This window comes from Rattus norvegicus, chromosome X (genome assembly GCF_036323735.1).
Source record: "Rattus norvegicus strain BN/NHsdMcwi chromosome X, GRCr8, whole genome shotgun sequence".
Lineage (NCBI taxonomy): Eukaryota > Metazoa > Chordata > Mammalia > Rodentia > Muridae > Rattus > Rattus norvegicus.
Window position 1 is genome coordinate 104612311 of NC_086039.1, and position 60948 is coordinate 104673258.

Sequence of the window (60948 nt, forward strand, 5' to 3'; positions counted from 1 at the left end):
ACAGCCATCAGTTTTATTACCATAGAAGCTGAGGAGCTGCTGGTGCCTTTAAGATCAGCTCGTGCAGACTCTTAGCCCCCCCCCCCCCCCGGGCAGCTTCTCCAGCTGACCTAGCGTCTGGCTACAGGTACAGAGCTCTAAAGGCCTGATTGAAACTGCTTTTTATTTATTTGTTCCTTTTTTGAAACGAGTTAAAACCAAATCAAGATGTGAATGATTGAGAGATAAAGTTTTTACCATTTTCTCTTTTGAACATGAAACATAAAACATTTAAGCAACAAGAAACAAAAACCACAGACATAAACTTACATACATGGACAGCTTGGTGCACCAAGGACAGACAATATTCAAAGGGGAAAGACTAGATGGTTTTCCACGTAAAGGAACCCAGGTTCCAATAGGAGTCAGCAGAGAGGTAGGATTTCCCCTTTCCCACCACTTCCATGGTGACTATCCACTTGAGTGGAGTTGATATGGACGATGGATTGTCTCAATTCCTAGACTAGTCCATCAACGTGTTGAAACCAAATTCCTGTAAGATACTGAGATATATTACGGGATATCTGAGCAGCACAACTGACATTCACAAATGGTATGGAAGTGAAACACAGTCCTGAATATTTCCACTCACAACCCAATTACATTAACTCCATCAAGCTGTGCATGGGCATTGAGATGTCCTTTTGTTTGATTCACCTGAATAAATTTTCAGGCAGTCTACCTCTATCAAATCTGATCAGTATGAATCTGTGAAGCTTCCAGAGCCTAATCACTCCTTTTACAAGCACAAAGACAAAATTTTTCTCCCAAAATGCTGTGTTCCTTTTCTCTCCTCCCTTTTTCTCTCCCTTTTTCTCAACCTCTAGCTTCCTCAGATCTGAAGTCATTGGAAGGGTCTGTCTGCTTATATTTATCTTTTCTCCTTGAGCTCTTTAATTTTTTTATCCCACTCTGTTTCTGACATGCTGCCTTGTAACTTCCCTAGCACTCTCCGTCCTGCCACCACAGTTGGGTGGCATTTCCCATCATCTAGGCAGGACCTCTGATGGTGCCTAGTGGCAGCCACGAAACCAAAAATCAAAAGTATAAGCACGAAGGCTGCTAAAACGATAATAAAAACTTCCGCCGCATCTTCTAGCGGTGGAGAGAAGTGGAACAGATCAAGACCAAACATATCTCTCAGAGCCTACCTTAAAAACACTGCAGTTCTGAATTCCCTCTGCGGATGGAGAACCTCTCTCTCAGCGCGTGGCGATGGTGTGGCGTTTCTATCCTGGGTTTCAGCACCAGATGCCCCGCGCTATCTCGCCAGCAAGAACACGCGGGGACACACGAATTCTTCTGCAGCTAAAATGTTTATTGTATCTTAAAAGGAGGGCCGGGGTGCTGGCATGGCGCGGCTTATATACACCCTAGCGCAGCGCATCCACACCTGATTGGTCGCTTACCCATGATCTCATTAGGCACGCCCCGGAGTGGGCAAAGACTTGGCATGAAGGCACTCTTGCACATGCGCACACAGTTAACTTCCTGAAAGGAAGTCGGCTGGCCCGGCTGAGGCCAGCGCCATCTTGTGGTGGCGAATGTTATTGTGGCTCTCCACACTTGCAGATATATTTAGTGTAAGGAATGACACACACACACACACACACACACACACACACACACACACACATTTAATATATCTGGGGAATAAGCTTTTAGTAAAGATCATGCATGTGGGAACTAAATGTCTAAAGTTTTCAATGCATTTCACGTGACTCTAAATCCCAGGCCCCTAACTATTGAAATGTAACTGTCTTGCCTCAGCAAATGATGATACCAACACAGGGAAAGGAATCCCTGTGGACCATACACTGAAATGACTACATTTGGGAACTGAGGCCTCTTGAATTGAGTGCCAACCATAAGAGCAAAGGGAGACAGAAAGTGATACTTTTTGTGTCTCCCAAAAAAGGGGTTATAGGGATGCACCTCACAAACCATGTAAAACTTTCCATCACACATATTTGCAGACATCATACTTTCCATGGCTTCACAACTGACTGATGGGCTAGAAGTGTGCACACCATGCCTTATCTTTTGTGGCAGGAGTGTCCATACCCTCTTTGGGTGCTGGTTTATGTGTGAGACACATGCGCAAAGCTTACTCATTGCACACTTCACGCTGCACATTTTCTCCTCACAACGACCTAATGTAATTATCATTGTATCTGTCGCCCTGATCCGGTTCACAAAAGGTTAAACAGTAATACAGAGGCACACCTATGTAAGAAGAGGAAGCAATGGAGAAGTACATGCGTGCTGAAATGTGATATGTAATGATGTTCAATTAATTACAAGCATTCATGTGGGAAAGTGAGGGGACACTTTAAGTAAATGCCTGTTAAATTTGACGTGATAACCCCCATACGCAGTATCTTAAAATTTATACTGATATGAATTTTTTATTATAAGAAATTTTTACCATTGAACCTTTTGAAAATAGGCATGCGCGATTTGTCTGTGTGCATGTCTGTGAACATGAGTGTCCCTGGGCCTTCAGCGTTCAGAAGAGGCCATCCAGTCACTTCAGCATTCAGAAGAGGCCATCCAGTGACTGTGGAAGTGGAACTACATACAGTTATGAGCCACCCACTGTGAGTACTGGTAACCAAACTGTGGTCCTGTGCAAGAGCAGCAACTGCTTTTCCTAGCTAAGCCACCTCTCCAGTTTCTTGACACATTTTAAACCATATCATTATTGCTTTTCACATACATTTACTTGAGGGCATCTCAACTTTCCCGCGTTCATGAATAATACCTACTCATATTAATAATACTCGTTTATTAATGTTATTGCCTGGTGATGAAGCTCAGTGTTAACACACTCACCTTGCCAGGCATTTAGGAAGTCTCATGCCATTCCATAGCACCAGGAACCCAGGCAAAGAGTAACTTACAAATGTGACCCTTACTGAACACACACGACTGAAACAAGAGTTAAGGAAAATACCAGGAATAATAAGAGATTGTAACACACTGCTTTGTATGCATAATAATCCTGGAAAATTAAATCATAGTATTATGTGAAAATGTCTTCAAAACTTAGAGTCTAGGGTAGATCTTACTATATAAAGCTTTACAGGTTTACTAAACCTGATACAAGACAACCTACCTACTTTCCAGATGAATTTGGAACATTCACACATGCCAACTCCATACTAGGCTGTTAAAATGCAACCATTAAATCTCAAAATTATGATATTTGATAAAGACGATGAAATCAAACACTTTAGACTCTAAAGCTGGAGTAGTTAGAGTGTTTACTTTAGAAATACTGTGATGGTTGCTCTCCATTGTTAACTTGAATAGAACTGCAATCAAGAAATAAATGGCACATCGGTGACCCAGATCCTGAGGCTGGAAGACATAACGTTTGATCCAGATCTTGAGGAGAGAGGACACACGAACTCATTCCAGATCCACACGTGCCTTTAACCCCCATACCGATGCACACCTGTAATCTTGGCGATACCTTCTGCTGGAATCCTATACAAGGACAGTGCAAGAAGGAAATATATGGTTGTTGTTATTATTATTATTATTTTTTATTACCATTACTATTATGATTATTGCCCGCTTGTGATTCCTTTGCCAGTGTTTTTATTGGAGCACACTTCTTCAGGACTCCAGCTTACACAGAAGACCAGATGAAACAGCCAGCCTTGTATGACTAGCAACTAATAGAAGCTTAGACTTCCCATTCAGAGCTGTCTTTGCTGGATTAGTTGTTCTGCAGCCTGTAAGGCATTCCAATAAATTAGTCTATGTATGTATGTATGTATGTATGTATGAATGAATGTATATATGCATGTATGTATGTATAAATATATGTAAAAATGTATGTATGCACACACACTAACTCTGTTTGTCCTGTGAGTCTTGAGGAGCCTGAGTGATACACATACCTATAGCAGTAAAAATGAAATGAAGTAAAGCACACAAACATAACCTCACATCCAAATATGAATATAACAGGAAGCAATAATCACTATTCCTTAATATCTCTCAACATCAATGGTCTCAACTCCCCAATAAAAAGACATAGATTAACAAACTGGATACGCAATGAGGACCCTGCATTCTGCTGCCTACAGGAAACACACCTCAGAGACAAAGACAGACACTACCTCAGAATACAAGGCGGGAAAACAACATTCTCATAAAATGGCCGAAAGAAGAAAGCTGGAGTAGCCATTCTAGTATCTAATAAAATCAATTTTCAAGTAAAAGTCATCAAAAAAGAAAAGGAAGGACACTTCATATTCATCAAAGGAAAAATCCACCAAGATGAACTCTCAATCCTAAATATCTATGCTCCAAATACAAGGGCACCTACATACGTAAAAGAAACCTTACTAAAGCTCAAAACACACATTGCTCCTCACAGAATAAGAGTAGGAGATTTCAACACCCCACTCTCATCAATGGACAGGTCATGGAAACAGAAATTAAACAGAGACGTAGACAAACTAAGAGAAGTCATGAACCAAATGGACTTAACAGATATTTGTAGAACATTCTATCCTAAAGCAAAAGGATATACCTTCTTCTCAGAACCTCATGGTACTTTCTCCAAAATTGACCATATCATTGGTCAAAAAACAGGCCTCAACATATACAGAAAGATAGAAATAATCCCATGCGTCCTATCAGACCTAAAGCTGGTCTTCAATAGAGGCTGGAGAGATGGCTCAGTGGTTAAGAGCACAGACTGCTCTTACAGAAGTCCTGAGTTCAATTCCCAGCAACCACATGGGATCACAACCATCTGTAATGGGATCTGATGCCCTCTTCTGATGTTAGTGAAGACAGCTACAGTGTACACATATGCATGAAAAATAAATAAACCTTTAAAAAAAGCTGATCTTCAATAACAATAAGGGAAGAATGTCCACGTATACATGGAAGTTGAACAATGGTCTACTCAACGATAACCTGGTCAAGGAAGAAATAAAGAAATTAAAGACTTCTTAGAATTTAATGAAAATGAAGGTACAACATACCTAAACTTATGGGACAAAATGAAAGCTTTGCTAAGAGGAAAACTCATAGCACTGAGTGCCTGCAAAAAGAAACAGGAAAGAGTATATGTCGCCGGCATGACAGCACACCTAAAAGCTCTACAACAAAAAGAAGCAAATACACACAGGAGGAGTAGAAAGGCAGGAAATAATCAAACTCAGAGCAGAAATCAACCAAGTAGAAACAAAAAGGACCATAGAAAGAATCAACAGAACCAAAAGTTGGTTCTTTGAGAAAATCAACAAGATAGATAAACCCTTAGCCAGACTAACAAGAGGACACAGAGAGTGCGTCCAAATTAACAAAATCAGAAATGAAAAGGGAGACATAACTACAGATTCAGAGGAAATTCAAAAAATCGTCAGATCTTACTATAAAAACCTATATTCAACAAAACTTGAAAATCTTCAGGAAATGGACAATTTCCTAGACAGATACCAGGTACCGAAGTTAAATCAGGAACAGATAAACCAGTTAAACAACCCCATAACTCCTAAGGAAATAGAAGCAGTCATTAAAGGTCTCCCAACCAAAAAGAGCCCAGGTCCAGACGGGTTTAGTGCAGAATTCTATCAAACCTTCATAGAAGACCTCATACCAATATTATCCAAACTATTCCACAAAATTGAAACAGATGGATCACTACCGAATACCTTCTACGAAGCCACAATTACTCTTATACCTAAACCACACAAAGAAACAACAAAGAAAGAGAACTTCAGACCAATTTCCCTTATGAATATCGACGCAAAAATACTCAACAAAATTCTGGCAAACCGAATCCAAGAGCACATCAAAACAATCATCCACCATGACCAAGTAGGCTTCATCCCAGGCATGCAGGGATGGTTTAATATACGGAAACCATCAACGTGATCAATTATAGAAAGAAAATGAAAGAACAAAACCACATGATCATTTCATTAGACGCTGAGAAAGCATTTGACAAAATTCAACACCCCTTTATGATAAAAGTCCTGGAAAGAATAGGAATTCAAGGCCCATACCTGAACATAGTAAAAGCCATATACAGCAAACCAGTTGCTAACATTAAACTAAATAGAGAGAAACTTGAAGCAATCCCACTAAAATCAGGGACTAGACAAGGCTGCCCACTCTCTCCCTACTTATTCAATATAGTTCTTGAAGTTCTAGCCAGAGCAATCAGACAACAAAAGGAGGTCAAGGGGATACAGATCGGAAAAGAAGAAGTTAAAATATCACTATTTGCAGATGATATGATAGTATATAAAAGTGATCCCAAAAGTTCCATCAGAGAACAACTAAAGCTGATAAACAACTTCAGCAAAGTGGCTGGGTATAAAATTAACTCAAATAAATCAGTTGCCTTCCTCTATACAAAAGAGAAACAAGCCGAGAAAGAAATTAGGGAAACGACACCCTTCATAATAGACCCAAATAATATAAAGTACCTCGGTGTGACTTTAACAAAGCAAGTAAAAGATCTGTAAAATAAGAACTTCAAGACACTGAAGAAGGAAATTGAAGAAGACCTCAGAAGATGGAAAGATCTCCCATGCTCATGGATTGGCAGGATTAATATAGTAAAAATGGCCATTTTACCAAAAGCAATCTACAGATTCAATGCAATCCCCATCAAAATACCAATCCAATTCTTCAAAGAGTTAGACAGAACAATTTGCAAATTCATCTGGAATAACAAAAAACCCAAAATAGCTAAAGCTATCCTCAACAATAAAGGACTTCAGGGGGAATCACTATCCCTGAACTCAAGCAGTATTACAGAGCAATAGTGATAAAAACTGGATGGTATTGGTACAGAGACAGAAAGATAGACCAATGGAATAGAATTGAAGACCCAGAAATGAACCCACACACCTATGGTCACTTGATTTTTGACAAAGGGGCCAAAACCATCCAATGGAAAAAAGATAGCATTTTCAGCAAATGGTGCTGGTTCAACTGGAGGTCAACATGTAGAAGAATGCAGATCGATCCATCCTTATCACCCTGTACATAGCTTAAGTCCACGTGGATCAAGGACCTCCACATCAAACCAGACACACTCAAACTAATAGAAGAAAAACTAGGGAAGCACCTGGAACACATGGGCACTGGAAAAAATTTCCTAAACAAAACACCAATGGCTTACGCTCTAAGATCAAGAATCGACAAATGGGATCTCATAAAACTGCAAAGCTTCTGTAAGGCAAAGGACACTGTGGTTAGGACAAAACGGCAACCAACAGATTGGGAAAATATCTTTACCAATCCTACCACAGATAGAGGCCTTATATCCAAAATATACAAAGAACTCAAGAAGTTAGACCACAGGGAAACAAATAACCCTATTAAAAAATGGGGTTCAGAGGTAAACAAAGAATTCATAGCTGAGGAATGCCGAATGGCTGAGAAACACCTAAAGAAATGTTCAACATCTTTAGTCATAAGGGAAATGCAAATCAAAACAACCCTGAGATTTCACCTCACACCAGTGAGAATGGCTAAGATCAAAAACTCAGGGGACAAAAGATGCTGGTGAGGATGTGGAGAAAGAGGAACACTCCTCCATTGTTGGTGGGATTGCAGACTGGTACAACCATTCTGGAAATCAGTCTGGAGGATCCTCAGAAAATTAGACATTGAACTGCCTGAGGATCCAGCTATACCTCTCTTGGGCATATACCCAAAAGATGCCCCAACATATAAAAAAGACACGTGCTCCACTATGTTCATTGCAGCCTTATTTATAATAGCCAGAAGCTGGAAAGAACCCAGATGCCCTTCAACAGAGGAATGGATACAGAAAATGTGGTACATCTACACAATGGAATATTACTCAGCTATCAAAAACAACGACTTATGAAATTCGTAGGCAAATGGTTGGAACTGGAAAATATCATCCTGAGTGAGCTAACCCAATCACAGAAAGACATACATGGTATGCACTCATTGATAAGTGGCTATTAGCCAAAATGCTTGAATTACCCTAGATGCCTAGAGCAAATGAAACTCAAGACAGATGATCAAAATGTGAATGCTTCACTCCTTCTTTAAAAGGGGAACAAGAATACCCTTGGCAGGGAAGAGAGAGGCAAAGATTAAAACAGAGACTGAAGGAACACCCATTCAGAGCCTGCCCCACATGTGGCCCATACATATACAGCCACCCAATTAGACAAGATGGATGAAGCAAAGAAGTGCAGACAAACAGGAGCCGGATGTAGATCGCTCCTGAGAGACACAACCAGAATACAGCAAATACAGAGGCGAATGCCAGCAGCAAACCACTGAACTGAGAATAGGACACCCGTTGAAGGAATCAGAGAAAGAACTGGAAGAGACATATACTCTTTCCTGTTTCTTTCTGCAGGCACTCAGCGCTATGAGTTTTCCTCTTAGCACAGCTTTCATTGTGTCCCATAAATTTGGGTATGTTGTACCTTCATTTTCATTAAATTCTAAAAAGGTTTTAATTTCTTTCTTTATTTCTTCCTTGACCAGGTTGTCATTGAGTAGAGCATTGTTCAATTTCAATGTGGGCATTCTTCCTTGATTGTTATTGAAGACCAGTTTTAGGCCGTGGTGGTCCGAAGCACGCATGGGATTATTTCTATCTTTCTGTACCTGTTGAGGCCCGTTTTTTGAGCAATTATATGGTCAATTTTGGAGAAAGTACCATGAGGAGCTGAGAAGAAGGTATATCCTTTTGCTTTAGGATAGAATGTTCTATAAATATCTGTTAATTCCATTTGGCTCATGACTTCTCTTAGTCTGTCTACATCTCTGTTTAATTTCTGTTTCCATGATCTGTCCATTGATGAGAGTGGGGTGTTGAAATCTCCCACTATTATTGTGTGAGGTGCAATATGTGTTTTGAGCTTTAGTAAGGTTTCATTTACATATGTAGGTGCCCTTGTACTTGGGGCATAGATATTTAGGATTAAGACTTCATCTTGGTGGATTTTTCCTTTGATGAATATGAAGTGTCCTTCCTTATCTTTTTTGATGACTTTTAGTTGAAAATTGATTTTATTTGATATTAGAATGGCTACTCCAGCTTGCTTCTTCTGACCATTTGCTTGGAAAATTGTTTTCCAGACTTTCACTCTGAGGTAATGTCTGTCTTTGTCTCTGAGGTGTGTTTCCTGTAGGCAGCAGAATGCAGGGTCCTCGTTGCGTATCCAGTTTGTTAATCTATGTCTTTTTATTGGGGAGTTGAGGCCATTGATGTTGAGAGATATTAAGGAATAGTGATTATTGCTTCCCGTTATATTCATATTTGGATGTGAGGTTATGTTTGTGTGCTTTCGTTCTGTTTGTTTTGTTGCCAAGACGATTAGTTTCTTGCTTCTTCTAGGGTATAGCTTGCCTCCTTATGTTGGGCTTTACCATTTATTTTCCTTTGTAGTGCTGGATTTGTAGAAAGATATTGTGTAAATTTGGTTTTCTCATGGAATATCTTGGTTTCTTCATCTATGTTAATTGAGAGTTTTGCAGGATACAGTAACCTGGGCTGGCATTTGTGTTCTCTTAGGGTCTGTATGACATCAGTCCAGGATCTTCTGGCCTTCATAGTTTCTGGCGAGAAGTCTGGTGTGATTCTGATAGGTCTGCCTTTGTATGTTAGTTGACCTTTTTCCCTTACTGCTTTTAATATTCTTTCTTTATTTTTTGTGTTTGGTGTTTTGACAATTATGTGACGGGAGGTGTTTCTTTTCTGGTCCAATCTATTTGGAGTTCTGTAGGCTTCTTGTATGCCTATGGGCATCTCTTTTTTTAGGTTAGGGAAGTTTTCTTCTATGATTTTGTTGAAGATATTTACTGGTCCTTTGAGCTGGGAGTCTTCACTCTCTTCTATACCTATTATCCTTAGGTTTCATCTTCTCATTGAGTCCTGGATTTCCTGTATGTTTTGGACCAGTAGCTTTTTCCGCTTTACATTATCTTTGACAGTTGAGTCAATGATTTCTATGGAATCTTCTGCTCCTGAGATTCTTTCTTCCATCTCTTGTATTCTGTTGGTGAAGCTTCTATCTACAGCTCCTTGTCTCTTCTTTTGGTTTTCTATATCCAGGGTTGTTTCCATGTGTTCTTTCTTGATTGCTTCTATTTCCATTTTTAATTCATTCAACTGTTTGATTGTGTTTTCCTGGAATTCTTTCAGGGACTTTTGAGACTCCTCTCTATGGACTTCTACTTGTTTATTTATGATTTCCTGATATTCTTTCAGGGATTTTTGTGTCTCCTCTCTATGGGCTTCTACTTGTTTATTTATGTTTTCCTGGAATTCTTTCAGGCATTTTTGCGATTCCTCTTTGTAGGCTTCTACTTGTTTATTAATGTTTTCCTGTCTTTCTCTAAGGGAGTTCTTCACGTCTTTCTTGAAGTCCTCCAGCATCATGATCAAATATGATTTTGAAACTAGATCTTGCTTTTCTGGTGTGTTTGGACATTCCATGTTTGTTTTGGTGGGAGAATTGGGCTCCGATGATGCCATGTAGTCTTGGTTTCTCTTGCTTGGGTTCCTGCGCTTGCCTCTCGCCATCAGATTATCTCTAGTGTTACTTTGTTCTGCTATTTCGGACAGTGGCTAGACTGTCCCTATAAGCCTGTGTGTCAGGAGTGCTGTAGACCTGTTTTACTGTTTTCTTTCAGCCAGTTATGGGGACAGAGTGTTCTGCTTTCGTGCGTGTAGTTTTTCCTCTGTATAGGTCTTCAGCTGTTCCTGTGGGCCTGCGTCTTGAGTTCACCAGGCAGGTCACTTGCAGCATACAAGTTGGTCTTACCTGTGGTCCCGAGGCTCAAGTTCCCTCGCGGGGTGCTGCCCGCAGGCTCTTTGCGGCGGCAGCAACCAGGAAGACCTGTGCCGCCCCTTCTGGGAGCTTCAGTGCACCATGGTTCCAGATGGCCTTTGGTGTTTTCCTCTGGCGTCCGAGATGTGTGTGCAGAGAGCAGTCTCTTCTGGTTTCCCAGGCTTGTCTGCCTCTCTGAAGGTTTAGCTCTCCCTCCCACGGGATTTGGGTGCAGAGAACTGTTTATCCGGTCTGTTTCCTTCAGGTTCCGGCGGTGTCTAAGGCAGGGGACCTGCTGCTCCTGGGCCCTCCCCCACGGGAGCCCAGAGGCCTTATACAGTTTCCTCTTGGGCCAGGGATGTGGGCAGGGGTGGGCAGTGTTGGTGGTCTCTTCTGCTCTGCAGCCTCAGGAGTGCCCACCTGACCAGGCGGTGAGGTCTCTTTCCCACGGGGTCTGGGAGCAGAGAGTTGCTGCGGGCCGGGATCCGCGGGTGTCAGCAAGTTGATTCTTGAGGTAGATTGATTCCTGTCTTCCTAAGGAACTGCCACATTGACTTCTGTAATGGCTGTCTGAGTTTGCCCTCCCCCCAGGAATAGATAGGAGTTTCTCTTAATTCACATCCTCACCAGCATGAGCTGTCACTATACAAGGACAGTTCAAGAAGGAAAGGTTCATGGTTATTACTATTATCATTATTATTATTATCATTATTCTATTATGATTATTGCCCACTTGTGATTCCTTTGCCAGTGTTTTTATTGGAGTACACTTTTTCAGGATTCTAGCTTATACAGACCAGATGAAACAGCCAGCCTTATATGACTAGTAAATAATACATCCTTAGACTTCCCATTCACAGCTGTCATTGCTGAATTAGTTGTTCTGCATCATGTACGGCATTCCAATAAATTACTCTATATGTATGCATGTATGTATGTATGTATTAATACAGACACACACATTAATTCTGTTTGTCCTGTGACTCTTGAGGACCCTTAGTGATACATATACCTAGAGCAGTAAAAATGAAATGAACTAAGTATTCAACGCATCTCCTGTCAAAGCGGGAAAACCGGGCTGGCGAGATCATCAGTGGGTAGACAAACATGTAACCAGGCTAAAGACTGAGTTCAATTCCCAAGGCCCAGGAGTCAATGGTTCAATGTTTACGAGTTCCAACTACTCTTCCACAGGTCCTGAGTTCAATTCTCTGCAACTACATGACGGCTCACAACCACCATATGCGGATCTGATGCCTTCGTGGGAAATGGTGCTACACATGTAGATAGACATGTAAAATAAATAAATATCTTTAAACACAAATAAGATTTAGGTCCTATGTTGTATCATGTTCAAAGATATAAAATAAGACTAAACACTATCTAACAGAATGCACAGAACAAAATCTCTGTAACTGTGGGGAGCGGGGTCAGGGGGGATAAGTTGAACATTTCACAGACAAGACACTAAATAAATGCCATAACTGGAGAACTGGAGAATGTGAAATACTTAAAATCAGAAAATGCCCACTGTGCTAAATGCATGGGTAAAAAATAAAATACTAAGTCTATGACTAGGAGCAAAGTTTGAAAAGTTCATATCCAATAGAGAATTTCTGTGAAGATGGCAGAAAAGCTTGTAAAAGTCCAGCAAAAAATAGAAACTGAAACTTTTCTGGTGTGCCTCTTCTCACTAGGACCAAGTTGAGTAAGATTGTTCTTTTATAAGAGATTCACTAGCAACATTAAGACAGTAGGTGTGCCGACAGCAGCATGGCGGGGCCTTCTGAGGAGAAACAGGGTCAGGAGGCAGAGCGTGTACCACAGTAGATCGAAACGTCAAAATTCAAATTAATTCAAAGCAAACAGGTGTCTCACAATTGTAATCTCATCATCATAAAACTATTAGTTCTAAGGCATCCAGGGCACAGCGAATCATTGTCTCAAAAGAAATCAGAACCTCAACATACAAAAGGAGTTTAAGAAATAGAATGAGGAGGAGGACAACAAGGAGAATTAGGAAGGAGGAGGAGGAAGGAAGGAAGGACATAGACAAAAACAGAGAGACTGCTGGAGAGACTAATGGGGGCTGCATATTTAAATAATGATCTTAGACATCTGTACAGGACAATTATTGACTAATGTTTAAAATTTTCCACCTCTTCTCATACACGAATCACAGAGGAGAAAGCTGAGATCAGAGAGTGCACGCTATATTTTCTCTTATATCCCTCTTCCCTCTCTCCTTGTGGCAATGTCAAATATGCACTGTGGCACAGAACAACACCCTCTAAGGAGACAGAATATTCCAAGTATCTCTCTTTCTGAAAGGGATACATTGGCCACAAATGACGAAGTGGAAGTTAGCCAAGGTGGGTCTGGGATACTTGCATCTGTCTTCCGACCGTCAAGGAGAATCAAGTGCTCGCCTCTGGGAACCCAGAAGCTTGGCTACAGATAATGTTCCTATCACTGCATCACCTAGGTCGCCATGGAAAAGGGAGTCCACAAAGACGTTGGTTTCCATGGCAACCGCAAATGCTCCTCTCCGGTTCAATAAATAGGAATGTCCCACCCAATCCTCCATTCTTTTCTCTCAAAGCAAAACCCATTCACCCAAGTCATGTATCACCAGAGGAAGCACACCCACCAGGGAAACTGCCATTAACATGAAAGCAGAGCTTCACCCAAGGTGTGAACTAAACAATCCTGAAGGCGCAGCCATGCTGTTTTCAGCAGACTATGGAGGGCACATTGAAATGTCTGTATTATAGATGAACATTGGGGTTATGGACAAAGAAGATGTGCGATGTAACCAATAAGAACCTCGTAGCATATAGTTAAATCCTGTGATATCTTGGCAAATAAAACCAAATCACAAAAGGAAAATAGGGATGCTGGGAATCGAACCCAGGACCACTGACATGCAAAGAAGTTGCTTTACCATCGAGGTACATAACCAAAAATCTGAGTCTCTCCATAATGACCCATATAAAGCAAGGAAGACTGACGTAACACGGCTAGAGCTACAGTGAACTGCAGCATTCTTACAGCCTGTCAGGATCTGCGTCTGTTCACTGCCTACAATTAATATTTTCAAATTAAGGGCTGTTACGGGATTTTTATGCTATTTCTTTTATGAGAAAAGAAAAGATTCTCAAGAAGAAGAAAGTAATAGTATTAAGAACAAAGAATTATTTTCTTTTGAAACTGTGAAAAATGTTTACAGAAAAATGCGCACAGGTACAAAAAGGGTAGACCAATGCAAGGTCTTCCCACTTCAGACCTGTCCACTCCGAAGTCCACAAAGACCCTAAGTCTCCATGACAACCACAATGCTCCTGCTCTCTGCATAGTAACTAGGAATGATCCACCCAATCTTCCCTTCCTTTCTCTCCAAGCATAACTCATTCGCCCTTGTCATACGAGAAAGTACACCCACTAGGGAAACTGCCAGCAGCATGAAACCAGAGCTTCACGCAAGCTGTGCACAAATTACTCCTGGAGGCACATCCACGCTGTACTCACCAGACTATGGCAAACTCCATGGTGATATCGTCTCGATTATAGATGCACCTGGTAGTCATGGTCCTAGATGAGTGCTTTAAGCAGTAATTATACATATTAGCATATAGCCCTCCTAACAAAGTTAAATCCTGGGATATGTCGCGAAGAAACTGAAGACAGAAAAGGAGACTTGAGATGCTGGGAGTCGAACCCAGGACCACTCCCACGAAAGGTAGCTGCTCTACCATTAAGCTACATAACCAAGCCTACTCTTGCTTCAATAACATCCGATATTAACAGAGAGAGACTGGAGCAGCATTGCTACAGTGTGCTGCACTATTCTTATAGCAGGCCAGGATCTGCATCAAATCTTAATGGATCATTGGTAACTTCCCATTTACTGTTGTTACGAGAGTTTTATGGTATTTCTTTTATGAGAAAGGAATCTATTCTCAAAAACAAAAAAGTAATGGTATTATATAATCAGAAGTCTTTTTTTTTACAAACTGCGAAAATTATTTATAGAAAAATGACAACAGATACAAGAAGGATAGGCAAATGCAAGGAACGCTCTCCAGCCTCAGACCTGCTCACTCCAAAATCATGTGCGAGCATAAAAAATAACACTCCCTACTTATCCCCCTCTGACTGGAAGAACTGAGTATTGGGTCTATGCCTGTTTCTGGTTGCTCCCCATAGTTATATAGTGACTTAGTACTGGTTTTGTGAAGTCTTTATTTTTCTGGACTCAGGATATACTGGCTCGCTTAAGGATCTCTTGCCTACTTTTGCTCTGACTGCCTCCCTCTGTGTGATTCTCTGTGGGCCATACTGGGTGTCGGTCACAAGGCATTGTATCTTCTACACAAATGTTCTAAAACGGAGCTACATTTCCAGCCTCCCTGTGTAACTTAAACACCAGAGAGAACAGGATTCCCCTTCCCAGTCACCGACATAGTTTATGTCTCTTGTATGTACTATATCTATGTCTCATTTTACACATAAAAAGGCAATGTTCATACCCTCGGTGTGAAACGTTTCCTCGTTGAGAATGTATATGTTTTACACACAGCACTTTATCAGTGTATAAACGTGTATGCAAGCATTTTATTTGACCTAACACTAGGTGTTAGAGTTGGTAACTTAAAATCTATACTTCATCGGATAAGTAGAGGTATTAATACAACTATTCCTATCAACACAAATATTTTATGTCATGTTTTGATATCTAGGCTTGCTTAAAATTTAACTCAGATTTACAGTACAGCTGAATAGTTTTATGTTCCATGTAATATAAAACTCAAAATTTGGGGAAAAAAAGCAATCTTAAACTCTTTAAAACATGGCAGACCCACAATGAATTGTCAGTATCATGTCAAATTAATAATAATGATGACTGCAGGGTATGTCAGTCGGGCATTCGTTGGGAAGATGGCATTGAGAGTTTGGGTAGAGTGAGGCTGGGGCTGTGGTCATAAATGGGTGCCTCAGTGGGCTTCGATTACTGACATGTCTGAGACTCAGACTCTGGGGCTACCTGACACGGGTTGAAATTATTTCTTGAGCAAGTAAATGTAAGTTTGGAAAAGCACCAAGGAAGGATGAACTTTGAAGATCAAACACAGGGTCAAGGGGAGAACCATAGGAGAGAAGTGCCTGGATCCTGCCTCTGAAGGAAACAGACTTTTATCCTTCCCAGTATCCTCCCTTATTTCTCTCAAAGCAGAAGTCATTCTTCCTTGACATCGTTCACCCAAGAAAGCATACCCACTAGGAAACTGCCAGCAGCATGAAGGCAGAAGCTGTGAGGAAACATAATCCCAGAGCGATGACCACGCTGTACTCCCCAGACAAAGAGGTCTCCATGGGAATGTCTTCAAGGTTAGAGTGGAATATTGTTGTCACGGTTATAGATGAGCACTTTGACCATACAGCCCAGACTACGGAGGTCTTTACCGACACGTCTTCAAGATCCTGTGTAGAAACTGATCCTGAAGAGAAAAAGCAAAAGCAAAAAGCAAAAAGCAAAAGCTTGGAGATACACATTTGTATGCAATGCCCTACTTCACTATTGTACCAAATATTTTATTCTCAATTTCACAATTATTATTTAACACGATTTTGGAACTTTAGTATGTGTGCATTTGTATGCATTATTTTATGGGCAGTCCACATTTTTACCACCTCATATCTCTGTGTTAGGAACTAAGGCTTTTCCTAGTCAAGACACTACGTTTACTAAGAATGTAATACTGGAGACAGCAACACGGCCCAGGCAGCAGTCAAACTTATGTCAAAGGGCTGGGTGTAATAACTAAAACCACAAGAGGGAAGTAGAGCTCTGACTCCCTCAAGTTGTCGTCTTTGTCTCTGACCTCTAGCCATGTGCTGTGGCATATGCACACTCTACCCACACTAAAATAAATAAATAGATAGATAAAGAAATAGGTTGTGGAGACCCGCAATAACATTCGCCACCACAAGATGGCGCTGGCTTCCACTGAGCCAGCCCAACTTCCTTTCAGGAAGTTCGCTGTGTGAGCATGTGCAAGAGTGTCTTCGTGCCAGGTCTTTGCCCACTCTGGGTTGTGCCTATGAGATCATGGGTAAGCGACCAATCAGGTGTCAATGCGCCGCGCTGGGTTGTATATAAGCTGCGCCATGCTAGGGTCCCCCGTCCCCTCTTTAAGATATAATAAACGCTTTGCTGCAGAAGGATTTGTGTGTCCGTGCGTATGTTCTTGGTGGCGAGACGATAGCGCGGGACATCCGGTGCCAAAACCCGGGAGAAATGCCACACCATCGCCAGCCGCCGAAGGGGCCCTCCGTCCGTGGAGAGGATCCAGAACTGCAGTGTCTAGGGTAAGCTCTGAGAGATATGTTTGGTTTTGACCTCTTTCACTTCTCTCCCCCATTAGAAGATGCGGCGGAGGCTTTTGTTATCGTTTTAGCAGCCTTCATTCTTTCTCTTTTGGTTTTTGATTTTGCGGCTGCTGCTAGGCACCATCAGAGGTCGTGCCTAGAAGATGAGAAATGCTGCCCAACAGTAATAGCAGGACAGAGAGTGCTATGGGAGTTGCAAGACAGCATGTCAGAAACAGTGCGGGAAAAAGATTAAAGAGCTCAAAGAGAAAAGGTACAAGTAAGAAAACAGACCCTCCCAAAGACTTTAGATCTGAGGGAGCGAGAGATAAGGGAAAGAATGCCCCGGGAGAGAAACAGAGAAAGGAGAAGAAAGCTCTGAAAAGGAGAAGCCTTTATCTGGTAAAGGAGTTAGAGGCTTTAGAGCTTGATAGTTCAGAAACAGATGAGCTTAGCTCCTCTGAGGAAGAGGATTTAGAAGATGAGACAGCTCGCTATGAAGAAGAAAGATATGGGCCTAGGTGGAGAGCCACTGTGAAGAGACCGAAAGTTATGGATCCTTTGGGGGTAAGGCTGATAATTTTGTTTAAACTTCACAGAGTCATACTGATCAGATTTGATAGAGGTAGACCGCCTGAAAAACTTATTCAGGAGAATCAAACAAAAAGATTCACTTCCATACCATTTGTGAATGTCAGTCGTGCTGCTTAGATACCCCATAATATATCTCAGTATCTTACAGGAATTTGGTTTCAACACGTTGATGGACTAGCCCAGGAATTGAGACAATCCATCGTCCATATCAACTCAACTCGAGTGGATGGTCACCATGGAAGTGGTGGGAAAGGGGAAATCCTACTTCTCTGCTGACTCCTATTGGAATGTGGGTCCCTTTAGTGGAACACCATCTAGTTTTTCCCCTTTGTCTATTGTCTGTCCTTGGTGCACCAAGCTGTCCATGTCTGTCAGTTTATGTCTGTGGTTTTTGTTTCTTGTTGCTTAAATGTTTTATGTTTCATGTTCAAAAGAGAAAATGGTAAAAACTTTATCTGCCAGTCGTTCACATCTTGATTTGGTTTTAACTCATTTCAAAAAAGGAACAAATGAATAAAAAGCAGTTTCAATCAGGCCTTTAGAGCTCTGTACCTGTAGCCAGACGCTAGGTCAGCTGGAGAAGCTGCCCGGGGGGGGGGGGGGGGGGCTAAGAGTCTGCACGAGCTGATCTTAAAGGCACCAGCAGCTCCTCAGCTTCTATGGTAATAAAACTGATGGCTGTTTCCCTTAGAAAATCCCTGACTTATTATTTGACTCAACAGGTGACAAGGTGCTTCTCTTAAAATCATCGCCAAAAAGGTAAAAATAGTGCTTGGTCTAAATATTAAAGATATGTGTAGCCACTTCAATTTGTTTCTGATTGGTTTTAAATGTATAAATATGCTTTATATGCCTTAGTTATGGACTATTGGCTTTTAAGTTATTGGATATGGTTAAAAAGGTATAATATTGGTAACAGAAAGTTGACATAAAACTGGTAATTTGGATTAAGTCATTCTAGACAACATGTGGCATGAGCCAACCTAGGGAAACAGGTCTAAATTGAGATAATATTTTTATGGAATTCTTACTCTAGAAACCAGGCTTCTAAAAGAATTTAGGACAATGTCTCTTTGTTGAGGTATTGGAGACCGCACCATCGTGCGTTCATATGTAGGAATTGGCAGTCAAACTTTGTAGCATGAAGGATAGACTCGGTGTTTTGGAGACTGGATTTTGGAGACTAGATTGTTAGAGGTTGAGTTTTGCTTTCCAAAGTTGTGGTTTGCCTTAAAGTTATCTGTATTTTGATCCTAATTCCACTGCCCCAAGAACAGCTGCCTCTTCACATACTCAGAACTCAGGTGACTTTCCAAAGTTGTGGTTGTGCTCTGGTGTTACAAGGAGAACTTAAAGATTGTGATTAAGGATTGCCAGTGTTACATTGACTAACTCAAACTTATTTGTAATTAAGAAAAATCAAACAGGTAGAGATTGTTACAGGATTTATGAAGGATTGAAGAGGTTTTAGAACTTGTGAGAGCATTATAGCCTGTTTGCTTACTCCAACTGCCATTTCAAGATAGATTTAGAGGATTGTTTTCATACAATTTATTTACGTCCTGGCGATTGTGAGTTTTCATTTCGTGAGCTTGCTTATAATTTTAGAGAGCCCATAAAGTGATATCATTAAGAATGGCTAACAGCCTTGTATTATGTAATTTTGTCGCTTCTTCAATGTAAGAAGTTAGAACTTTAAATCTTTCAGTGTATATGGAAATTTTTACTACAAATCTTTGCTTTCAAAATGAGCTTTAATATTTGGGGAGTAGCTGTTACACTACTCCAGAAAAGAATATTTGAAACTAATTTTAAGCTTCCAAGGATATGTTAATTGCCAAAATACCTCACCTTACCAGAGGACTTAAGCCTTTGTTATCCTCATTGGAGATAAAGCTTTTGTCGTATAAGTACAAAATTGTAGGCTAGAGTCATGGAAGCATTTTAAAAAGAAACCTGGTAAAACATATCTTATTCCAAACAACAGTTAAATTGGTTATTACAAAATACTGATATTTGGCCTATTACATATACAAATTTTTCAGGCAAAATTGATAATTTTACTCTTTACATGCTTTTGTACTTCCTGTATATTTGTGCATACAACCCATAGGAAATGCGCTTACTGTATTTATAGGTGGTTCATCTAATGAAAAGGCTACATAATATGAATAGATCACTTGTTTATTCTCTTTTGTTTCTGTTGCTTCAACACAGATTATTAAATTCCGTGCTTTAGCCACTGTTTTTAAATGAAGCTTTCAATTCACATACTGATAGCCAATGTGGGGCTTGTGGTTTACAATTGAATTCAATTACTTAATGCTTTACTAGAGACAGGTTTTCTACATAAAATCAATGAGTGATTTCAGTGTGAATTGTCTGACAACTCACTGTCCTTTCAGTGCTCTGGCTCAGACAACTAAACAAAACCATAGACCCAGCACTTTGAAAATGGTAATGGAGTTGATATGAAAAGAAGAAGACTCCATTTGCTTACTTTCAATTCCCAGCCTCACCCTGCCAGCTCAGAGATTTCTAGTAAGACTGAAATTAGACAATATTTACAGGATTTGGCATTTCTAATTAATGCTTCTGTTTAGGTAAATAAAGTTTGTGAGGTGCTAGAGAAATGGCTTAGTGGTTAAGAACACTAAGTACTGTTCCTTTATAGGACATTAAGAACTCAAATTGGATTGCCTACACCCCTTAACAAGGGAGGGCAATGATACCAGAGAGATTATAGGCCTTACATAAGAAAAATTAGTCAAAAAATCTCATTCTTTATATATCCAAAACAATAATGCTAGAGACAATAATTTGTTATACAAGTCAATTTATAAATACAAGTGCTCAGTGTCCTCAATTTAATCCTCGAGGACTCACCTTAATAAATAATATCTTTACTATATCTTAATAAATAAAAATGGGGAGTTATCCCTGTATGCTAAATAATGCTCCTTTTATTTCAATTTTAAAATTTGTATGCCAAGGAACACTCTGAGTGTTTATGGCACTCTACAACTAGGCATACTTCTGCCTAGGTGAAATAGAAAGATGCACGTATTGACATGATCCTGTTCAGATATTTTATATGGGGAATAGGGAATGTTTGTGTTTTTTCTACAGGATGCTACAAGAGTGTGCCAGTTGCCAGAGGTGGTTGCTGAGACTTGCTGATCCTGGGAGCATGAAGATTCAGCTCTCCTGGTTCGGGTCCCTGGAGTCATTCCTCTGCCCTGAGAGGAAGATGGAAGATTCCCCCTCATCTTTTGTCATCACAGAGATTTTGGCGTTGCTGCAGTCAGTGTTACCGCAGCGTGTGTCCCGTCCCACTGTGGCCTACGCTCAGACCCTCTGTGCACTGCTGCTTTCTGGAGAAGACTGGACTCCAGCCGTTACCCCTGCCCCCCTTATTCCCCTGGTGACTCTTGCTGCCTTAACTGGTGTTGTCATCTTGCAGTCTGCAGCTTCACAGGAATGCCATCTGCGTGAAGCTGATGTGGACTGGGGAACTCTGCCCTGGTTACACAGATCTCAGACATGGTTCCATTGCCTGCTGGTTGTTCCAGAAAAGAATGGCTGATCCTGAACTGTCCTGGGAAAGACCTTGTTATTTTCGCTGCTATTGTAGCAGCCATTTACTGCTACAGCCATTGTGTCTACAGTGTCTAGAGTTACCCTCCCCCATTCTATTGTTAGGCAAGCACAGTGGGTGAACTTTCTGGAGTAGTTGCTACCAATTGGAAATTCTAAATTTTGTTATAGGAGCAGCTTGACTACGGCCCTTGGTGGTAGCAGCTGAGGAAAACCAGATGAGGTGCCCACTACTTATCGGGGGTGGCTCTGTTTGCTGCAGCCCTATGCTGTGGATTAGTGTTCATGCTATGGTTGGTTTGCAAACTCAGATCTCAACAGAAATGTGACAAGGTCGTTATCATTCAAGCACTTGTGGCCATTGAACAAGGGGCCTCCCCTAAAATTTGGTTATCTATGCTCAAGAATTAGTCGATATCTGAGTTCTCTGCTCTTACACTGGGATGAGAGAGACTCAATGATTCTTTGATCAGCCCTTCTACATCGCTGAGGTTTCCTCATTGCACGCGATAGGGTGATCATGATTTCCCCACTAACTCATATTCTGGCTGGCCTCTTTTATAGAGTTCGCCCTAGGTCGTTTAACAGTTACTGTCACACAGCACTGCGGTATCCAGAGACGGGCAACTTTCCTCATGCACAGACCAATCTAAGACACGGGGCCCGGGGGCGATAGGGTTACCCTTCGACGGATAAGGCTGTGACATAGAGGAACGACCTAAGACAGGAGCCACAGCAGATGGACGTAAATGCAGGGACCTAGACCAGCCTAGACAATAATTTATTTTTATTAATAAAACAATAAGGGGGAGATGTAGACGGCCACAATAACATTCGCCACCAGAAGATGGCGCTGGCTTCCACTGCACCCCATGTGGAAAGCCGGGATAGCTTTTGCCATTACAAGATGGCATTGGCCTCCAACGCGCCAGCCGACTTCCTTTCAGGAAGTTAACTGTGTGTGCATGTGCAAGAGTGCCTTCGTGCCAGGTGTTTGTCCACTCCGGGACGTGCCTAATGAGATCATGGGTAAGCAACCAATCAGGTGTGGATGCGCCGCGCTAGGGTGTATATAAGCCGCGCCATGCCGGCGCCCGGCCCTCCCCTTAAGATACAATAAACATTTTAGCTGCAGAAGAATTCGTGTGTCCCTGCGTGTTCTTGCTGGCGAGATAGCGCGGGGAATGCAAGAACATTAAAAAGGGACAAAGGCATGGAATTACACATTTTAAAAACAAATAAATGGCTGACTGATACATTAGAAATTAATTTTGAATTTCCTTGTCCTTCACAATGTCTAAATTAATACAGCTCATTCAAATATCAGAATTAAATCACATATAAAATGTTCATCGTTAGCTATTAGAAACATAAAATTAGAACAGAGTAAACATGTATATTGATGCTTATTTATAACATGGTGCATACGCCATTGAAGGCCCCTTAGGGTTTGCTGTTGTGGTAAATAATTTTTTTAAAAAAAAGAGAGTTCATAAACCCACACTATGGTCTGCAGGGGTGGGCCACATGGCATCGGTAAGGTATTTTCATCTTAATCAGCAGAACACCTCAATCAGACTAGCTGAGTTTGCAATATCAGCAGCAGCCGCCCTCTTGTGACTGTCTGCTATGAACTCTGTTCACAGTCCCAGCATCTGCCCCCTGTGGTTATAGTGACAATTCCCAGTATCCCAGTAAAATCAAAACTCGATAAGCTTGTAATTTGTCAATCAGATTCACATGAGTAAATTCTCACCCCGCAAATCCTCCACACAAGAAATAGTTAACCAATTAACATCGATATACACTGCCCACCTATAGGACAAATGTCCTATAGGGGGAGGGCGGCAATGGGGGGAGGGTTCGGAGGGGGAACACCCATAAGGAAGGGGAGGGGGGAGGGGATGTTTGCCCGGAAACCGGGAAAGGGAATAACACTCGAAATGTATATAAGAAATACTCAAGTTAATAAAAAAAAAAGCACATAAGGTTAGAAGTAACAGTTTTCGTGGGGAGAAATTGATATTAGGGCTAAAGTGAGTACATTTGATAAAAATTTTATGCATGTATAAGGTTCTTCAACAATAAAAACATCTCTGCTCTCAAAAAAAAAACCATCATAACTACCTGTGGCCCTTTAAGGTCACACAGATCTAGGTTGTCCTTCTCTGCATCCATCTTGGTTCATCATCTCCACTCTCCTCTCTGTCGCTCCTCTCTCCAAAACTCTGTACCCGCCTTACTTTGTCACTGCCCAATCACAGGCCTTGCCTTACCTTGTGCCTTCCTTCACCTGCATGTAGACAACAATCCACATCTCACACTTTCTGTCTAATTAAAAAGAGAACTTCCTCTCAAATATAAATTGAACACAGCTATCGCCATTCTGTAATTAAAAGTATAAGATACACTGAACACCCAGTCCATCATCCTTGTCAATTAAATAATACATTCCCTTATCAATCTTAGCTTAAGAAAGCCTCTTCATGTCCCATATTCTTTCTTCCATCTCTTCCATAAGACTCTTTGAGCTTCTCTCGTATTTATTAAAAGGGGTTATTTATGTCCCTCTTAAAGTCCTCTATCATCATGAGATATGATTTTAAATCAGACTCTTGCTTTTCTGGTGTGTTGGGTTATCCAGGGCTTGCTGTGGTGGGAGAACTGGGTTCTAACGATGCCATGTAGGCTTGGTTTCTGTTACTTATGATCTTGTGCTTGCCGATCGCCATCTGGCTATCTCTGGTGTTATTTGGTCTTGCTGTTTCTGACGGGAGCTTGTCTCTGATGTGAGCCTGTGAGCCTGTGATCTTAGATGTGTCAGCACCTGTAGGACACCAGCTCTCTCCGGGTGGGATTGAGTTGTGCATAGTTGTGACATAGGGTCAGCTCCTGGACACAGATGGAAACCAGAAAGATCCTGTCCCTGGCTGCCCTGTGGTTCCTGTGTCCCAGTCCTAAAAGAACATACATGGTATGTACTCACTGATAAGTGTACATTAGGAAAAAAGCTCAGAATACCTACGATATAACTTGCAGACCATATGTAACTCGAGAAGACGGAAGACCAAAGTGTGGATGCTTCAGTCGTATTTAGAAAGGGGAACAAAATATTGATGGGAGGGACACTGTGGGAGGGACTTTGGAAGAAAGCAGGAGGGGCGAGGAAAAAAGGGGTAGGATCAGGTTAGAAAGGAGACTGGAGAGATATATAGAGGGTTGGGAAATTGAACAGACGTGTGTAGAAATGGAGAACAGGGTATCTGGGGACAGCCACCATACAGTCTCACACGGCAGGAGAGCAAGAGACTCCCAGGACCCAAAGGGGATGACATTAGGTGAAATACTAAACAAAGGGGAGAGAGAACCTGTAGAGACCATTTCCATAGGTTAGGCAAGGCTCCTGGTTGAGGGATGGGACCACACACCCTTCTCAAAAATTTTAACCCAGAATTGCTCTAGTCTAAAGGAAATACAGGTACAAAGAGTGGAGCAGAGACTTAAGGAAAGGTCATTCCAGAGACTGCCCCACCTAAGAATCCATTCCATATGCAGGCACCAAACCCAGACACTATTGCTAATGCCAAAAAAATGCTTTCTGACAAGATCCTGATATAGCTCTTTCTAAGAAGATCTGTCAGAGCGTTACTGATACAGATGAGGATGCTTGCAGCCAACCATCAGACTGAGCACAGGGTCTCCAATGGAGGAGTTAGAGAAAGGACTGAAGGATCTGAAGGGTTTTTCAATGGCCTAGGAAGAACAAAAAATGTCACACACCCAGAACCCCAAAGCTCCAGGGACTATTCCGCCAAACAGAGTACACATGGAATGACCCATTGCTCCAACCACATATGTAACAGAGCATGGCCTTATCTGGCATCAGTGAGAGGAGAGACTGTTGGCCCTGAGGAGGCTTGATACCCCAGCATAGTGGAATTCCAGGACAGTAAGAGGGAGTGGTTGGAGAGCACCCTCATAGAAGCAAGAATAAGGCATAAGATAGGGGGTTTCCAGAGGTAAAACCTGTAAGGGAAATAATATTTGAAATGTAAATAAATAAAATAACCAATAAAAATTTAAAAAGTTTTGGGTAAAATCTGTACTCCAGTTAGCCTGGAATACACGTTATATACAGTATACTACAGCAGCAGAAAGAAGAGATACCCTGCCTCTAAAGAACGTTGGAGGAGATAACATAATATCATCCTCTGACCTACACACTTGTACTAGAGCACTTGCAGGCATGTACTCACGCTAGCACACACTCACACAAGCACACACTCAGGCACACAGTCCATGTGTGCACGAAAAATCATTACAGTTATTACTGCACATCTGTACATTTAAATAAGTGTCTGTATGTTGGGGCGTGTGTGCTTGCACATGTGTGGGAAGTGTCTGTGAGATGAAGAGAGATGAGGCAAGCACACAGCCTCCATTTGACTGAATGTAGACAGGCTTCGCCATCCCTGTACCTCGTGTGCTTCCACTGTCTCTTCCTTGTGCATGCCTTCCTATTACTGTGTCTCCTATGGTAACATGAGAGAAATCTGTGGACTCGCCATCCACACCAGCTCCAAACCACAACAAGAGTCACATGGAATCAGTCCTGACAGCATGTTACCAGAGCGAGTGGGACACGATAGGTAAGTCAGTTACTTCTCTCTTCCCTTCCTTCTGTGGAGCTGTGGTACCATGGGATGAAGCATCTTGTGATATCAGACACATTACTGTTCTGTATTTCCTATGTGAGACAGTGACTTTATCACACAGATAAAGGATGGATGTGCTGTAAAGGATCAAGGTGAATCAACTTATATAGGGATGTGTGGCAGGATGTGTGGCACACACAAACACACACACACACACTTGATAGAGGATGTTTGTGTATATATCTTCTATACACACTGACTGTGTAGATTGTGGTCACTTCCATGGAGCAAATTAATTACACGGAAACGTGGGCTTACCCCTAGGAGCTCAGCGTGTGCATGCATGTGTGCGTTCATATTTAGACTCATACAAGCTTCTGTCGCTCCCTCGTGTCTATTCTTTATATTCAGCTCAGACCAGGATTGGGTTCCAATCTCAGATTCCCAGCCTGTGTTCGCCCCCTCCATCTGTCCAGACACTCACAGATTCAGTTCTCATTACAGCCACGGGGTGGAAGCAAATCTATATTCTTATATATTCATGACAAGTCTGATGTTTTACAGAGTAGCAAATATCCCCCAGTGAATGGACTTCTCCTGCGTTTGTGAGTTTCACAGGAGTCCTAGTAAAGTTCCCTTTATGAATGACTGCAAAGCTAGTGCTCAACACCTCATTTCACCTCTGCTTAGTGTAAATGTGCAGGTCAAAATGTATATACAGGGGTGATTTGTATAGAATATAGTAGTCATGCGTGGATTTTGTTCTGTCGCTTTTAGTTGCTTTTTGAAACATTCCAACCCCTCTCCAGAAGGCTATGGTAGGGCTACCCTTATCCCTCCCTGTCAGACAACATCATTCTCTGTCCATCATTTGCACTGTGCTGTATTATGCTCCCCTGTGGCTCTGCAGAGCAACCTTGTGTGTGTGTGTGTGTGTGTGTGTGTGTGTGTGTGTGTGTGTGTGTGTGTGTGTACTGTTTTGCAATCATTCTTTCACGGCAAAACTAGAATCATTCTGTTCAGGACAGTTTATACTTTGTTTTTATGTGTGTTCACCTGTGTGTGCATGTGCACATAGCCTTCTGAGTGTGTGTGTGTCTGTTTGAGAGTATGTGTGTGTGTATGTGAATACGTTTGTGTGTGTAATGCACCTACATATTAATTGGGGTGAGAGAGAAAATGTGTGGGCACACATGTGCCAAAGTGCACAAATGTATTTTTGTAAATGTTTATTTGCACTGTGTGAGTATGTGCATGTGTTCATGTGTGTGTGCGTGAGTGTGTGTGTGTGTGTATGTGTCTGTGTTTGTGTGTGTTCATTGCATGTAGATGTTGACATTCAGGTGAAGGCCACATGTATTCATTAGGAGACTTAATCTATCACTTTCTGATATACTCATTGGAGGAAACATCTCTCACAAACCTGAAAAATGACTGGAAGACAAATGGTCCCACCCAGTCACCATCTCCAAGACATCTGCTTATAATTACATGTGTCTCTATAGCCAGCATTTTGATTTGAAAGACGTTGTGGAACGGATAGTCCTAGAGTACAGGAACTGTTTAGGAAACTAGTTAGGTGCAGCCTTTCATGATCGTGAGCAAAGTGATGCTCATGTCAGGAAGGTATATTTGGTATAGTATATGCTTCAGACACTGTCAATAGGGCCACACAATGGCCATTTTCTCAAGACCGTCCAGGTGTTATCAGTGTGCCCATTTAAAGAATGGATTCATTTAGTTATCAAGTAATTATATGATAAAAGGGAGTACCATATATCTCAGTAGAGGCAGAAGCCAGGATCTACATGTTGCATCTATGTGATACCTATATTTATATATGTTTTTATAGGTGATAATCATATATTTATACACACATATATATATGAAATGTGTTCATCATATTGATTGCATTGAAAGCTGAAATCACACTTCAATATATTATTTTGACATAGGGTCTTACGTTGCAGCCCTAAGTGCTCTAGAACTCATTATGCAGTCTGACCTCAAACTTGCAACAGTTCAGTCTCTCTCTACCAAGTCCTGGGATTGTGAGTTTCCTCAATCACACTTATCTTGAAATCACACTTGTAGGCAATGCCCTACTTCACTGTTGTAGCAAGTATGTGATTCTCAATTACACGATTATTATATAACATGATTTTGGAACTTTAGTATGTGTGCATTTGTATGCATTCTTTTATGTGCAGTTCACATTTTTACCACCTCATATCTCTGTATTAGGAACTAAGACTTTTCCTAGTCAAGACACTACGTTTACTAAGAAGGTAATACTGGAGACAGCAACACGGCCCAGGCAGCAGTCAAACTTATGTCAAAGGGCTGGGTGTAATAACTAAAACCACAAGAGGGAAGTAGAGCTCTGACTCCCTCAAGTTGTCGTCTTTGTCTCTGACCTCTAGCCATGTGCTCTGGCATATGCACACTCTGCCCACACTAAAATAAATAAATAGATAGTTAAATATATAGATAGATGACGAAATGAATGAATAAATGAATGGATGGATCAATCAATCAATCAGTAAATGCAGTAATGTCCCGCACACCCTCGCCAGCAAGAATACACGGGGACACACGAATCCTTACTGCAGCTAAATGTTCATTGAATCTTCAACGGGAGAGAGGCCCGGGGCGCCGGTATGGCGCGGCTTATATACACCCTAGCGCGGCGCATCCACACCTGATTGGTTGCTTACCCATGATCTCATTAGGCATGCCCCGGAGTGGGCAAAGACCTGGCACGAAGGCACTCTTGCACACGCGCACACAGTTAACTTCCTGAAAGGAAGTCGGCTGGTGCGGCGGAGGCCAGCCCCATCTTGTAATGGCAAAGCTATCTCGGCCTTCCAAGTGGGGCACAGTGGAAGCCAGCGCCATCTTCTGGTGGCGAATGTTATTGCGGCCCTCTACATCTCCCCCTTATTGTTTTAATTAATAACAATAAATTATTGTCTAGGCTGGTCTAGGTCCCTGCAGTTACGTCCATCTGTTGTGGCTCCTGTCTTAGGTCGTTCCTCTATGTCACAGCCTTATCCGTCGAAGGGTAACCCTATCGCCCCCGGGCCCCGTGTCTTAGATTGGTCTGTGCATGAGGAAAGTTGCCCGTCTCTGGATACCGCAGTGCTGTGTGACAGTAACTGTTAAACGACCTAGGGCGAACTCTAAAAAGAGGACAGCCAGAAAATGAGTTAGTGGGGAAATCATGATCACCCTATCGCATGCAATGAGGAAACCTCAGCGATGTAGAAGGGCTGATCAAAGAATCATTGAGTCTCTCTCATCCCAGTGCAATGGATCCACAGATCCATGGGGTACAAGCGCAGAGAACTCAGATACCGACTAATTTTTGAAGATAGATAACCAAATTTTAGGGGAGGCCCCTTGTTCAGTGGCCACAAGTGCTTGAGTGATAACAGCCTTGTCACGTTTCTGTTGAGATCTGAGTTTGCAAACCAACCATAGCATGAACACTAATCCACAGCATAGGGCTGCACCAAACAGAGCCACCCCCACCCATTCTCTGAAGTGCTAGAAATCCAAATCCAAAGAGGTAGTGTGAGGGCTAGAGGTAGTTTCCGAGGGATCCATCCGGGAGTCATTTCTAGGCGTCAGAATTCTCTGTGTCAGTCATTCCGGTAGCCAGAATGGGTTGTCTTCTTCCTGCGGGAAAACACAAACCGCTCCCTGGATCTTATTAAAATAGGATCCGGGCCTTTCCATAGACCAGTCAAAACATCTTTCCATTTTACCATCTCTTTTGGTCTATCAGGCTCTGAATATTGACGTTCGGCTGCAGTATGGCCTTGGGCATCAAGATTTAAAAAATTAAGGGTGAAGAGTGCCATGGAAACAGCTACTCTTGGTACTGAGGGTAGAGCCTCCTCGACTCCCCCTTTTTGTTTAATTAAATAGGATTTGAGAGTGCGATGGGCACGTTCTACAATGCCCTGTCCCTGAGGATTATACGGGAGACCAGTCAGATGAGTCACACCCATCTGGTGGCAGAATTGTTGAAATTTTTGAGAAGTATAAGTTGGTCCATTGTCTGTCTTAAGGAGTTTGGGTTTACCCCAAGCACTCCACGCCTCGAGGCAATGTTGAATTGTATGCGAGGCCTTTTCTCCTGTTAGAGGTGTAGCAAACATGATGTCAGAGCATGTATCAATAGAAACATGCAGATACTGAAGTCTTCCAAAAGAAGGGATATGAGTAATATCCATTTGCCAGACCTGTAGCGGTCGGATTCCTCGTGGATTAACTCCCACATGGGGTACAAGCAGGAATTGACCACAATTTTGACATTGGGTAACTATCTCCCTAGCTTCTTTTCTAGTCAAAGCAAATTGGCGGCGTAAAGTTTCAGCCGTCACATGAAATTGTCTGTGAAATTCTTTTGCTATATCTAATTGGGGGGACAAGGCAACTGCAATCACTCTTGTAGCTCGGTCCACTAGGTCATTTCCGCGGGACATTGGACCAGGAAGGCCCGAGTGAGCTCTAATATGTGTTATAAATACAGGGGATCTCCTGTCGAGAAGGGTAGATTGAATTTGTTGAAAAATTTGAGCAGGTTTGCTGGAAGGCCTCACTAATCCAGCCACCTCAAGAACTTTAACTGTATTAACCATGTAGGAGGAATCTGACACAATGTTAAGTGGGCCTGGGAAGGTCTCGAGGACCTCTAGCACCACTAAACATTCCACAATTTGAGGTGAGGTTTCATTATACTGCTTAGATTCTACCTTATTATTGACCACATAAGCACCCACACCAGTTTTTGACCCATCTGTATACACTACAACCCCAGCAACAAGTGGTTTCTGAGACATTATGTGTGGGAACACAATGGCTTGGCTTAAAGCAAATTGTAGGATCGGGTGTTTTGGATAATGATTATCAATCTGTCCAGCAAAGGAAGTAACTAACACTGCCCAAGCATTTGAGGTAGCAGCTAATGTTTGAACCTGAATGGCTGTATGTGGAACTATCAAAGTTTTGGGTTCTTTCCCAAAATGAGTAATAGCTGCCTTCAGCCCGCGGAGTGCAAGCTGAGCAACCGCATCGGGATACCAGTCAATAATCTTAGCAGGAGATGCATTGGGATGGATCCATAATAAAGGCCCATCCTGCCACAAGACAGCTGTTGGTAATTGCATAGTTTTGAAAACACACAAATCAAAAGGCTTGGTTTCATCAATGCGCTGCAATTGAGCATCCTGTAAGGCATTTTCTACAACTTGTAAGGCCTGGTTTGCGGCTGCCATCAATGTTCTCGGAGAGGAGATATGAGAGTCCCCTTCCAAAATATCAAATAAAGGTTTCAACTCAGCAGAGGAAATCTTAAAAATGGTCTCAGCCAATTTATATCTCCCAATAATTTTTGGAAATCATTTAAGTTATGTAAATGAACTCTGTGAATCTCTAATTTCTGAGGAACTTTTTTTCAGGATAAATGACCGATCTCAGAAATGAGCCAATTTCTGTAATTTGAACCTTTTCTGTAGCGACTTGTAGTCCCCATTGTCCCAATGTTTTGATTAAGATGGGATATGAGGTCTGTAAGGTTGTTAAATCTCTATCACACATTAAAATATCATCCATGTAATGAGCCAGAAGCAAAGATGGAAATTGCTTCCTTACAGGTTCAAGGGCTTGTTGCACATATAGTTGGCACATAGTGGGGCTATTGGCCATGCCTTGAGGCAGGACCTTCCACTGAAATCTCTTATCAGGTTCAAGATGATTAATAGCTGGTATAGTAAATGCAAACCTCTGTCTGTCTTGTGGACACAAGGGGATGGAAAAGAGACAGTCCTTAATGTCTATAATTATTATCTTCCATTGCTTAGGTAAGGCGGAGAGTAAGGGTAGGCCTCGTTGGATCGAGCCAAATAAACGCATCTGTGCATTAATGGCTCTCAAATCATGGAGAAATCTCCATTTTCCTGACTTTTTCTTTATCACAAAAATAGGAGTATTCCATGGTGAAATGGACGGTTCTAAATGACCAAGCTGTAATTGTTCATTAACCAATTTAGTGGCAGCTTCTAATTTTTCAGAGGATAGATGCCATTGAGGAACCCATTTTGCCTCCTCTGTGAGCCAGGGTATGGGCATAGAACCCTCAATGGCACCTAGGAAAAACCCAGGCCCTGCCTTCCTATATTACCTTCTTGTGGGACCGGTTCTAATTTTCCTTGTTCCTTTCTTCCTAATCCCTTCCCTTCCTCATAGCCCATTCTCTTCATAATCTCGACAGCTTGTCGAGAGTACTCGTTCGTCAATGTCAGTCCTAGACCCTGTAAGACATCCCTCCCGCAATGGTTAACAGGAAGAGGTAGGACATAAGGAATAAACTTTCCTGATTGGACTTCTGGAGCATGCCAGATCAAGGAGCGTGAGCTGATAGTGGGGCTGGCCTCATACCCTAGTCCTTTTAAGGAATGGGATGATTGAGTGACAGGCCATGCCTTAGGCCACCAACTAGAGGAGATAATGCTCTTATCAGCCCCTGTATCTAGAATTCCCGTAAAAGTTTTCCCTTCTACATTCAACTCTAAAGAGGGTCTGGAATTAAGGTCCATCATTAAATAAGCAGAATCAGTCCCGGAAGAGTCAAACTTCGCGGTGCCTCTAGGGACCCCGGAAGAAGGAAAATGATCATGTAAGCTTGGAAGAATAATCAACTGAGCAATCCTGTCACCTGAGGAGATGGAAAAAACGCCTTGAGGGCAAGAGCAGAGAACTTGAAGTTCTCCTGTGTTATCTTGATCTATCATTCCAGGGTGAACAATAAGTCCCTTTAAGGTTAAGGAGGATCGAACCATAATAAGGCCGACACTTCCCACGGGTAGGGGGCCTTTGTAGTCAGTGTGGACAGGTTGCACACCCATCAGTGGCATTAATATGAATTGGGTGGTGGAACAGAGGTCCACTCCTGCTGAGCCTTTTGTGGCTCTGTGAACTGTGGTGTCCGTCTGTTGTGAGCTGGAGACCCATATGTTTTGGGGCCCTGAGACTTGGGGCCCAGATATCCGTTTTTTGGAGTGTTTTCACCCCCTTCTGTCTGGGGAGGCCCAGGCTGAATAAGCCTGCCTCTGATATCTTTAACTGAGCGACACTCACTAGCCCAATGATAGCCTTTCCCACACTTAGTACACAGTCCTGGTGCTCTCTTCTTTGTGAGGGCCTGACACTCCTTTTTCAGATGTCCTGGTTTGCCACAGTTATAGCAGACCCTGCGATCACCTGTACCCGAGCACTTTTGGCCCTGTAGGATAGCAGCCACGAGGCCGGCATTAGTAAGCGGGCCTCCAAGTTCTCGGCAAACTCTCAGCCAGTCCTGTAATCCTTTGCTCTTCCTAGGTGTAATAGCTGCTCTGCATTCCTGTGTGGCTTGCTCATAGACCAACTGTTCCACTAAAGGCATTGCCTGTTCAGGGTCTCCAAAGATCCTGCCTGCTGCCTCTGTCATCCTAGCCACGATGTCTGAGAATGGCTCCTGGGGGCCTTGTATAATTCTCGTTAAGTGTCCCATAGACTCTCCCTTCTTGGAAAGTGCCTTCCACGCCTTAACGGCGGCAGCGGAGATTTGAGCGTATGCTCCCCTGTTATAGTTTGTTTGATTATTGGCATACTGCCCTTGTCCTGTTAGCAGATCAAGTCTCTCTGATCGCCTTCAGCAATGGCATTGACTTTGGCCTGTGCCTGAGAGGCGTCATACCACAAGGCTTTCCATTCCACGTATTGTCCCATATTAGGGAGCGCAGCCTTCACTGTTGTCTGTCAGTCTCCTGGAGTCATGGCCAGAGTGGCAAGCCTCTCGACTTGAGCAATAGTAAAATTGGCACTAACTCCATAGTTACGGACCGACTCGGCAAGTTCCTTAATTTGAACATATTCTACTGGTGCGTGAACACGGCCTCCATTGGCGGCCTCAAACACCGGAAATGCCTGCTGTATCTTTTTCTGTTCCTCTTTAGTGAGGAAGGAATCTGAGTGAAATCTCTCCATATAAGATGGAGGGGCGCTGGGGCTTATAGGCCGGGAAACCGCATGGTTTCCACCTCCCACTTCTTTTTCTTTACCCAAGCTGTTTGCTCGTTGTTCATCTGGGTAGTATCCTTCTTCTTCATAGCGAGCTGCCTCATCTTCTAAATCCTCTTCCTCAGAGGAGCTAAGCTCCTCTGTCTCTGAGCTATCAAGCTCTGAAGCCTTTAATTCTTTTACCGAATAAAGACTTCTCCTTTTCAAGACCTTTTTCTCCCTTCTCTCTTTTATCTCTCCCGGGGCGTTTTTCCCCCAATCTCTCGCCTCCACATATCTGAAGTCTTTAGAGGGGACTGTCTGCTTATTTTTATCTTTTCTCCTTGAGCTCTTTAACTTTTTACCCCACCCTGTTTCTGACATGCCGTCTTGCACTTCCCCAGTGCTCTCTGCTTTGCTATTACAGCTGGGCAGCTCCCATGCGACCTCTGACGCTGTCTGGCAGCGGCTAAAAACTCAAAGGTCAATAGAGAAAGCATGAGGGCTGCTAAAACGATAACAAAAACTTCCGCCATATCTAGCAGGGGAGTGAAGTGGAACAGGTCAAGACTAAGCATGTCTCTCAGGGCCTTACCCACGTCCTGCAGCTTTTTTGGATTCTCTCAGCGGACGGAGGACCTCGTCTCTCTCGGCGCCTGGCGATGGTGTGGCGTCCCGGGTTTCGGCACCAAATGTCCCGCGTGACCCCAGCAAGAATACATGGGGACACACGAATCCTTACTGCAGCTAAACGTTTATTGAATCTTTAAAGACAGAGAGGCCCGGGGCGCCGGCATGGCACGGCTTATATACACCCTACCGCGGCACATCCACACCTGATTGGTCCCTTACCCATGATCTCATTAGGCACGCCCCGGAGTGGGCAAAGACCTGGCACGAAGGCACTCTTGCACATGCGCACACAGTTAACTTCCTGAAAGGAAGTCGGCTGGTGCGGCGGAGGCCACCGCCATTTTGTAATGGCAAAGCTATCTCGCCCTTCCACGTGGGGCGCAGTGGAAGCCAGCGCCATCTTGTGGTGGCAAATGTTATTGCGGCCCTCTACACAGTAACTGCTCTAAAAGTTAATATTTGGATGGGAATGAAAGTTGGCGGTAGAGAGACCACTTGGCAGACATTTGGAAGATCTGTGGTCTGATATCCCACACACAAACAGAAGTCAATTAAAAAACCAACTGCAAACGATAAGTACTGCACTATATACGACTTCAAAACCAACGGCCAATAAAGTAGATTTCCTGTGTCTGGGGGAAATTTCTCAGTGTCAGAGCCTAGGTTTTCTATGGGTTAGATCCTAGTTCATTCTCAAGACCCCAAAATTAGTACAGTGATATTCTCAGCCCAGTAGAAGATTTTCTGCAACTATGTGTATGAATTACGAACTTACAAACACAGGGACATAACTGAACCCAAATGACCATATATATGGATCATGTTAAAATGTATGTGAGGTACCAGTTACGATGGTGCCTGGCACTGCATCTGATGTCCTACAATGTATCCCCAGGACCCACATGACCTAAGTAGAGGAACACTCCTACAAGTTGTCCTCTGGCATTGACATGTTAAGCAAACATATACATATATGGAAAGAATATAAATGGTATAACTTATTAGAAACAAGACAATCTTATTACCTATTGAAATAGAATATAATACTAATCCTTTACAAGACATATACCTTATTTAAAGGCATACAAATAATATCTTGAACACGTGTACCTAAGTATAAGTAGAAATTGGGGGGAGGTATGACATTAATGTTATAGGGAAAACTAAAATCAAAGTGCAATAAAAGTGTTTGAGCAAACAGTAATGCAGGTCTAAATTCACTAGGAAAATGTTGGACATTCATGCCTACGTTCTAGTCATGCAACAGAGCATCGACTGAAGCAAAAATACAAGAAAGATAAGAAAAAGATATGAGAAGTGATTAAAGATGGTGGATGAAATTAACATGCTTTTCTGAATGCAAAACCAAGTGTGGGGAAATAATTCAACAATGAAAAGACCTGCATAATGTAACCTCAAGGGCAATCCCATAGGAAGACATAGAGAACTCCATTGTGATACAAGGTAACAATTTCAATATGGACATGGAACTTGTGTGATGACTGACTCCATGTGAGGCTAGTAGATCTTGGACACCAATGAGAATACAAATTAAGATTGTGGAGAATGTGAACATTGACGAAAACAGGCAGTTTATAGTCTGAGGCTAGAGTATTCCTACTATTGTTTTGAGACAAAGTCTCCTGTGCGGTCCTGACAGGCCTGGTTGAAGTCCTAGAGATGCAAGTGTTTCTGCCTCCCATCCGCTGAGGTCTTAATGGCCTGTGCTGCCATGCCTGGCATAATTGAGCTATTTGTGCTCACATGCACTGTATTAATACTTCTTCTGTTGCAGTGATAAAATGATGTAGTGGACACAAACTAACAGGGAAGCATTTGTCTTACACTCACTTTGGTAGGAATAGACACTATAAAATAGGGAGGACAAGGAAGGTCGCAGGTGTGTGAGCAAGAGCAGGAACGTGACTGAGCACATTTGCATCGACACTCAAGAAGCACAGAGAACACCAGTGCATTGAGGCTATAAATGCCAATGCTCACCCAAGTGATGTAATTGCTCCAGCTAGGTTCTTTCTGCTAAAAGTTCCTCCCCTCCAACAGAGCACCACCAAGCCACTATGTTTATGATTTCCGTGACTTCAGCATTAAGATTTAGATGCACTCTCTTTTCCCATGCAAATCCTACAAATTCTTAGAAGAAATTGGAAAGCAAATTAGCACGCTAATTAACCATTTCTATAGAAATAAAAAGGGCCCAAATTATATCATGAAGGAAATGTAGAAACAATGCTACTTGATGTGAAAACACATTATGTACCTACAGTAGTGAGAGAGTGTGCTACATTGTCAAGATAAACAAGTACCTAGGTATGCTGGGATAAGCCCCAAATCCCAGCATTGGGAATCAGATGGAGGAGAGTCAGGACTTCAATGTCTTCGTTGGTTATATAGTGAGGTCCTGCAAGTGTGGAGTACACGACACCGACACCCACCATCTCAAAGAAGCAAAAGACACAAATATCAAATGAATACACAGAGTCCAGACACATTCTCACAAACACATGGGCGGCTGATTTCTTTAATGGTAGCCCCTAGCCTTGAGCCTCAAGTGCACCTCCCCTTATCTTTCCATGCCTCAGCAGTCCAGGAGACCCTGAACAGCCTTGTCTCTGCCTGCCAGGCAGACTTTATCCCTCTTTTGTTCCCTCTGCTTCAGAGAGGTGGCAAATGGCTCCAGACACTGTATAGACCAGACTGCTACACATGTACGCTCGTCTCGTCGCAGTGTCCTAAGTTTGGGAGTTAAGACCTCTGCTGTGGTGCCTATTTCCTCAGACAGCGGATGGTCAGGAAACATAATGGAAAGTACAATCAGCACATCTGAGAGTAGGACTTACTGGAGTGTCATCATGGTTTGGCTGGTAAAACATTTGTTGCTCTGGAGAAAGGAGAGAATCATCTCCCAAGGATTGTTCTCTGATATCCACACATGGCTGGTTTGCTAATGTCCTTAGTGTCCTATGTTACTGTAACTGATAACTCTAGCTCTTTCTCTAAGACTTAAATTACACTTATTGATGAATGTATGTGGCCAGTAAAGAACAAAGTTACCCATTATGTTTCCCAGGAACGTTCTCAAACAAAGCCCCTTGAAATGGCTGAAGGAATCGCTGCTCACCTTCTGAGTATTGGTTTGGAAAATGAAGTGTTCCTTTCGTGCTCTAGTTTTAAATGTTTGTTTCCTGCCTAATGGCTCCATTAGGAAAGTTGTGGAAACTTAAACAGAACTGTAGGAGAAAGTAGTTCCCTTCAGATTCTTCTGAGGGAATATATTACCCTACAGGGCTCTGAGATTCCTGTAGGCATGTGAGAACGCCTCTACTCTGACAGGCGTTCCCGCTCATATGTTATACTGTAGTTGTGTGTGTGTTTGTGTGTGTGTGTGTGTACATACATATATACATACATAGATACTCAGGTCAGGAATGGTTGCATCTGTCTTCCCTCCCTCAGAGAAATTCAAGTGCTCACCTCTGGGAACCCATAAGCTTGGCTATAGAGAATGCTCCTATCACTACATCACCTAAGTAGCCATTGAAAACTGAGTCCACAAAGTCGTTGGTTTCCATGGCAACCACAACGCTCCACTTCTCTGTTCAGTAACTAGGAACATTCCCCCTAATCCTCCCTTCTTTTCTCTCAAAGCAGAACTCATTGACCCTTGCTATCTGTCACCTGAGAAAGCCACCCACTAGGGAAACTGCCACCAGCTTGAAAGCAGAGCTTCACTCAAGTTCAGAACAAAACTATCCTGGACTCACATCCACGCTGTACTCATGAGATTATTGAGACCTCAAGGAAATAATTGGATTATAGATGAACATTGTCCTTATCATCATAGATGAACTCTTTAACCAGTAATTACATATGCATACATGCTCTCCTAGCATAAAATTAAAGCCTGGATACCTTGTGAAGAAACAAAACCAGAACACAAAAAGGACCCCAAGATGCTTGGAGTGGAACCCAGGCCCACTAGAACACAAGGCAGTTTCTCTACCACTGAGCTACATCCTCAAGGGCACAAGTTATCCCATCACAGTCCATATAAACGTAGGGAGACTGAAGCAACATGGCTACAGCTACAGGGAGCTCAACACTCTTACAACAGGCCGGGATCTGCATCTCTTCACTGCCTGCAATTAATAATTTCAAATCAAGTGCTGCTATGGGATTTTTCTCTTATTTCTTTTATGAAAAAAGAAAATATACTCAACAAAAACAAATAGTATTAAGAACAAGAAATCTTTTTTTAAAACAATTAGAAAAACGTTTACAGAAAAATGAGAACAGGTACAAAAGGATAGGCCAATGTAAGGAACACTCTCCAGGTTCAGACCTGCTCACTTCAAACTTACCAATTACCTTAAAAATCCACCCCCTCACTCTATCCCCCACTGACACGAAGAACTGAGTTTTGGGCTTTGCCTGTTTCTGGTTACTCCTCATAGTTATATAATGGCTTAGTACTGGTTTTGTAAAGTCTTTATTTTTCTGGACTCAGGGTATACTGGCTCACTTAAGGACCTCTTGCCTACTTTTGCTCTGACTGCCTCCCTCTGTGTGATCCTTTGTGGTCCATACTGGGTGTAAGTCACAGGACCTTGTATGTTCTACACAAATGTTGTAAAACTGAGCTACATTTCCAGCCTCCCTGTGTAACTTTTACACCAGAGAGAACAGGATTCCCCCTCCCGGTCACCGACATACTTATGACTCTTTTATGTACCTTATCTATGTCTCATTTTACACATAAAAAGGCAATGTTCATTCCCTGGGGTGTGAAATGGTTCCTCATTGAGAATGTATGTGTTCTACACACAGCCCTTTATTGGTGTATAAACTTGTATGCAAGCACTTTATTTGACCTAATACTAGGTGTTAGAGTTCATAACTATTAAAATCTTCACCTCATCGAATAAGTAGAGATATTAATGATTATTCCTATCAACACAAATATTTATGTAATGTTTTGATATCTAGGCTTGCTTCAAATTTAACTCAGATTTACAGTACAGCTGAACAGTACCTGTGCTTTATTTTCTGTATAAAATAAAACTCAAACTTTTAAAAATAAAAGAAATCATAAGTTCTTCAAAACATGGCAGACCCACAATGAATTGTCAGTATCATGTCAAATTAATAATAATGAGTGACTGCAGGGTATGTCCGGTCTGGCATAGGTTGGGAAGATGGCATTGAGAGTTTGCGTAGAGTGAGGCTGCGGCTGTGGTCATGAATGGGTGCCTCCAGTGAGCTTCGGTTACTGACATGTCTGAGACTCAGACTCTGGGGCTCCCTGACACGGGTTGAAGTTATTTCTTCAGCAAGCAAATGTGAGTTTGGAAAAGCACCGAGGAAGGATGTACCTTGAAGATCAAACACAGGGTCAAGGGGAGAAACATAGAAGAGAAGTGCCTAGATCCTGCCTTTGAAGGGAACAGAATTTTATCCTTCCCAGTATCCTCCCTTATTTCTCTCAAAGCACACCTCATCCTTCCTTGACATCGTTCACCCGAGAAAGCATACCCACTAGGAAACTGCCAGCAGCATGAAGGCAGAAGCTGTGAGGAAACTTAATCCCAGAGCGATGACCACGCTGTACTCCCCAGACTAAGAGGTCTCCATGGGAACGTCTTCAAGGTTAGAGTGGAATATTGTTGTCACGGTTATAGATGAGCACTTTGTTATAGATGAGCACTTTGACCATACGCCCCAGACTACGGAGGTCTTTACCGACACGTCTTCTAGATCCTGTGTAGAAACTGATCCTGAAGAGAAAAAGCAAAAGCTTGGAGAGGCCGGGAATCAATCCCGGGACAACATACATGCAAGGTATGCGCTCTACCACTGAGCTACAACTCAAAGCTCCCTAGAAACCCATTTTCCAGACTATATGAATTCACAACAACACAAGCTACTTTTATACTGCCTGAAGATATTTATATCACACATTGGTATATCATGATCAGCAATTTTTATGTCATCATTTCTATGAGAAAAGAATCAATTTCCAATGCAAACAAAACAAGAACAAGAACCAGAAGAAATTTCGTGCTCTGCAAAACATGGCAGACCCACATCACTTGAAAATATTGTGCTAAATTCATTAGAATGTGCTTCTGAAGGATTAGGAACATCAGGCAATATTGAAGCAGGGATTGGGTAGATGGCATTCTGAGGTTGGGTACAGCGAGTCTACGGTTGCCTTTAGTCTTCTGGGCCTCCCTTCTATGGAGCCTACCAGGAACTCTCTCAGACCCAGGCTCTGCGCCTGCCCAAATCCGGGTATAAATTTTATCTTAGGCAACATTCTACATTTACAAATGTTCTGAGGAAGGAAGAACCTTGAAGATCAAACGCAGGGTCAAGTGAAGAAGCATACAAGAGAAGTACCTTGATCCAGCCTCTGAAGGAAACAGGAAACAGTTGTTTTTTTTTTTTTTTTATCATTAGGTCTAGCTTATATCAACTCGACAGAAGGCTTTAATTCCACTATAGAGGTCACAGGCTGTGCATTTGAATCAGCTATAGTTAGCTATTTGAATCACCGAAATCCAGGGTACAGAGTAATGTTGATGACATAAAAGTTAATGGGTGGACAGCATACGCCCACAAAACAAAGTAGACATCAGAAAGGAGATCCACAAGTGGTGTAATAGCCTAGGTGGTGGCCAGAAGCAGGTGACAGGCATCCTAATCACCACATCTCTCTCATTCTGCTTATGGACACCCTGCATTCCCTGCATCTGACCATGCACATATTCTGTACACACAACCCAGCCTCAGAAGTCCTTTGGTCTCCAAGTTTCTGTCCACAATTTCTCCTTATTCCTCACGGCACAAATATGTCTGTTTTGTGCAGCTTCTCATCCAGCATCGAGAACATTCTGGGTCAAGAACAAGTTGTACCCATGTTCATGTCTTCCGTTGTTATTTTCAATTTTGTCAGTTATGTGTGTAAAGTTGCTACATTAAAATCAGGACCTTTCCTTGGTGCTTGGGAGCAGTCATGGCAATTCTTGCTGCAATTTGCACCACGATTCCAGACCGGAGGCTCCTTATCATCTTCCTCCGCGTTTTTGCCTTCATGGCAGGCAATGCCTTAAAAGTAATAATTGTCTTGGAACCAGCAGTGATGTTCCTGAGCTGGATAATTTTTTATACGATATATTTCTTTATTTACATTTCAAATTATCCCCTTGCCCGTTGTTCTTTCCTTAAACACCCTCTGCCCTCCCTTGTCCCCCTTCCCCTTCCTCTTCCCCATAAGGGTGTTTCCCTCCCTTCCAGCCAGCTTACCACTCCTCCAATGTTCCCCTGCACTGGGGGTCCAACCTTCGCAGGACCAAGGGTTTCCCCTTCCACTAGTGAACCAACAAGGCTATTCTCTGCTACATATGCATTTGGAGCCTTGGGTCAGTCTGTGTATAGTCTTTGGGTAGTGGTTTAGTCCCTGGTAGCCTTGGTTGGTTGGCATTGTTGTTCTTATGGGGTTTCAAGCCCCTTTAGCGCTTTCAATCCTTTCTCTAATTCCTCCCATGGGGATCCCCCCTTCTCAGTTCAATGGTTTGCTGCTAGCATTCACCTCTGTATTTGACATGTTCTGGTTGTGTCTCTCAAGAGACATCTCTCTCCGGTTCCTGTCGGCCTGCACTTCTTTGGTTCATCCATCTTAACTAGTTTTGGTGACTGTATATATATGGGCCACATGTGGGGCAGGGTGTGAATGGCCATTCCTTCAATCTCTGCTATAAACCTTGCCGCCACCTCCCCTCCTATGAATATTTTTGTTCCCCCTTTTAAGAAGGAGTGAATCATCTGCACTTTGGTCATACTTCTTCTTGAGCTTCATGTGGTCTGTGGATTGTATTTTGGGTAATTTGAGTTTTGGGCTAAAATCCACTTATCAGTGACTTCATACCATGTGTGCTTTTCTGTGATTGGATTACCTCACTCAGGATGGTACTTTCTAGTTCCATCATTTTCCTATGCATTTCATGAAGTCATTGTTTTTGATAGCTGAGTAGTACTCCATTGTGTAGATGTAACACATTTTCTGTATCCATTCCTCTGTTGAAGGGCATCTGGGTTCTTTCCAGCTTCTGGCTATTATAAATAAGGCTGCTATGAACATACTGGAGCATGTGTCTTTGTTGTATGTTGGAGCATTTTTGGGTATATGCCCAAGAGTGGTATAGCTGGGTCCTCAGGTACTTTAATGTCCAATCTTCTGAGGAACCTCTAGACTGATTTCCAGAGTGGTTGTACCAGTTTGCAATCCCACCAACAATGGAGGAATGTTCCTTTTTCTCCACATTCTTGCCAGCATCTGCTGTTAACTGAGTTTTTGATCTTAGCTATTCTGACTGATTCGAGGTGGATCTCAGGGTTATTTTGATTTGCATTTCCCTGATGACTAAGGAGGTTGAGCATTTCTTTAGGTGCTTCTCAGCCATTCGATAGTTCTCAGCTGAGAATTCTTTGTTTAGCTCTGTCCCCCATTTTTTAAATATGGTTAATTGGCTCTTTAGAGTGTAATGTCTTCAGTTCTTTGTATGTTTTGCATATTAGCCCTCTATCGGACGTAGGATTGGTAAAGATCTTTTCCCAATCTTTTGGTTGCCATTTTGTTCTACCGTCCTTCTGTAAGCCTTTGCCTTACAGAAGCTTTGCAGTTTTATGAGATCACATTTGTCCACTTGTGATCTTAGAACATAAGCCATTGGTGTTTTGTTCAGGAAATTTGCTTCTATGAAGATCTGATAGAATTCTGCACTGAACCCTTCTGGTCCTGGGGTCTCTTTGGTTGGGAGACTTTTAGTAACTTCTTCTATTTCTTTAAGTGTTATGGAAATGTTTATGTGGGTTATCTAATCTGGATTTAACTTTGGAACCTGGTATCTGTCTAGAGAATTGTCCATTTCATCCAGATTTTCTAGTTTTGTCGAGTATAAGCTTTTTCAGTAGGTTCTGATGATTTTTTTAAAATTTTCTCAGATTTAGTTGTTAAGTCTTTCTTTTCATTTCTTATTTTGCTAATTTGGATACTCTCTCTGTGCCCTCTGGTTAGTTGGGCTAACAATTGTTCTATCTTGTTCTTTTTGTTTCTACATGGTTGATTTCAGCCCTGAGTTTGATTATTTCTTGCCCTCTACTACTCTTGGGTGTATTTGCTTTTTTTTTTGTTCTAGAGCTTTTAGGTGTGCTGTCAAACTGCTAGTGTATACGCTCCCGTTTCTTTTTGGAGGCATTCAGAGCCATGAACTTTCCTCTTACCACTACTTTCATTGTGTCCCATATATTTTGGCATGTTGTACCTTCATTTTAATTAAATTTTAAAACTTGAATTGCTTTTTTTCTTTCTCGATCAAGTTATCATTGAGTAGAGGGTTGCTCAACTTCAATATGTATGTGGTCTTTCTGTCCTTTTTTGTTATTGAAGACCAGCCTTAGTTGTGTTGGTCTGAAAACATTCATGGAATACTTTCAATCTTATTCTTTTTCTTGTGGCCTGTATTGTGACTGATTCTATGGTCACTTTTGGAGCAGATTTCTTGAGGTGCTGACAAAAAGGGTTATTCTTATGTTTTAGGATGGAATGTTCTATAGAATTTCTTTTCTGGTCCATCTTTGCAGGTCTATAGGTTTCATATATGTTTATGCGCATCTCTTGCTTTAGGCTATGGAAGTTTTTGGCTATAAATTTGTTGAAGATATTTCCTGGCCTGTTAAGTTGGGAATCTTCACTCTCTTCTATACCTATTATCCTTAGGTTTGATCTTTTCATTGTATCCTGGATTTCCTGAATGTCTTGGGCTAGGAACTTTTTGCATTTTACATTTTCTTTGATGATTGTGTCAATGTTTTGTATGGTATCTTCTGCCCCTGAGATTCTCTCTTTTATCTCTTGTATTCTGTTGGTGATACTTGTGTCTATGACTCTGAATATCTTCCCTAGGTTTTCTATCTCCAGTGTTGTCTCACTTTGTGCTGTCTTTATTGTTTCTATTTCAATTTTTAAATCTTGCGTGGTTTTCCTCCAGTCCTTCACCTGCTTGGTTGTGTTTTCCTGTAATTCTTTAAGGGATTTTTGTGTTTTCACTTTAAGGGCTTTTACTTGTTTACCTGTGTTGTTCTGTATTTCTTTAAGGAGTTATTTATGTTCTTCTTAATATCCTCAATCATCATCATAATATGTGATTTTAAATACAAGTCTTGCTTTTGCTGTGTGTTGGAATATCCAGTATTTGCTGTGGTGGGAGAACTGGGATCTGATGATGCTAAGTAGTCTTGGTTTCTGTAGCTTAGTTAAATCACTTATTGCTATGATATTTTTAGTGCTATAATTGTGTTGCTGCTTCTTCAGTGATGATATGATGTTTGGTACATTGCTTATTTATTCTCCATACAGATTTGTATCAGTATCAGAATACCCATGTTTCCCTACAGTGTTCTCCTCTCAACTTGCCATTCTACATTTTGATGCTAAGTCCATACAGGTATTGGCCAGGTTTGACCCCTTCCTCTGGAGAATTCCATCATTCTGAACAATGCATTCTGGGTCTGTGTATGGAAAGCAACTAATGACACCCACCTCAAAGGACCACATTGAGGGCTTGAAGAGGCAGAATCCAAAAGATTGTGCTGTGTGTGTCTAGAATGGCAAACTCCCCTTGCCCATCTCATGTTGTCATTGTGATGTCTCTGGCATGGATGTAATGGCATGAGTGCACACAGGACTAAGGGCCTCTCCTCCCATTGCTGCCAGAGAATGCAATCCTGTGCTCCAACTAAGATTGGAGCTATGGTTCTTCTTTGCACCTTTTATTAGTCTCCTTTCTGATGAGTGCTTCCCTTTTGTGGCCAGAAGTTCTCCAAACAGTTAGCTTTTATATCATCAACATAACTCTATATCCTGGACTGCAGTGATTCAAACTGCCAAATAGCAGCCAATGCAAATACACAGCCTGTGAACTCGTTAGTGAAAAAAAATGCCTTCACTAGAGTTGTTAATAGGTAAGAGGAAGGTTAAAATTCTGTTTCCTTCAGAGGCAAGATAGAGACACTTCTCTTCTATTTTTCTCCCCTTGACCCAGTGTTTGATCTTCAAGGTTCATCCTTCCTCGGTGCTTTTCCAAATCCACATTTACTTGCTCAAGAAATAACTTCAACCCTTGTCAGGGAGACCCAGAGTCCGAGTCTCAGACATGTCAGTAACCGAAGCCCACTGGAGGCACACATTCATGACCACAGCCCCAGCCTCACTCTAACCAAACTCTCAATGCCATCTTCCCAACCTATGCCAGACCGGACATACCCTGCAGTCACTCATTATTATTAATTTGACATGATACTGACAATTCACTGTGGGTCTGCCATGTTTTGAAGAGCTAAAGATTGCTGTTTTTTTCCCCAAAAGTTTGAGTTTTATATTACACGGAACATAAAACACAGGTACTCCTCAGCTGTACTATAAATCTGAGTTAAATTTTAAGCAAGCCTAGATATCAAAATATTACATAAAATGTGTTGATAGGAAGAGTTGTATTAATATCTCTACTTATCCGATGAAGTACAGATTTTAAGTTACCAACTCTAACACCTACTGTTAGGTCAAATAAAATGCTTGCATACAAGTTTATACACCGATAAAAGGCTGTGTGTAGAACAAATACATTCTCAATGAGGAACCATTTCATACCGGAGGGAATGAACGTTGCCTTTTTATGTGTAAATTGAGACATAGATAAGGTACATAAAAGAGTCATAAAGTATGTCGGTGACCGTGAGGGGAATCCTGTTCTCTCTGGTGTTAAAGTTACACAGGGAGGCTGGAAATGTAGCTCGGTTTTAGAACATTTGTGTAGAACATACAATGCCTTGTGACTGACACCCAGTAAGGCCCACAGAGGTTCACACAGAGGGAGGCAGTCAGAGCAAAAGAAGGCAATAGATCCTTAAGCGAGCCAGTATATCCTGAGTCCAGAAAAATAAAAACTTCACAAAACCAGTACTAAGTCACTATATAACTATGGGTAACAACCAGAAACGGCATAGGCCCAAAACTCAGTTCTTCCTGTCAGTGGGGGACAAGTAGGAAGGGTTATTTTTTTAGGCTCCCACATGATTTTGAAGTGAGCAGGTCTGAAGCTGGAGATCGTTCCTTGCATTGGCCTAACCTTTTTGTATCTGTTGTCATTTTTCTATAAATAATTTTCACAGTTGGTAAAAAAAAGGCTTCTGATTATATAATACCATTAATTTCTTGTTTTTGAGAATAGATTCCTTTCTCATAAAAGAAATACCATAAAACTCCCGTAACAACAGTAAATGGGAAGTTACCAATGGTCCATTAAGAGTTGATGCAGATCCTGGCCTGCTCTAAGAATAGTGCAGCACACTGTAGCAATGCTGCTCCAGTCTCGCTATGTTGATATTGGATGTTATTGAATCACGTGTAGGCTTGTTGATGTAGCTTAATGGTAGAGCAGCTACCTTTCGTGGGAGTGGTCCTGGGTTCGACTCCCAGCATCTCAAGTCTCCTTTTTCTGTCTTCAGTTTCTTCGTGACATATCCCAGGATTTAACTTTGTTAGGAGGGTTATATGCTACATATGTATAATTACTGCTTAAAGCACTCATCTAGGACCATGACTACCAGGTGCATCTATAATCGAGACGATATCACCATGGAGTTTGCCATAGTCTGGTGAGTACAGCGTGGATGTACCTCCAGGAGTAATTTGTGCACAGCTTGCGTGAAGCTCTGGTTTCATGCTGCTGGCAGTTTCCCTAGTGGGTGTACTTTCTCGTGTGACAAGGGCGAATGAGTTATGCTTGGAGAGAAAGGAAGGGAAGATTGGGTGGATCATTCCTAGTTACTATGCAGAGAGCAGGAGCATTGTAGTTGTCATGGAGACTTAGGATCTTTGTGGACTTTGGAGTGGACAGGTCTGAAGTGGGCAGGCCTTGCATTGGTCTAACCTTTTTGTACCTGTGCGCATTTTTCTATAAACATTTTTCACAGTTTCCAAAGAAAATAATTCTTTGTTCTTAATATTACTTTCTTTTTCTTGAGAATCTTTTCTTTTCTCGTAAAAGAAATAGCATAAAAATCCCGTAACAGCCCTTAATTTGAAATTATTAATTGTAGGCAGTGAACAGACGCAGATCCTGACAGGCTGTAAGAATGCTGCAGTTCACTGTAGCTGTAGCCGTATTACGTCAGTCTTCCTTGCTTTATATGGGTCATTATGGAGAAACTCAGAACTTTGGTTATGTAGCTGGATGGTAAAGCAACTGCTTTGCATGTCAGTGGTCCTGTGTTCGATTCCCAGCATCCCTACTTTCGTTTTGTGATTTGGTTTTATTTGCCAAGATATCACAGGATTTAACTATATGCTACGAGGTTCTTATCGGTTACATCGCGCATCTTTGACCATAAACCTAATGTTCATCTATAATACAGACATTTCAATGTACCCTCCATAGTCTGCTGAATGCAGCATGGCTGTGCCTTCAGGATTGTTTTTTTCACACCTTGGGTGAAGCTCTGCGTTCATGCTGGTGGCAGTTTCCCTGGTGGGTGTGCTTCCTCGGGTGATACATGACTTGGGTGAATGGGTTTTGCTTTGAGAGAAAGGAATGGAGGATTGGGTGGGACATTCCTATTTATTGAACAGGAGAGGAGCATTTGCGGTTGCCATGGAAACCAACGTCTTTGTGGACTCCCTTTTCCATGGCGACCTAGGTGATGCAGTGATAGGAGCATTATCTATAGCCAAGCTTCTGGGTTCCCAGAGGCGAGCACTTGATTCTCCTTGACGGTCGGAAGATAGATGCATGGATCCCAGACCAACGGTGGCTAACTTCCACTATGTACTATGTACTAAGTACTAAGTACTATGTACTAAGTACTATGGCTTTATGGCACAACAGGGTATGCTTCGTTGGTGTGTTAATATCACAGTTTGAATGCAGTAAGACATGAATTCAAAGGAGAGAAACTACAAAGGACCAAAAAGTGTATTACTGGTTGAATAAAGCACATCTTGAAGTGGTAAAAAAAAAAAAAGAGAGAATCGATGTGTGTTCAGAAAATTAGCTGGAAAGGTTGGTGCTCTGAGATTGATCGAATATTGCTAATACATTAGCACGTTATTTTGTAGAGTTTTATTCATCTGTGTCACAATTTTGTCAGTGTGCTGTTTAGACATACACTGAGGACATTAAAAACACTGCGGCAGCCAATGCTGAGACTATATCAGGCAGCAAGGGTCAGATGCACCATCATAGTGGTCTCCTTTGTTTCACTCACAGCTGTCTCAAGTCTTTTGTTTCACTTAGAGCCATCTCCTTTCTTGGGGTCCTTAGTCCTTATTTTATGCCTGATTTTCACTTGCGGCTGTCTAGTTCTTTCAAATGAGGTCATGACAATATAGGATATACCTTATTCCAAAGAGAGTTCCAATAAGATGCGTCTCCAAAATAAAAACTTATCAAATCCCTGAATCCTCCCTGCTGGTTCCAAGACAATGATTTCTTTTAAGGCATTGCCTACCATGAAGGCAAAAACGCAGAGGAAGATGATAAGGAGCCTCCGGTCTGGAATCGTGGTGCAGAACGCAGCAAGAATTGCCATGACTGCTCCCGAAGCACCAAGGGAAGGTCCTTATTTTAATGTAGCAACTTTACACACATAACTGACAAAATTGAAAATAACAACGGAAGACATGAACATGGGTACAACTTGTTCTTGACCCAGAATGTTCTCGATGCTGGATGAGAAGCTGCACAAAACAGACATATTTGTGCCGTGAGGAATAAGGAGAAATTGTGGACAGAAACTTGGAGACCAAAGGACTTCTGAGGCTGGGTTGTGTGTACAGAATATGTGCATGGTCAGATGCAGGGAATGCAGGGTGTCCATAAGCAGAATGAGAGAGATGTGGTGATTAGGATGCCTGTCACCCGCTTCTGGCCACCACCTAGGCTATTACACCACTTGTGGATCTCCTTTCTGATGTCTACTTTGTTTTGTGGTCGTATGCTTTCCACCCATTAACTTTTATGTCATCAACATTACTCTGTACCCTGGATTTCGGTGATTCAAATAGCTAAATATAGCTGATTCAAATGCACAGCCTGTGACCTCTATAGTGGAATTAAAGCCTTCTGTCGAGTTGATATAAGCTAGACCTAATGATTAAAAAAAAACCTGTTTCCTGTTTCCTTCAGAGGCTGGATCAAGGTACTTCTCTTGTATGCTTCTTCACTTGTCCCTGCGTTTGATCTTCAAGGTTCTTCCTTCCTCAGAACATTTGTAAATGTACAATGTTGCCTAAGATAAAATTTATACCCGGATTTGGGCAGGCGCAGAGCCTGGGTCTGAGAGAGTTCCTGGTAGGCTCCATAGAAGGGAGGCCCAGAAGACTAAAGGCAACCGTAGACTCGCTGTACCCAAACTCAGAATGCCATCTACCCAATCCCTGCTTCAATATTGCCTGATGTTCCTAATCCTTCAGAAGCACATTCTAATGAATTTAGCACAATAGTCTCAAGTGATGTAGGTCCGCCATGTTTTGCAGAGCACAAAATTTGTTGTGGTTCTTGTTCTTGTTTTGTTTGCATTGGAAATCGATTCTTTTCCCATAGAAGTGATGAAATAAAAATTGTCGATAATGATATGCAAATATGTGATATAAATATCTTCAGGCACTATAACACGTAGCTTGAGTCTCTGTCAGTTCATATAGGCTGGAAAGAGGTCAGGATGGAGGCTTTGAGTTGTAGCTCAGTGGTAGAGCGCATACCTTGCACGTATGTTGTCCCGGGTTCGATTCCCGGCCTCTCCAAGCTTTTTGCTATTTTCTCTTCAGGATCAGTTTCTAGACAGGATCTAGAAGACGTATCGGTAAAGACCTCCGTAGTCTGGGCCGTATGGTCAAAGTGCTCATCTATAACCGTGACAACAATATTCCACTCTAACCTTGAAGACGTTCCCATGGAGACCTCTTAGTCTGGGGAATACAGCGTGGTCATCGCTCTGGGATTATGTTTCCTCACAGCTTCTGCCTTCCTGCTGCTGGCAGTTTCCTAGTGGGTATGCTTTCTCGGGTGAACGACGTCAAGGAAGAATGACTTCTGCTTTGAGAGAAATAAGGGAGGATACTGTGTAGGAGAAAAGTCTGTTTCAGGGACAGGATCAGGACACTTTCTTCTATGTTTCTCCCCTTGACCCTGTGTTTGATCTTCAAGGTTCATCCTTCCTCGGTGCTTTTCCAAACTCACATTTGCTTGCTGAAGAAATAACTTCAACCCGTGTCAGGGAGCCACAGAGTCTGAGTCTCAGACATGTCAGTAACCGAAGCCCACTGGAGGCACCCATTCATGACCACATTCCTAGCCTCACTCTACCCAAACTCTCAATGCCATCTTCCCAACTTATGCCCGATTGACATACCCTGCAGTCACTCATTATTATTAATTTGACATGATACTGACAATTCATTGTGGGTCTGCCATGTTTTGAAGAATTATGATTTCTTTTATTTTTAAAAGGTTGAGTTTTATTTTATACAGAAAATAAAACACAGGTACTGTTCAGCTGTACTGTAAATCTGAGTTAAATTTGAAGCTTGCCTAGATATCAAAACATTACTTAAATATTTGTGTTGAAAGGCATAATCATATTAATATCTCTACTTATCCGATCAGGTGTAGATTTTAAAAGTTACCAACTCTAACACCTAGTATTAGGTCAAATAAAGTGCTTGCATACAAGTTTATACACCGATAAAGGGTTGTGTGTAGAACACATACATTCTCAATGAGGAACCATTTCACATCGAGGGAATGAACATTGCCTTTTTATGTGTAAATTGAGACATAGATAAGGTACATAAAAGAGTCATACGTATGTCGGTGACCAGGAGGGGGAATCGTGTTCTCTCTGGTGTAAAAGTTACACAGGGAAGCTGGAAATGTAGCTCAGTTTTAGAATATTTGTGTAGAACATACAAGGTCCTGTGACTGACACGCAGTATGGACCACAAAGGATCACACAGAGGGAGGCAGTCAGAGCAAAAGTATGCAAGAGATCCTTAAGCGAGCCAGTATACCCTGAGTCCAGAAAAATAAAGACTTCACAAAACCAGTACTAAGCCATTATATAACTATGGGGAATAACCAGAAACAGGGAAAGGCCCAAAACTCATTTCTTCGTGTCAGTGGGGGATAGAGTGAGGGGGTGGATTTTTATAGTAATTGGTAAGTTTGAAGTGAGCAGGTCTGAAGCTGGAGAGCGTTCCTTGCATTGACTAACCTTTTTGTACCTGTTGTCATTTTTCTATAAACGTTTTTCTAATTTGTTTTAAAAAACAAGACTTCTTGTTCTTAATACTATTACTTTGTTTTTGTTGAGTATATTTTCTTTTTTCATAAAAGAAATCCCATAGCAGCACTTGATTTGAAATTATTAATTGCAGGCAGTGAAGAGATGCAGATCCCGGCATGTTGTAAAAGTGTTGCAACTCCCTGTAGCTGTAGCCATGTTGCTTCAGTCTCCTAGGTTTATATGGAGTGTGATGGAAGGACTGTTACCTTTGAGGATGTAGCTCAGTGGTAGAGCGACTGCCTTGCGTTCTAGTGGACCTGGGTTCGACTCCCAGCATCTCGGGGGTCCTTTTTGTGTTCTGGTTTTGTTTCTTCACAAGATATCCAGGCTTTAATTTTTTGCTGGGAGAGCATATATGCATAGGTAATTACTGGTTAAAGCGTTCATCTAGGACCATAAGGACAATGGTCATCAATAATCCAGTTATTTCCCTGAGGTTTTAATAGTCTGGTGAGTACAGTGTGGACTCCAGGATTGTTTTGTTCTGAGCTTGAGTGAATCTCTGCTTTCAAGCTGGTGGAAGTTTCCCTAGTGGGTGGCTTTCTCAGGTGACAGATAGCAAGGGTCAATGAGTTCTGCTTGGAGAGAAAAGAAGGGAGGATTGGGCGGAAGGTTCCTAGTTACTGAACAGAGAACTGGAGCGTTGTGGTTGCCATGGAAACCAACGTCTTTGTGGACTCCGTTAAAATGTCTACTTAGGTGATGTAGTGATAGGAGCATTCTCTGTAGCCAAGCTTATGTGTTCCTAGAGGTGAGCACTTGAATTTCTCTGAGGGAGGGAAGACAGATGCAACTATTCCTGACCCGAGTATCTATGTATGTATATATGTATGTACACACACACAAACACACACACACACACACAACTACAGTACAACATATGAGCGGGAACGTCTGTCAGAGGAGAGGCGTTCTCACATGCCTACAGGAATCTCAGAGCCCTGTAGGATAATATAGTCCCTCAGAAGAATCTGAAGGGAAATACTTTCTCCTACAGTTCTGTTTACGTTTCCACAACTTTCCTAATGGAGCCATTAGGCAGGAAACAAACATTTAAAACTAGAGCACGTCAGGAACACTTCATTTTCAAAACCAATTCTCAGAAGGTGAGCCGCGATTCCTTCTGCCATTTCAAGAGGCTTTGTTTGAGAAAGTTCCGGGGAAACATAATGGGAAACTTTGTTCTTTACTGGCCACATACATTCATCAATAAGTGTAATTTAAGTCTTAAAGAAAGAGCTAGAGTTATCAGTTACAGTAACATAGGACACTAAGGACATTAGCAAACCAGCCATGTGTGGATATCAGAGAACAATCCTTGGGAGATGATTCTCTCCTTTCTCCAGAGCAACAAATCCTTTACCAGCCAAACCACGATGACACTCCAGTAAGTCCTACTCTCAGATGTGCTGATTGTACTTTCCATTATGTTTCCTGAGCATCTGCTGTCCGAGGAAACAGGCACCACAGCAGAGGTCTTAACCCCCAAACTTAGGACACTGCGACGAGACGAGCGTACATGTGTAGCAGTCTGGTCTATACAGTGTCTGGAGCCATTTGCCACCTCTCTGAAGCAGAGGGAACAAAAGAGGGATAAAGTCTGCCTGGCAGGCAGAGACAAGGCATGTCAGGGTCTCCTGGACTGCTGAGACATGGAAAGATAAGGGGAGGTGCACTTGAGGCTCAAGGCTAGGGGCTACCATTAAAGAAATCAGCCACCCATGTATTTGTGAGAATGTGTCTGGACTCGGTGTGTTCCTTTGATATTTGTGTCTTTTGCTTCTTTTAGATGGTTGGTGTCGTGTACTCCACACTTGCAGGACCTCACTATATAACCAACGAAGATATTGAAGTCCTGACTCTCCTCCATCTGATTCCCAATGCTGGGATTTGGTGCTTATCCCAGCATGCTTAGGTACTTGTTTATCTTGACAATATAGCACACTCTCTCACTTCTGTAGGTACACAATGTGTTTTCACATCAAGTACCATTGTTTCTACATTTCCTTCATTATATAATGTCATAACTCCCCCCTGATTTTTACTTAAACTTAGGCATACGTGCTTGTATTTAAGTGTTCATGATATTATTTGTATGTCTTTAAATAAGGTATATGTCTCGTAAAGGATTAGTTTTATATTCTATTTCAATAGGTAATAAGATTGTCTTGTTTCTAATAAGGTATATCTATTTATATTATTTACATATATGTATATGTTTGCTTAACATGTCAATGCCAGAGGACAACTTGCAGGAGTGTTCCTCTGCTTAGGTCATGTGGGTCCTGGGGATCCATTGTAGGCCATGAGTGCAGTGCCAGGCACCATTGTACGAGTTACCACACATACATTTTAATATGATCCATATATATGGTCATTTGGGTTCAGTTCTGTCCCTGTGTTTGTAAGTTCGTATTTCATGCCCATAGTTGCAGAAAATCTTCTACTGGGCTGTGAATATCACTGTACTAATTTTTGAGTCTTGAGAATGAACTAGGGTCTAACTCTTGCAAATCCTATGCTCTGACACTGAGAAATTTCCCCCAGACACAGGAAATCTACTTTATTGGCCGTTTGTTTTGAAGTAGTATATAGTGCAGCACTCATCTTTTGCAGTTGGTTTTTTAATTGACTTCTGTTTGTGTGGGGTATATCAGACCCCACACCTTCCAAATGTCTGCCAAGTTGTGTCTCTACCGCCAACTTTCATTCCCATCCAAATATTAACTCTTAGAGTAGTTACTGCATTTACTGATTGATTGATTAATCCATCCATTCATTTATTTATTCATTTAGTCATCTATCTATTGTCCTGCGCTATCGTCCCACCAGCAAGAACGCATGCTCAGACACACGAATCCTTCTGCAGCAAAGCGTTTATTATATCTTAAAGAGCGGGACTCGGGGCGCCACCATGGCGCAGCTTATATACACCCTAGTGCGGCGCATCCACACCTGATTGGTCGCTTACCCATGATCTCATAGGCTCGCCCCAGAGTGGGCAAAGGCCTGGCAAGAAGACACTCTTGCACATGCGCACACAGTTAACTTCCTGAAAGGAAGTCAGGCTGGCGAGGAGGAAGCCATCTTGTAATGGCAAATGCTATCCCGGCTTTCCACGTGGGGCGCAGTGGAAGCCAGCGCCATCTTGTGGAGGCGAATGTTATTGCGGCTCTCCACATCTCCCCCTTATTGTTTTACTAGTATGAGGCTGGTCTAGGTCCCTGCAGTTACGTCCGTCCGCTGTGGCTCCTGTCTTAGGTCGTTCCTCCATGTCACAGCCTTATCCGTCGTAGGGCAACCCTATCGCCACTGGGCCCCGTGTCTTAGATTGGTCTGTGCATGAGGAAAGTTGCCCGTCTCTGGATACCGCAGTGCTGTGTGACAGTAACTGCTAAACGACCTAGGGCGAACTCTACAAAAGAGGCCAGCCAGAAAATGAGTTAGTGGGGAAATCATGATCACCCTATCGCGTCCAATGAGGAAACCTCAGCGATGTAGAAGGGCTGATCCAAGAATCATTGAGTCTCTCTCATCCCAGAGTAATGGATCCACAATTCCATGGGGTGCAAGAGCAGAGAACTCAGATGCCGACTAATTAACCAATTCTAGGGGAGGCCCCTTGTTCAATGGCCACAAGTGCCTGAGTGACAACGACATTGTCATGTTTCTGTTGAGATCTGAGTTTGCAAACCAACCATAGCATGAACACTAATCCACAGCATAGGGCTGCACCAAACAGAGCCACTCCCGATAAGTAGTGGGCACCTCATCTGGTTCTCCTCAGCTGCTACCACCAAGGGCCGTAGTCAAGCCGCTCCTATAACAAAATTTAGAATTCCCAATTGGTAGCAACTACTCCAGAAAGTTCACCCACTGTGCTTGCCTAACAATAGAATGGGGGTAGGGTAACTCCAGACACTGCAGACACAATGGCTGCAGCGGTAATGGCTGCTACAATAGCAGTGAAGATAACGAGTTCTTTCCCAGGACAGTTTAGGATCAGCCATTCTTCTCTGGAACAACCAGCAGGCAAGGGAACCATGTCTGAGATCTGCACAACCAGGGCAGAGTTCCCCAGTCCACAGCAGCTTCACACAAGTGGCATTCCTGTGAAGCTACAGACTGCAAACTAACAACACCAATCAAGGCAGCAAGAGTCGCCAGGGGAATGAGGGGGACAGGAGTAACAGCTGGAGTCCAGTCTTCTCTGGAAAGCAGCAGTGCACAGAGGGTCTAAGCGTAGGCCACAGTGGGACGGGACACACGCAGCGGTAACACTGACTGTAGCAACGCCAAAATCTCTGTGATGACAAAAGATGAGGGGGGATCTTCCATCTTCCTCTCAGGGCAGAGGAATGACTCTAGGGACCCGAACCACGAGAGCTGAATCTTCATGCAACCAGGATCAGCAAGTCTCACCAGCCACCTCTGGCAGCTGGCATACTCTTGTAGCATCCTGTAGAAAAAAACACAAAGATTCCCTCTTCCCCATATAAAATATCTGAACAGGATCATGCCAATATGTGAATCTTTCTATTTCACCTAGGCAGAAGTATGTCTAGTTGTAGGGTGCCATAAACACTCAGAGTTCCTTGGCATCCAAATTTTAAAATTGAAATAAAAGGAGCATTATTTAGCATACAGGGATAACTCCCCCTTTTTAATTATCAAAATATTAGAAAGAATGAGATTTTTTTGACTAATTGTTCCTATGTAAGGCCTATAGTCTGTCTGGTATCATTGTCCTCCCTTGTTAAGGAGTCTAGGCAATCCAGTTTGAGTTCTTAATGTCCTATAAAGTAACAGTATTTAGTGTTCTTAACCACTAAGCCCTCTCTCTAGCTCCTCACAAACTTTATTTACCTAAACATAAGCATTAATTAGAAATGCCAAATCCTGTAAATATTGTCCAGATTCAGTTGTACTAGAAATCCCTGAGGTAGCAGGGTGAGGCTGGGAATTGAAAGTAAGCAAATGGAGTCTTCCTCTTTTCATATCAACTCCATTACCATTTTCAAAGAGCTGGGTCTATGGTTTTGTTTAGTTGTCTGAGCCAGAGCACTGAAATGACAGTGAGTTGTCAGGCAATTCACACTGAAATGATCACTCACTGATTTCATGTAGAAAACTTGCCTCTAGTAAAGCATTAAGTAATTGACACCAATTGTAAACCACAAGCTATACATTGGCTATCAGTATGTAAATTGAAAGCTTGATTTAAAAACAGTGACTAAAGCACGGAATTTAATAATCTGTGCTGCAGCAGCACAAACTCAAGAGAATAAACAAGTGATCCAATCATACATGTAGCCTTTTAATTAGATGAACCACCAAAAAATACACTAAGCTCATTTCCTATGGGTTGTATGTACAAATTTACAGTAAATACAACAGCATGTAAAGAGTAAAATTATCAACTTTGCCTGAAAAATTTGTATAAGTGATAGACCAAATATCAGTATTTTGTAATAACCAATTTAACTGTTGTTTGGAATAAGATATGTTTTACCAGGTTTCTTTTTAAAATACTTTCATGACTCTAGCCTACAATTCTGTATTAACACAACTGAAGCTTTATCTCCAATGAGGATAACAAAGTTAAGACCTCTGGTAAGGTGAGGTACTTAGCCAACTAACATATCCTTAGAAGCTTAAAATTAGTTTTAAATATTCTTTTCTGGAGTAGTGTAACAGCTACTCCCCAAATATTAAAGCTCATTTTGAGAGCAAAGGTTTGTAGTAAAAATTTCCATATACACTGAAAGATTTAAGTTCTAACTTCTTACATTGAAGAAGCAACAAAATTACATAATATAAGGCTGTTAGCCATTCTTTTGTAAAAAAATTTTAATGATATCACTTCATGGACTCTCTAAAATTATAAGCAAGCTCACAAAATGAAAACTCACAATCGCCAGGATGTAAATAAATTGCATAAAAACAATCCTCTAAATCTATCTTGAAATGGCAGTTGGAGTAAGCAAACTGGCTGTACTGCTCTCACAAGTTCTAAAACCTCATCAATCCTTCGTAAATCCTGTAACAATCTCTACCTGTTTGATTTTTCTCAATTACAAATAAGTTTGAGTTAGTCAATGTAACACTGGCAATCTTTAATCACAATCCTTAAGCTCTCCTTGTACCACCAGAGCACAACCACAACTTTGGAAAGTCACCTGAGTTCTGAGTATGTGACTAGGCAGTTGTTCTTGGGGCAGTGGAATTAGCATCAAAATACAGTAACTTCAGGGCAAACCACAACTTTGGAAAGCAAAACTCAACCTCCAACAACCTAGTCTCCAAAATCTAGTCTCCAAAACAACAAGTCTATCCTTCATGCTACAAAGTTTGACTGCCAGTTCCTACATATGAACGCACGATGGTGCAGTCTCCAATACCTCAACAAAGAGACATTGTCCTAAATTCTTTTAGAAGCCTGGTTTCTAGAATAAGAATTCCATAAAAATATTATCTCAATTTAGACCTGTTTCCCTAGGTTGGCCCATGTCACATGTTATCTAGAATGACTTCATCCAAATTACCAGCTTTATGTCAACTTTCTATTACCAATATTATACCTTTTTAACCATATCCAATAACTTAAAAGCCAATAGTCCATAACCAAGGCATGTAGAGCATATTTATACATTTAAAACCAATGAGAAACAAAATTGAAGTGGCTACACATATCTTTAATATTTGGACCAAGCACCATTTTTACCTTTTTAGCTATGATTTTAAGAGAAGCAACTTGTCACCTGTTGAGTCTAATAATCAGCTCATGTAGACGCTCACCCCTGGGCAGCTTCTCCAGCTGACCTAGACACCTGGCTACAGGTACAGTGCTCCAAGGACTGACTGAAACTGTTTTTTATTCATTTGTTCCTTTTTTGAAACGAGTTAAAACCAAATCAAGGTGTGAACGACTGGCAGATAAAGTTTTTACCATTTTCTCTTTTGAACATGAAACATAAAACATTTAAGCAACAAGAAACAAAAACCACAGACATAAACTGACAGACATGGACAGCTTGGTGCACCAAGGACAGACAATAGACAAAGGGGAAAAACTAGATGGTGTTCCACTAAAGGGACCCACATTCCAATAGGAGTCAGCAGAGAGGTAGGATTTCCCCTTTCCCACCACTTCCACGGTGACCATACACTCGAGTGGAGTTGATATGGACGATGGATTGTCTCAGTTCCTGGACTAGTCCATCAACGTGTTGAAGCCAAATTCCTGTAAGATACTGAGATATATTATGGGGTATCTAAGCAGCATGACTGACATTCACAAATGGTATGGAAGTGAATATTTTTGTTTGATTCTCCTGAATAAGTTTTTCAGGCGGTCTACCTCTAACAAATCTGATCAGTATGACTCTGTGAAGTTTAAACAAAATTATCAGCCTTGCCCACAAAGGATCCATAACTTTCGGTCTCTTCACAGTGGCTCTCCACCTAGGCCCATATCTTTCTTCTTCATAGCAAGCTGTCTCATCTTCTAAATCCTCTTCCTCAGAGAAGCTAAGCTCGTCTGTTTCTGAACTATCAAGCTCTAAAGCCTCTAACTCCTTTACCGGATAAAGGCTTCTCCTTTTCAGAGCTTTCTTCTCCTTTCTCTGTTTCTCTCCCGGGGCGTTCTTTCCCCTATCTCTCGCTCCCTCAGATCTAAAGTCTTTGGGAGGGTCTGTTTTCTTACTTGTACCTTTTCTTTTCTCTTTGAGCTCTTTAATCTTTTATCCTGCTCTGTTTTTGACATGCTGTCTTGTAACTCCCCTAGCACTCGCTGTCCTGCTATTACTGTTGGGCGGCATTTCTCATCTTCTAGGCACGACCTCTGATGGTGCCTACCAGCAGCCGCAAAATCAAAAACCAAAAGAGAAAGAATGAAGGCTGATAAAACGATAACAAAAGCCTCCACCGCATCTTCTAATGGGGGAGAGAAGTGAAGGAGGTCAAGACCAAACATATCTCTCAGAGCTTACCCTAGACACTGCAGTTCTGTATCCTCTCCACGGACGAAATGTATATAAGTAATACTCAAGTTAATAATAAAAAATTGGGTTCAGAGCTAAACAGAGAATTCACAGCTGAGGAATGCCGAATGGATGAGAAACACCTAAAGAAATGTTCAACATCTTTAGTCATAAGGGAAATGCAAATCAAAACAACCCTGAGATGGCTAAGACCAAAAACTCAGGTGACAGCAGATGCTGGCGAGGGTGCGGAGAAAGAGGAACACTCCTCCATTGTTGGTGGGATTGCAGACTGGTAAAAACCATTCTGGAAATCAGTCTGGAGGTTCCTCAGAAAATTGGACATTGAACTGCCTGAGGATCCCGCTATACCTCTCTTGGGCATATACCCAAAAGATGCCCCAACATATAAAAAAGACACATGCTCCACTATGTTCATCGCAGCCTTATTTATAATAGCCAGAAGCTGGAAAGAACCCAGATGCCCTTCAACAGAGGAATGGATACAGAAAATGTGGTACATCTACACAATGGAATATTATTCAGCTATCAAAAACAATGACTTTATGAAATTCATAGGCAAATGGTTGGAACTGGAAAATATCATCCTGAGTGAGGTAACCCAATCACAGAAAAACACACGTGGTATGCACTCATTGATAAGTGGCTATTAGCCCAACTGCTTGAATTACCCTAGATGCCTAGAACAAATGAAACTCAAGACGGATGATCAAAATGTGAATGCTTCACTCCTTCTTTAAAAGGGGGAACAAGAATACCCTTGGCAGGGAATAGAGAGGCAAAGATTAA

At 42.0% G+C, this 60948-nt stretch overlaps 1 non-coding gene and 2 pseudogenes across 1 annotated transcript; 1 reads left to right on the forward strand and 2 right to left on the reverse strand.

Annotated features, from left to right (window-relative positions):
- Nucleotides 1–29786: 29786 nt before the first annotated feature.
- On the reverse strand, nucleotides 29787–38328 carry LOC134484210 (igE-binding protein-like; annotated as a pseudogene).
- Nucleotides 38329–48886: 10558 nt separating this feature from the next.
- LOC134484134 (presenilin-associated rhomboid-like protein, mitochondrial) lies at nucleotides 48887–49710 on the reverse strand (annotated as a pseudogene).
- An 836-nt stretch (nucleotides 49711–50546) lies between these two features.
- Nucleotides 50547–50615, forward strand: Trnaa-ugc (transfer RNA alanine (anticodon UGC)). The gene has a single exon. It is a non-coding gene; the product is annotated as a tRNA-Ala (tRNA).
- The last annotated feature ends 10333 nt before the right edge of the window (nucleotides 50616–60948 follow it).